Here is a 68,623-nt window from a genome sequence, read left to right as displayed (position 1 = left end):
CCAGACTCAGAGTTCCAAAACAGTTTCTTAAGACAGCTCCTGCTAGTTGAAGTGTTTCAGTGTAGATATGAATTCCTGAGGTTTCCTACATTGCCATCTTTCCTATGTCATTCTGGAAGAGGGCCTTCTAATATTCAAATATTTGCCTGCTTTTCCTTTCCAAAGCAAAGCATGGAACTTTCAAGTTTGTCTTCAACTGAGAATGTTATCACCAGTTTCTGCCAGGAATGAGAGTCAGAGGCAAATTCTGAGATAGTGAGATTTTCTTTCCTCATTACCTAATATAGTGCTGGCACATAGTAGAGCAGGAAATTTTAAAAAATCTACTCCTCTTTTACCTAGTCCTTAAGCTTTCTGAAGGCATAGTTGCGTCTACTCCTCAATTTATCAGGTATTATTAACCTGATTTTACAGATAAGAAAACTCAAGCCCAGAGATATCAATTGACTTTCTCAAGGTTGCAAAGCAAGTTTGTGTAGGAGTCAGGACCCACATTTGAGAAGACCCTGCGAGAGAGTGGAGAACAGAGGAGCCTTGCAGGCTGCAGGGCATAGGGTTGACACCCTAAGAGTTGGACACGACTTAGCGACTAAACAACAACAGGACCCATACCTCAGATTTCTAACTCCAGTTTTGCTACTACCTGCCTATCATTTATTTGGCACAATACTATATTCTCAGCATTGTACTGAACTAGGTTCCTTAATACTTATATTATCCTGTAAGGTGGTTTTGGGGAAGTTCTCCATGGAACAACACCTATGAGGAAGCAAGGGCAGCAGGGATTGTCAGGGAGAGACTATGAACTGTGATGTGCTTGAAATAGTTGTCTCAGGCAATCTCATGGTAAGCACTGAGTCTAGGGTGTCCTTTAGAATTGTTCTGAAAGGAGGTGAGGGGAATAACCATTGTACCTTCATACCATCCAGTCATTGGTTGCAGACTACCCCAAAGGAGGAAGCTTGCCTTGAGCAAGCAGAATCATGTGGCCCAGGAAGTGCCCAGAGAGGAACACAGGTGTGAGCCATCAGTAGCTAATACTTCTAGCAGCTGGGGTAATATGTACCTCATTCCTAAAAGTGGAACTCTATGGAGTGCCATAATCTGCTTTATAATCTACACTGTTCACTTCCTGGATCCACTTGCTTCATGTAGTGACTTCCTCGGGAAACTTAGAAGGCTAAGTTTCCCTCAAAGTCACAAATGATATTCACCATCTTCCTCCTCTACTCCTAAATTTTCCTCTCTTCAGCTGGTATCTCTCCTGGTCTAGACGTGGTGATCCAGCTCCTTATCCCTGAGGGACTGAGCCCTTGATCACCATGATCATCTCAGGATGTATTGTCTATCTGTGGTCATAATTGTGTAGGGGAATGCCCAGGTACCAAAGTAATTACCCTGCTTCCATTGGGAATAGAAGCTATACTTCCTGCTAATGATCAGGGTCAATTACCCTTTACAGAGATGGGATTCTTTTTCTTGCCTGCTTGTCTGTTGGTAAAAAGGAACGTGAAGTAACTGGGTGGAAGCCATAGCTTAGTGTTTAATGGGACTTTTGTTGTGCCTCTGGTAGAAATATCTCCCCCTTGGAAAACAAGTCTTTAGCTTCACAGAGCCTATTGTTGTGCATAAGGAGAGCACTAATTCCCCAAACTGAACCACTGAGAGTGATAACGAGCAGAGTCAATTTTTCTTCCACCCTTTGGTTTCTAGATTCAAGTAGATTCATGAAAATACAGAACCATTAGGACTTAGCACACACAACACACAGGTCTGTATTAGGTCTGAGTAGATTGTGTATAACATCCATGGGGACCCATCTTCCCAAGATATTGTCTCCAAGTTGGAGACTTAGCTCTGCTTTCAAAAGGCCATTTCATCACCTGTTCAGGACAAGCTTTTTGACTGGCAGTTTATGGTGGATCCTGTGTTTCTATGAACACTACCATACTTCCTTTCCTGTAAAGGGGGGTGGGGGAGCATCTCAGAGTTCAAGGTGATGTTGTGTGAGATCTTGTATTAGTGGGTAAAACCCTGTGTAAGCCTTTGGACAGCGGTATTGTTATTCAATCATTCAGTCATGTCCGACTCTTTGCTACCCTATGGACTGCAGCATGCCAGGCTTCCCTGTCCTTCACCATCTCCTGGAGTTTGCTCAAACTCAATTCCTTTGAGTCGATGCCATCCAACCATTTCATCCTCTGTTGTCCCCTTCTCTCCCTGCCTTTAATCTTTCCCAGCAGGCAAGAATGGTAAACCAATACGTGGAACTTGGCCAAATCCTGTTAAGTTCAATTGTGTCTCTTTCAGGATGCAAGACATCCAATGCATTTGTCTTCTCAGAGGATGACCTGAGGGGCTTAGCATTGATCTCTTTTGTTGTCAGGTTGAATGTTTCACCTGCCAGCTATAATGCTATAAATGTTTCACCTGCTCAGCCATAAAGAAAAATGAGTGCCAAAGAATTGATGCTTTTGAACTATGTTGTTGGAGAAGACTCTTGAGAGTCCCTTGGACTGCAAGGAGATCCAACCAGTCCATCCTAAAGGAAATCAGTCCTGACTATTCATTGGAATGGCTGATGCTGAAGCTGAAACTCCAATACTTTGGCCACCTGATGCGAAGAGCTGTCTCATTTGAAAAGACCCTGATGCTGGGAAAGGTTGAAGGTGGGAGGAGAAGGGGATGACAGAGGATGAGATGGTTGGATGGCAACACTGACTCAATGGACATGAGTTTGAGTAAACTCCGGGAGTGGGTGATGGACAGAGAAGCCTGGTATGCTGCAGTCCATGGGGTTGCAAAGAGTCAGACATGACTGAGTGACTGAACTGAACTGAATGTTTCACAGTGGCAGTAGCTAGGTCAAACTTCATGAGTAGGAGGGAGTCCATGTTATTGGGCCCATTCATAGCTTCCTTCCCTGTTACTATGGCTACCCTGCTCATGTACCCTTTGTGCCAGTACTAGAACACATGATGCAGGAGGCTGGCTGATGTCAACTGATTAAGTCACTTTGTCTACCAGTTTCCCCATGCCTCATTTGTGATAGAAACTCTTGGGCAGATATTAGGGTGCAATACAAAGGTCTTCACACTTCATGCCCACTGCCACTTTTCCATCCACATGTCTGTTTCCCAGACCTTCTTGTCTCCTATTTTCTAATCTTTCTCCCTCTAGGTCCCAGTCAAACCACCAAGACATTCGCCACTGTTCATGACTCTATAAATTTTTATCCTATTTCTCATCAAAAGGATGATCCTTCCTAAATCTCTGTCCATTGGAAAGATTTCTTCTCACTACTGCACTTCAGAACTGCCCCTGGGAATGGCATTGAAATATGTATAATATTATATATGAAATGAGTCACCAGTCCAGGTTCGATGCACGATACTGGATGCTTGGGGCTGGTGCACTGGAACGACCCAGAGGGATGGTATGGGGAGGGGGGAGGGAGGAGGGTTCAGGATGGGGAACACGTGTATGCCTGTGGCGGATTCATTTCGATATATGGCAGAACCAATACAATATTGTAAAGTTTAAAAATAAAATAAAATGTAAAAAAATAAATAAAATAAAATTAAAAGAAAGAACTGCTCCTGAAAGGGGCTGGAGAGCAGCAGCAGTCCTTTATCAATTAACACTCACAGATTGAACCAATCCATATGTGCTCCACACTCAGCCTTTTTTCTCTTCCTTCAGTGAGTCATAAAGGACCGGACCTACAGCCATGGTTATGAACTGATGGAATGTTTCCTAGGTGACAGTGGTGGACAACATGAAGGTCTTTTTCTTTAATTTCTTATTTACTCATTTGACCTTGCTGGGTCTTCATTGCACACAGACTTTCTCTAGTTGTGGTGAGCAGGGGTTACTCTCTACCTGCGGGGCTCAGGCTTCAAATTGTGGTGGCTTCTCTTGTTGTGGAGCACATGCTGTAGAGTGTGGGCTCAGCAGTTGTGACAGATGGGATTAATTTGTCCCATGGCATGTGGAATCTTCCTGCACCAGGGATCAAACCCATGTCCCTTGCATTGGCCTTACCACCAGAACACCAGGGAAGTCTGACAACATGAAGGTTTGAGCCACTTGATGATGATATTCAGTCACTCATTTGTGTCCAACTTTTTGCAACCCCATGGACTGCAGCATACCAGGCTTCCCTGTCCTTTACCATCTCCTGGAGTTTGCCCAAACTCATGTCCATTGACTTAGCACATACATAAAATAAAGCTCATATAACTTATTTGTTTTCTCTGGTCCTAGTTGCACCTGATTCTGGGTGTACCACTTCCATCTTGTGATCTATTGCTGCTGGGCCTGTCCAAACTTATGACTTAATAGGTCTGACAAAACCGACTCAAACAAATGTTTGTGACTACAAGGTCACTCATGCTCCATGATTAGGTACCCTATCTCCACTTGGGCACAGTAGTATGACAAGAATTGATTTTCAAATGGCTGGAATCATTCAAGGGAGGTTGGGGACTCAGATTGTTAAGTGTATTGACTCAGATGTTCTATCTCATGTATTAGGGTCCCATTCTTCCCAATTGCTACCCTGACTTTGTTGTGGCAATCCTGTTGAAGTTGAAAGTTTAATCTCCTCTGAAGTTTGCTCTTCTTAGAATTAAGTCGTAGAGCTGATCCGCAGTCCTTTCTGTTCTTTGGCTGCCGCAGGGCAATCACTAGAAAATGATGCATCTTTTCTAAAATTTATTTTTAATTGAAATAATTGCTTTACAATGTTGTGTTGGTTTCTTATGTATAACAACATAATTCAGCCATAAGTATACATGTATCCCCTCCCTCTTGAATCTCCCTCCCACCTACCCCTAGTCCCACCCCTCTAAGTCATCACAGAGTTCCAGGCTGGGCTCCCTGAGTTATACAGAAACTTCCCACTGGCTATTATTTTACACATGGTAATGTATATGTTTCAATGCTACTCTCTCAATTCATTTCAGGCTCTTTTTCCCTCGCTGTGTCCAGGAGTCCATTCTGTTACATCCATGTCTCTATTCTGCCCTGCAGATAGATTCATTAGTATCTTTTTTCTAGATTCCATATATCTGTGTTAATATATTTGTTTTTTTCTCCTTTTGACTTACTTCATTCTGTTTAACAGGCTCTAGGTTCACTCACCTCAGTTCAACTGACAGTATGAAGATTCCTTTAAAAACTAGGACTAAAATTACCACATGAACCAGCAATCCTGCTATTGGGTGTATACCCTGAGAAAACATAATTCAAACAAACACAAGTACCTCAATGTTCATTGCCACACTACTTACAATAATAGCCAGGACATGGAAACAACCTAGGTGTCCATCGACAGATAAATGGACAAAGAAGTTGTGATACGTATACACAATGAAATATTACTCAGCCATAAAAAGGATGCATCTTTGATCCCTTAGCAGCCAACACACCAAGGAGCTAGAGGAATGAGTGCCTTGATTCTGCAGGGGGATCTTCAAGGTGAACCAGGGCTTTTGCAGCAAGCCCTATAAATAAGTACTGGAAAAATGCCCATTTTATGATAGTCTCCAAAGCAGTAAAATAACTTGCTCAAGGCAACAGAGATAGCAAATAGTGACCCAATATTCAAAACTGGTTTATTCTGAATATTGTGCCAGAAGTCTTAAGCAACATGTTGTATTATATTTCATGAGTGTGTTTGCCAAATATCTTAGTTTCAAAAACCTGCTTAGTCCCTTGGACAAAGCCCTTAGTTAACTTTTGGATTATTTTCTGTGATAGGCAGAATAACTGCCCCTCCAAGTATTCCCATGTTCTTATCCTCAGAACCAGTACATAAAACTACAAAGTGCCATTTTTAGTGAGAATCTGATACATTAATTGGGAGTTTTATTGTTGTTGTTTGTTTATGTTTTAGTGAAAAGTAGTAGAAACCTAACTTGAGACTTTACTGATTAATATAACCAAGACATGAGATGCCATAGGCCTGGAGTTAGAGATTCCAAGTAGGCCACTTTCTCTCCACCTCTCATCTTGGCTTTTCTTTTATTTAATTAATTAATTTTTATTGAGGTACAGTTGATCCACAATATTACATGTTTCAGATGTACAACATAGTAATTGACAATATGCAGAGGACATCATGAGAAATGCTGGGCTAGAAGAAGCACAAGCTGGTATCAAGATTGCCGGGAGAAATATCAATAACCTCCGATATGCAGATGACACCACCCTTATGGCAGAAAGTGAAGAGGAACTAAAAAGCCTCTTGATGAAAGTGAAAGAGGAGAGTGAAAAAGTTAGCTTAAAGCTCAACATTCAGAAAACTAAGATTATGGCATCTGGTCCCATCCCTTCATGGGAAATAGATGGGGAAACAGTGGAAACAGTGTCAGACTTTATTCTTTGGGGCTCCAAAATCACTGCAGATGGTGAGTGCAGCCATGAAATTAAAAGACGCTTACTCCTTGGAAGGAAAGGTATGACCAACCTAGATAGCATATTGAAAAGCAGAGACATTACTTTGCCAACAAAGGTCCGTCTAGTCAAGGCTATGGTTTTTCCAGTGGTCATGTATGGATGTGAGAGTTGGACTGTGAAGAAAGCTGAGCGCCAAAGAACTGATGCTTCTGAACTGTGGTGTTGGAGAAGACTCTTGAGAGTCCTTTGGACTGCAAGAGATCCAACCAGTCCATTCTAAAGAAGATCAGTCCTGTGTGTTCATTGGAAGAACTGATTCTAAAGCTGAAACTCCAGTACTTTGGCCACCTCATGCGAAGAGTTGACTCATTGGAAAAGACTCTGATGCTGGGAGGGATTGGGGGCAGGAGGAGTAGGGGACGACAGAGGATGAGATGGCTGGATGGCATCACTGACTCGATGGACATGAGTTTGAGTGAACTCCGGGAGTTGGTGACAGACAGGGAGGCCTGGCATTCTGTGATTCATGGGGTCACAAAGAGTCGGACATGACTGAGCGACTGAACTGAACTGAACTGAAAGACTATACTCCATTTATATTTGTTATAAAATATTGGCTACATTCCTTGTAGTTTATTTTATTCATAGCAGTTTGTACCTCTTAAACTTCTACCCCAATCTTGTCCTCCCCCACTCCACTCTCCCCACTGCTAACAGCTAGTTTCTTCTCTATATCTGTGAGGTAGGTGTTTGTGGGTCCTTCCTTTTATGGGATTTGACAAGAACTGTGTCTCTGAGTCAAAGTTGTTTACACAGACAGGTACAGAAGGGACAAACACTCCTTCCTTGGCTACATGTTTGCAAGCGAGGGAGATTTGGGAGGATCAACAACATGATCCTGACAATCTCAGTGGCAGTGGATGACAGTGATTCCATTAAAATTAAATTACCTTATGCAAAGGGACGTTCTAGACTAGGCACTACATTCAACATGAGGCCCTAGGATTTTTTTAAGGGAAGGAATGATTTTTGTCTTGATTTGTGGCTGGTTCTAATAGCTTTCCCTGGTGCAGTGCTTTGAGGCACAGTGGTTGAAATGTGAGGCAGTGTCAACTAAAAGGGCTTCCCAGGTGGCTTAGTGGTAAAAAATCTGCCTGCATATTTATTTATTGATGGGATATGTTTGTTTAGTATACATATTATTTGTTTAACATATGTGTGTTTAATGGCTGAATGACATACTCCTTCCTTCACTTCCTTAGGTCTCCCTGGCTAGAGCCCTGGTTTCTCTGATAGTCACAGTATTTAAAAACACATGTGTAACCCACTGCTCCAGTGCAGTGCTCCGTGCTGTGCATTTAATTCTTACAGTAACTGACAGTGGAGGTGCTATCGTCACTGCCATGTTTTACAGTTGGGGAAACTGAGGCTTAGAGAAGTTGCCACTGGTTTAAGTACCATGTGAGTCCAGGAGTTATGTTTCATCCACAGAACAGTGCTTTGCAGGAAGTGGGTCAGAATTTGATTTGTAAATAGACCGACACAAAGCAGGATAATTTTTGGAGATGTGAATCCTCCTATCCCTTTTTCCTGCTCCCATTTACTGGCTCGGTTATTTCTTGTCCTGGGGAAGGTTTAATGCAAGGCAGGCAGGCTGATTTCTTCTCTTGCTTTGTTTTCCACTGTGTGAGAGCCAGATGCCATGTTTCTAACTCTGAGCAGAGTTTTAGGCAACAGGATTATAAAGCATCATTTTTGTTACACAATTGATGCAATGATTGCTCAGCAATTTTAATATTTCAAGAACTAACCTACTGATGCTGACATTCTTGCATTTCTTCCACCAAATCAATTATTTCAAGTGGAGGAAAATCTATTGTAAAAAATATAAAGATTGCAAAAAAAAAGAAAAATCAAGTGACCCATCACAAGTATTGCCAATATAATGAAGGCTTTGAATAAAATCATTAAAAATGAAATTGGAAAAAAAATATTTCTGCAGATCTGCTGAGATCATTATCATAAAACAATACATGTGCAAGTTTTACAGAATAGGTTTTTAATTAATTTTATTTTGACAATTTCTATCTTTGTCTCTACAGTAGAATGTCTTTCTCCATCTTAAAAATTAAAAGCCATTTAAGCAACACAATGGGATAGCCATGATTAATAGAGCTACTGCTATTAACCATGGAAACTAAAGCAATTGAAAAATGGAAGCAGTAACATGTTTATAATTTTGCTAATGTTAGATTACAAGGTAAAATATTTTAGGCTTATTAAAAATTTTATATTTGACTTGTAAAGGCAAAATCGTCAGTCTTCAAGTTTTTCCTTAAAGTCTGAAGATTCCATATTTGCTTATATAGTGGTTTGGTTTATCAAAATGGATACCATTTTATGAATAATAAGCTCTCTTTATTGACTATGCCAAAGCTTTTGACTGTGTGGGTCACAATAAACTGTGGAAAATTCTAAAAGAGATGGGAATACCAGACCACCTGACCTGCCTCTTGAGAAATCTGTATGCAGGTCAGGAAGCAACAGTTAGAACTGGACATGGAACAACAGACTGATTCCAAATAGGAAAAGGAGTACATCAAGGCTGTATATTGTCACCCTGCTTATTTAACTTCTATGCAGAGTACATCATGAGAAACACTGGGCTGGAAGAAGCACAAGCTAGAATCAAGATTGCCGGGAGAAATATCAAGAACCTCAGATAAACAGATGACACCACCCCTATGGCAGAAAGTGAAGAGGAAGTAAAAAGCCTTTTGAGGAAAGTGAAAGAGGAGAGTGAAAAAGTGGCTTAAAGCTCAACATTCAGAAAACGAAGATCATGGCATCTGGTCCCATCACTTCATAGGAAATAGATGGGGAAACAGTGGAAACAGTGGCTGACTTTATTTTGGGGGGCTCCAAAATCACTGCAGATGGTGATTGCAGCCATAAAATTAAAAGACGCTTACTCCTTGGAAGGAAAGTTATGACCAACCTAGACAGCATATTAAAAAGCAGAGATATTACTTTGCCAACAAAGGTCCATCTAGTCAAGGCTATGGTTTTTCCAGTGGTCATGTATGGATGTGAGAGTTGGACTATGAAGAAAGCTGAGCGCTGAAGAATTGATGCTTTTGAACTGTGGTGTTGGAGAAGACTCTTGAGAGTCCCTTGGACTGCAAGGAGATCCAACCAGTCCATTCTGAAGGAGATCAGCCCTGGCTGTTCTTTGGAAGGAATGATGCTGAAGCTGAAACTCCAGTACTTTGGCCACCTCATGCGAAGAGCTGACTCATTGGAAAAGACTCTGATGCTGGGAAAGATGGGGGGCAGGAGGAGAAGGGGATGACAGAGGATGAGATGGCTAGATGGCATCACCGACTCGATGGACATGAGTTTGAGTGAACTCCAGGAGTTGGTGATGGACAGGGAGGCCTGGCGTGCTGCGATTCATGGGGTCGCAAAGAGCTGGACATGACTGAGCAACTGAACTGAACTGAATTGAACTGAAACTAGGGATGGTAAGTCAGACCTGCTTAGGAGAATGGAGAACGCATATAAAGTATCTGGCAAGTAGTATAGTTCAATATTATTTTATATTATTATTATTCCGGGTGAGAGTCTATCCTGGCATAGGCTGTTATGCCCTATAGTTATGTTACTCATGTAATTGCACAAATAAAATTAATATTTTTTGAATTGTACCCAGTTTAAACAAATATGAAGGATTGCTGAAGGCATTTGTTTAACCAGGGTAGTGGGGAGACCTTAATTTCCTGTCTCAAATCCCCATGTGGCTGAGTGTGTGCTCAGTCATGTCTTACTCTTTGTCACACTATGGACTGCAACCCGCCAGACTCCTCTTCCCATGGGATTCTCTGTCCGCCCCCCACCTCCAGATTGTGAGCTCTGCCAGGGCAAGGCCTCGCCTTGATCCATCTTTGTATCCTGGCATCGCTCAGCACTGGCTGGTATACAGGAGTGGGTTGCCATTTCCTCCTCCAGGGGATCTTCCCAAAACAGGGATAGAACCCATGTCTCTGGTGTCTCCTGCACTGCAGGCAGATTCTTTACCACTGAATCACCTGGGAAGCCCCCCACCCCTACTCATGGGTAACATCTTAATTTTTTCCCTCTCAGAGCCAGACTTTTCAGGGTGGTTAATGATTTCTCCACTGTCTCAATGAATTGCCATCATATTCACTTCTCAACCCACATTATTTTGGCTTCTATGATTTCAATATCTCTTCTTACAGTTAATACTGACTTCCATTATGCTAATCCCAAGACCCACATTTTATGTTTGGTCCTCATTGTCTCATGTGCCCAACATCCATCTTTCATTTCTTGTGTTGTGAAACTCTCTCCTTGTGGAGAGTGCTCCTAGTTTCCCTATTACTTCTCTGTGGCTCCTTTTCCTCCTCTGGAGCCTCACACTTCTTACCCAGTTTTTGAAATATTGGTATTAGTCACAGTAACAGAGTAACATGATTAGACATATTCAAAGGTCTCCCCTTATGGCAGAAAGTGAAGAAGAACTAGAAAGCCTCTTGATGAAAGTGAAAGAGGAGAGTGAAAAAGTTGGCTTAAAGCTCAACATTCAGAAAACTAAGATCATGGCATCCGGTCCCATCACTTCATGGCAAATAGATGGGAAAACAGTGGAAACAGTGGCTGACTTTATTTTTCTGGGCTTCAAAATCACTGCAGATGGTGATTGCAGCCATGAAATTAAAAGACACTTACTCCTTGGAAGGAAAGTTATGATCAACCTAGACAGCATATTAAAAAGCAGAGACATTACTTTGTCAACAAAGGTCTGTCTAGTCAAGGCTATGGTTTTTCCAGTGGTCATGTATGGATATGAGAACTGGACTGTGAAGAAAGCTGAGCGCCGAAGAATTGATGCTTTTGAACTGTTGTTGGAGAAGACTCTTGAGAGTCCCTTGGACTGCAAGGAGATCCAATCAGGATCAGTCCTGGTTGTTCATTGGAAGGACTGATGTTGAAGTTGAAACTCCAATACTTTGGCCACCTAATGCGAAGAGCTGACTCATTTGAAAAGACCCTGCTGCTGGGAAAGATTGAGGGCAGGAGGAGAAGGGGACGACGGAGGATGAGATGGTTGGATGGCATCACCGACACAATGGACATGGGTTTGGGTGGACTCCAGGAGTTGGTGATGGACAAGGAGGCCTGGCATGCTGTGGTTCATGGGGTTGCAGAGTTGGACACGACTGAGCAACTGAACTGAACTGAACTGCAAGGTCTCCCCAATTCACTGGTTGTATCATTCAAAGGGACTGGGGAGACCAGTGCAACTGCTGTGTCACACAGGAGACAAAAAGAAAAGGAGAAAGGACCTTAAAATTCTCAGTCTGGTGATAAGGGGCTTAGGGCAAGCCCCTTCCCCTTTTTTGGATTAATTTCCTTATTCCAAAGACAGGACAAGGTGTAGATAATCCATATGGATCCTTCCAATTGTGGCATTTACCCACTGTACTATATCTCTTTGCTTATCAATCTGTCCCCCCCACCACCAGACTGTGAAATCTGTCTGCCAGGGCAAGGCCTCCCCTTGATCCATCTTTGTATCCTGGCGTCGCTCAGCACTGGCTGGTATACAGGAGGCAATGCCTGTGGGGAATGGGTCTATGTTTCCGACCTGAACATTTCCATTCTCTTACCTCCAGGCTCTTGTGGAAGGAAGTAATGGAACTCTGTGTCCTTGGCCCTCTACATGGAACTTGCTATGTAAATTCCACTGGTTCCTGTCTTTTCACATCTTATGGGACTATGTCCTCACATTAACCATGGTGGCTGTTCCAAATCACCACTCTGCTCAGGCACTCAATCCTCCCTGTCCTTGCCAGGGCAAACAATGCCTCAGACTCCTTTAAGAAAATTGAGGTTATTTGGCATCAGAAATCTAATCTAGCCACTCCCTCCCTGTTTCTCACCTCTCACACGTCTCACATTTCTTCCCAGTAGCACCCCTTCAAAAACTATAACTTCTGTGTTAAATTAAGAGCAGAACGCAGTGATTTCTACCCAGCCTCAATATTTTCATGAAAATATCCATCTACGAAGTTTCTGAGCCACATCCGACCAGCTCATTCATTCTATCAATGCCCCATTCATCCCCTGGCCCTATTTTTTCTCTTATTGCCCCTCTCTTAGCACTTTGCAAGGAGAAGGCAATGGCACCCTACTCCAGTACTCTTGCCTGGAAAATCCCATGGACGGAGGAGCCTGGTAGGCTGCACTCCATGGGGTCTCGAAGAGTCGGACATGACTGAGCGACTTCACTTTCAGTTTTCACTTTCATGCATTGGAGAAGGAAATGGCAACCCACTCCAGTGTTCTTGCCTAGAAAATCCCGGAGACGGGGGAACCTGGTGGGCTGCCGTCTATGGGGTCGCACAGAGTCGGACACGACTGAAGCGACTTAGCAGCAGCAGTAGCACTTTGCAACACCATGTCCGTTATGAACAAGCACCAGGCTCCCTGTCATGAAAATAACTGTCATTTTAATTTATTCTTCATTTTCTCAACTCCCTTCCCTACTCCCTATGTTATGCTTATTCTCTTAGTATACAAACTATTTGAACTGGGAAGTCTCCAGTTCTTTGTCTTCCATTTGTTTTGGAGATCATTATTCTATATTCCTCATTCTGCTCTTTCCTAAATCTCCCCCTCCCCCCACATGTCTTCTTAGTTCAAGTGAATTAAAGAACTATTTTGAAAACATCTACTGTGTGTCTAGCCCAAAGTCGGGCTCTAAGAGAATCCAAGAGATGAAAAAAACAATATTTGAACCACTATAGAGTTTCAAAACCTAATTAGGAAAGCAAGTTGCAGATATAAAGAGGTACATAATGAGGCATACATAATAAGGCTGCATAAGATTGGTGATTGTGATATGAATAATAAATGAAAGCATGAGCAAAGTGTCACATGAGAGCTATAAAAATGTGTTGGGACGTCCCTGGTGGTACAGTGGATGGGAATCCACTTGCCAATGAAGGGGACATGGGTTCAATCCCTGGGCCAGGAAGATTCCACATGGTGTGGAGCTGCTGGGGTTGTGCACCACAACTACTGAGCCCACACTCTAGAGCCTGAGAGACACAACTACTGAGCCCGTGTGCTACAACTACTGAAGCCCATGTACCTAGAGCCTGTCCTCCACAACAGGAGAAGCCACCGCAATGAAAAGCCTATGAAAAGCCTGGAGAGTAGACCTTGCTCACTGCAACTAGAGAAGGTCTGCATGCAGCAATGAAGACAAAAAAAATAAATAAAAATAAAATTGAATGTGTTGATTGTTCACAGGATAGATTCCCATGGGCTGGGGCTGGTTAGAGAAGCATTTATAGAGGCAGTGAATCTTGAAGATGAGTTTGAGACGAGCACAAGACACACGGGACAAGGATTGGGGGTGTCCGGGAAGAGGGATGTTACAGAATATTAATTCTTCTTGCTTTGTCTATCTCAAGAACAGAAACATAAGGATCATCCTAGATTTCTTCCCTACTGTGCCCACATCCAGTCAGTTACCAATTCCCATAAAAAACACACCAGTATTTCTCCTACTCATTCTGCCTCTCTGTCCCATGATACTGGCAGTCCAGGCCATTTTCACATCTTACCTGAACACAACAATAGCATTTGAACTGTTCTCCTAGTTCTGGTCCTATATCCCTCTATTTTTGTGGTTTAGCCCCTAAGTTGTGTCCAACTCTCACAGCCTCATGGACTAGAGCCCACCAGGCTCCTGTCCATGGGACTTACCAGGCAAGGGCATTGGAGCAGGTTGCCATTTCCTTCTCCAGGGCATCTTCTTGACCCAGGGATTGAACCTGCATCTCTTGTGTCTCTTGCATTGGCGGGAGGATTCTTTACCACTGAGCCACCTGGGAAACCCATATCCTTCTGCTAAGCCACTTCAGTCGTGTCCGACTCTGTGCAACCCCATAGACAGCAGCCCACCAGGCTCCGCCGACCCTGGGATTCTCCAGGCAAGAATAGTGGAGTGGGTTGCCATTTCCTTCTCCAATGCAGGAAAGTGAAAAGTAAAAGTGAAGTCGCTCAGTCGTGTCCGACTCTTAGCGATCCCATGGACTGCAGCCCACCAGGCTCCTCCATCCATGGAATTTTCCAGGCAAGAGTACTGGAGTGGGGTGCCATTGCCTTCTCCACATATCCTTCTATATACACATATAATTTGCCCCCATAAATGTTAAGATCCTGAGACCTGAATTCTTGAGATTGCCTCCTTACCCTCTAGTGTCCTTGGGCAAATTGCATAATCTCTCTGTGTCCCAGTTTCTATATACATAAAATGAGGATATGTAAAATGCTAATACCAATCTCAAATTTTTAATTTGATAATTAAACAAGCTACTACTTCTAAAACACTTTAAAATAGTACCTGGCACTTAGTAAGCACACAATAAATATTTACCTATTATCATCCAAATAGTCATCAGAGTGCTCTACTATCTAACCCATGTAACTTTCTATCTTAAATCCCTTCAGTGGATTCTTATGTCCCAGGTAAAGCCTGACGTCCTTACTTACTTGGACCTGCCAAACATCATTATCTGTGTTGCTGGGGGCTTTTTCAATGACCTCTGTCCCATGTAGTGCAGCTGAGGAAATTTAATTCAGTGGCTATTTGCATAAGAATGCCAAGAGAAGGAAGGGACTGCTCCCCCCAAATGGTATTTTTGAGTGGCAGTAAGTATGGAAAGCCAGTCTTTAGCCAGAATAAATTTCTAAATTTCTCTATTTCCCCACTGTTGGAGTGAATGTTAGATCTTCACTCTCAATTGGAGGTAGACAGAACACAGGCAATATCATAAGGAAAGTTGTTCCTACATGAAATGGAGGTTGTGGAAAAGCCACCTCTTCCAACCTACTAGGCTGGGGAAAGAATGAGCAGAGGTCAGGAAGCCAGTGGTCAGGAGAGTAACTGATTTCTCCCATCTAGGCTAAAATCGAGGGAAGGTGAGTTTTGGATAGATGATAGAAAAGTTGATAGCACAAGAGTTCCTTTTTGGGAGGAAGCAGAATGAAAATGGCAGTGAAGGAGAAAGAAGGCCTGAAATAGCACCCTCATGCCTCTTAGGGTATATTGGTAAAAAGCCCAAAGTTCCTTTGTTCTGCAAAGAAGGACATGGAATGCAGAAAATAGGCTGGCCAGGTTTCAGAGAGCTAACACTTTCAGCAAGAGCCTGGGTGGGACTGGGTCAGCTAAGGTGTCCTCAGGTGCTGACCCTGCTGAGAGAACTAACTAGAAGTTCACCAACCCAAGGACCAGACTAGATCTCACAAAGCTGAGACTACCCAGGACCTAGGTGTGAATCTGAGGTCTTCAGCCAGACCACTATGATGCAGTCTTATGAAGGCCACCATACACTTACCATGATCTAGGAAAAGAGCAGGACACAGAGAAAGAATCGGAAAAATAAAAATTTCATGAATCTCCCAGGAGAGACTGTAAACCAGAAGATTCTGATACACTGTTAAATAGCAGTCTCTAGTTGAGAGACGGAGATAGGCGGGAGGTGGTAAGGTCTGAGAAGAGGCAACTGAAACACTTCATGTGTGGTGCACAATGGATCTGAGGGGCCGGCACTTGGTCCAGGTGAAATTGCCTTCACTGGAGTCTGTCCCAACCCTTACCTTGCCAAGTAAAACCTGGCTCCAGAGACTGGGGTGGGAGCCTGAGGAGTGGGCGGTACTGAGGAGAGGGGAGTAGGGAGTTGCAGCAGAGACTGGGTTTATTATTCTGGGCTGTGAATCCAACACCTTACATTTGCCTGTTTTAGCATAAATAAATGAATGTACAAAAGAAGGCTAGATGTGAGGAACAGCAGCTTGAGAAATTAGGCCTCTTGAATCTGAGGTCACCACCTGATGGTTTTGCTGTTGTCATTGTGTTAGTCGCCCAGTTGTGTCTGACTCTTTGCGACCCCATGGATTGTAGCCCACCAGGCACTTCTATCCATGGCATTTCCCAAGCAAGAATACTGGAGAGGATTGCCATTTCCTTCTCCAGGGCATCTTCCCAACCCAGGGATTGAACCTGCCTCTCCTACATTGGCAGGTGGATTTTGAACCACCAATGAAGCCCATATCTGATGATTAATATGTATTAAAAATGCATACTTTTTAAATTTCACTATACTATTATCTATGCTCTTGAGATTATTAATAATTATGTCTCTTAAAAGTGAAAAAAGAGAGTCAAAAAGTTGGCTTAAAGCTCAACATTCAGAAAACTAAGATCATGGCATCTGGTACTATCACTTCATGGCAAATAGATGGGGAAACAATGGAAACAGTGACAGACTATTTTGGGGGGCTCCAAAATCACTGCAGCCATGAAATTAAAAGATGCTTGTTCCTTGGAAGAAAAGTTATGAACAACCTAGACAGCATATTATAAAGCAAAGACATTACTTTGCCAACAAAGGTCTGTCTAGTCAAAGCTTTGGTTTTTCCAGTAGTTGTGTATGGATGTGAGAGTTGGACTAAAAAGAAAGCTGAGCACCGAAGAATTGATGCTTTTGAACTCTGGTGTTGGAGAAGACTCCTGAGAGTCCCTTGGACTGCAAGGAGATCCAACCAGTCCATCCTAAAGGAGATCAGTCCTGGGTGTTCATTGGAAGGACTGATGTTGAAGCTGAAACTCCAATCCTTTGGCCACCTCATGCGAAGAGTTGACTCATTTGAAAAGACCCTGAGGCTGGGAATGATTGAAGGCAGGAGGAGAAGGGGACGACAGAGGATGACATGGTTGGATGGCATCACTGACTCAATGGACATGAGTTTGAGTAAACTCTGGGAATTGGTGATGGACAGGGAAGCCTGGCGTCCTGCAGTCCATGGGGTCGCAAAGAGTCCGATGCGACTGAACTGAACTGATGTCTCTTGTATCCAGGGCTGGCTTCATGGGCCTGAGATCTAAGCCCTGCACTCAAAAGGGTGTGTGCTTGGCTTAATGCTCTGCTGTCATCATCTTGAAATTTTAAATAAAGTTTTAACAAGAAACCCCACATTTTCATCTTACACCTGGATCCACAAATCCTGTAACTGGCCCCATCTGAATCTGTGTGGTGGAAATGCTATATGGTGGTAGCAACTTTGCATCTCTTCCCAACTCAGTGTTCAGGGTCCTCTGCTGGCAGACTTGAAATAGGACTTGCTGGACACTGGCAAGCACCAGTAATCAGAGTGAGAACCAGCTGTAAGACATTACTAGCACACCACTGGACAGGGTAGCTATATAAGGTTAATAATCCTACTCACGCATTACCAGCCCCCAGACTCTTGAGGGTTTGATAGCATTTCAGTGGGGAACAAGTTCTCTTTTTCAGCGCAGTTTATAAATGCTTTGCGGCAAAGAGGAAAACCAACGATGTTAGCTTTGGCATTATTTCAAAACCTAAAATTCAGATCTTCTGTGACTGAAAGCTGTCACACATGAACTATGACACTCCATGAGAAGTCGTCCTGAATGCAGGTTTGCATCCATTAGTAAAGGGCAAGAAATCCGGGAACTCGTGCCTGCTTCCTCCCCCTAAGCGGGAACTGCCCCTCCCACGGCTCTTCCTTAGCACCCTTGGCGATGAGAGGGGGAAGCGGGGTGAGGGAGCGGGGATCTTGCGGGAGGGCACAGAGAAACAGTGGGCGGGCTTTGCCCTGGAGTGAGTGGGTGGATCCTCCCTCAAGAGCGGCTACACAAAGCTCCCCGCCTCTAAGTCAATCCTCGTAGCGCAAAGCGATGGAGTCCTCCTGGAAGGAGTCCTCCTGGATGGAGTCCTCCTGGCTTGAGACGCACTGGGCAAGGCCCTTTCACCTGACGCTGGTGTTCTGCTTGACCCTAGGGCTGCTGCAGGCCATCAAGCTCTACCTGCAGAGGCAGAGGCTGCTCCGAGACCTGCGCCCCTTCCCCTCGCCCCCTACTCACTGGCTCTACGGGCATAACAAGGTAGACACATCGGAGGGAGGGGTGAAGGAGGATGCTGGAAATCCGATCGCGCAGAGAAGCGGCTGCTTCCTTCTTTCCCTCCCATCCCTCAGTCCTGCACCGACCTCTCCTGCCCAGCCTGTGGCTCCCGCACTTATATTACTCCATGAAACACCCTAGAGCCGCTGCTGCTGCTGCTGCTGCTGCTAAGTCGCTTCAGTCGTGTCGGACTCGGTGCGACCCCATAGACGGCAGCCCATCAGGCTCCCCCGTCCCTGGGATTCTCCAGGCAAGAACACTGGAGCGGGTTGCCATTTCCTTCTCCAATGCATGCCACTAGAAGGAATATTTAGGGGGGTGGGAGTGGGAGGGGGGATATTTAAAGAGACAATATGGAAAAAGAAAGCTGTGGTGTAATTCGGGTCTGTCTAAATTGCTTCGCTCATCTCGCATTTATGTACGCGTTTTTAAAAGCCTTCCACATACATTGCTAAAAGTAGTCTAAATAACATGTTTTTTTATTTAAAATTTTTTTATTTATTATTTCTTTATTTTTGGCTGTGCTGGGTCTTCACTGATGTGCTAGGCTTTTTCTATTTGCAGTGAGCAGGGGCTACTCTCTAGTTGTACCCTGCACAGACTTCTGATTGCGGTGGCTTTTCTTGTCACAAACCAAGAGCTCTAGGGCCTGGGGGCTTCTGTAGTTGCTGCGCATGGGCTCAGTAGTTGTGGCACGGGGTCTTAGTTGCCCCGCAACAAGTGAAATCTTCCCAGACCAGGGATCAAACCCTTGTCCCCTGCTGACACACAAATTCCCAATCATATCACATCATCCATATTATAGCATATGTCAGAATTTCCTTCCTTTTTAAGGCTGAATAATATCCTATTGTATGTATATACCACTTTTTCTTTATCCATTCTTTCGTTGGTGGATGCTTGGGTTGTTTCCACATTTTAGCAGTTGTGAACATGAGTGTACAAATATCTGTTTGAGACCTTGCTTTCAATTCTTTTGGGTAAATGTGCAGAAATGGAATTGCTGGATCATATGGTAATTCTATTTTTAGTTTTTTGAGGAACCACTGTACTGTTTTCCACAGTGGCAATACCATTTTACATTTTCACCAGAAGTGCACAGGAGTTCCAGTTTCTCAACATTCTTGCCAAAACTTGTTATTTTCTGTTCTTTTTTTGAATGGCAGCCATCCTAGTGGATGTGAGGTAGTATCTCATAATTTTGATTTGCATTTCCCTAATGATCCCTAATGCATTGCTGAACATCTTTTCATGTGCTTATTTCCATTTGTATATCTTACTTGGAGAAATGTCTATTTAAGTCTTTTGTTCTTTTTTTTAACTTAAAAAGTTTTACTGAAAGAAAGATTCTTTAAATTCTATAGTGCTTTACAATTTTCAGAAGTTACATACATATGATTTCATATAATCCATTGTTGTTGTTCAGTTACCCAGTCGTGTCTGACTCTTTGCAATCCCATGGACTGCAACGCACCAGGCCTCTCTGTCTGTCACTAATCTCCAAAGTTTGCCCAAGTTCATGTCCATTGCATTGGTGATGCCATCCAGCCATCTCACCCTCTGATGCCATCTTCTTCTGCCCTCAATCTTTCACAACATCAGGGACTTTTCCAATGAGTCAGCTGTTCACATTAAATGAGCAAAATACTAGAGTTTCAGCTTCAGCATCCTTCCAATGAGTATTCAGGGTTGATTTCCCGTAAGATTGACTGGTTTGATCTCCTTGCTGTCCAAGTGACTCTTAGGAGTCTTCTCCAGCACCATAGTTCAAAGGCTTCAATTCTTTGGCGCTCCATCTTCTTTACAGTCCAGCTCTCACAACTGTATATGACCACTGGGAAGACCATAGCCTTGACTAAAAGGACCTTTCTCAGCACAGTAATGTCTCTGCTTTTCAACACACCGTCTAGGTTTGTCACAGCTTTCTTGCCAAGATGCAAACATCTTCTGATTTCATGGCTGCAGTCTACTATCCTCAGTGATTTTAGAGCCCAAGAAGAGGAAATCTGTCACTACTTCCACCTTTTCCCCTTCTATTTGCCATGAGTTAAAGGGGCCAGATGTCATGATCTTAGGTGTTTTTTTTAACATTTAGTTTTAAGCTGGCTCTTTTTCACTCTCATCCTTCACTCTCATCAAGAGGTTCTTTAGTTCCTCTTCGCTTTCTGCCATTAGAGTGGTACCATCCACATATCTGAAGTTGTTGATATTTCTCCTGCCTATCTTAATTCCAGCTCGTAACTCATCCAGCCTGACATTTCTCATGATGTGCTCAGCATGTAGATTAAACCAACAGGTGACAGCAGACAGCCCTGCTGTATTCCTTTCTCAATCCTGAACCAATCAGTTGTTTCATACAGGGTTTGCTTTTGTATACAGGTTGCTTCTTGACCCGCATATAGGTTTCTCAGGAAACAGGTAAGATGGTCTGGTATTCCCATTTCTTTAAGAGCTTTCCACAGTTTATTATGATCCACACAGTCAAAGGTTTTGGCATAGTCAATGACACAGAGGTAGATCTTTTTTTTTTTTTTTTTTTGGACTTCCCTAGCATTCTCTATGATCCAGCAAATGCTGGCAATTTGATCTCTGGTTCCTCTTCCTTTTCTAAATCCACCTCAGACATCTGGAAGTTCTTGGTTTGCATAATGCTGAAGCCTAGCATACAAGATTTTAAGCATGACTTTACTAGCATGGGAGTGAGTGTAATTGTCTGATGGTTAGCACATTCTTTAGTACTACCCTTCTTGGGAATTGGAATGAGGATTGACCTTTTCCAGTCCTGTGGCCACTGCTGGGTCTTTCAGATTTGCTGACATATTGAATGAAACACCTTAATGGCATCATCCTTTAGGATTTTGAATAGTTCTGCTGGAATTCCATCACATCTACTAGCTTTATTGACAGCAGAGCTTCCTAAGGCCCACTTGACTTTTACTCTCCAGAATGTCTGGCTCTGGGTGGCTGACTATACCATCATAGTCACCCAGTCCATCTGTATCTTTTTTATACAGCTCTTCTGTGTATTCTTTCCACTTCTTCTCGATCTCTTCAGTGTCTATAAGGTCTCTACCATCTCTGTCCTTTATTGTGCCCATCTTTGGGCAAAATGTCCCCTTGATATCTCCAATTTTCCTGAATAGATGTCTAGTCTTCCCCTTCTGTTGTTTTTTTCTAGTTTTATACACTGTTCACTGAAGAAGGCCTTCTTGTCCCTCCATGTTGTTCTTTGGAAATCTGCATTTAATTGGGTATACTTTTCCCTTTCTCCCTCGCTTTCCACGTCTTTTCTTTTTTTAGCTATTTGTAAGGCCTCCTAAGATAACCACTTTGCCTTCTTGCTTTTCTTTATCTTTGAGATGGTTTTGTTCACTGCTTCCTGTACAATATTATGGACCTTCATCCATAACTCTTCAAGCACACTGTTTACAAGTTCTAATCCCTTGAATCTATTCATTACCTCCACTGCATGTTCATAGGGGATTTGATTTAAACCATACCTGGCTGTCCTAGTGGTTTTCCCCACGTTTTTTAGTTTAAGCCTGAATTTTGCTATGAGAAGCTGATGATCTGAGCCACAGTCAGCTCCAAGTCTTGTTTTTGCTGACTGTATACAGCTTCTCCATCTTCAGCTACAAAGAGTGTAATCAATTTTATTTTCATATTAGCCATTTGGTGATGTTCATGTATAAAGTTGTCTCTTGTGTCATTGAAAAAGGACATTTGCTATGATCAATGCATTCTCTTGACAGAATTCAGTTACCCTTTGCCTTGCTTCATTTTGTTCTCCAAGGCCAAACTTGCCTGTTATTCCAGGTATCTCTTGACTTCCTACTTTTGCATTCCAATCGCCAATGATGAATAGAACATCTTATTTTGGTGTTAGTTCTAGGAGGTCTTCTAGGTCATCATAGAACTGATCATCTTCAGCTTCTTCAGCATCGTTGGTAGGGGCATAGACTTGGGTTACTGTGATGTTGATTGGTTTGCCTTGGAAATGAACCCAGATCATTCTGTCATTTTTGAAGTTGCACCCAACTACTGCATTGGACTCTTGTTGATTTGAGAGCTATTCCATTTCTTCTATGGGATTCCTGCGTGCAGTAATAGATATAATGGTCTGAATTAAATTCACCCATTCCCATCCATTTTAGTTCACTGATTCCTAAGATGTCCATGTTTATTCTTACCATCTCCTGCTTGACCATGTCCAATTTACCTTGATCCATGGTAATTTACCTAACATTCCAGGTTCCTATGCAATACTTTCATCACCAGACAAATCCACAACTGAGTGTTGTTTCCACTTTGGCCCAGCCACTTCATTCTTTTTGACGCTATTAGTAGTTCTCCACTCTTCCCCAGTAGCATATTGGACACCTTCAGACCTGGGAACACTCATCTTTTGGGGTTATATCTTTTTGTCCTTTATATACAATTTATGAAGTTCTCAACGGCAAGTGAACTGAGGTGGCTTGTCATTTCCACCTCCAGTGAATCATGTTTTGTTAGAACCTTCTGCTATGACCCTTCCACCTTGGGTGGCCCTACATGGCATGGCTCATAGCTTCATCGAGTTACATGAGCCCCTTCGCCACAACAAGGCAATGATCCATGAAGGGGTGCTTTACAATTTTAAAATTCTGTAGTGTATTACAATTTTCAAAAGTTTCATACATATAATTTCATATAATCCATAATAACCCTTTTTTCCTCCTACCCCTATATTTCCCATCCCCCTCTTTTTTCTCCCCTCTGGTAAACACTAGTTTCTTCTCTGTATCTGTGAATCTGCTGCTTTTTTGTTTTATTCACTAGTTTGTTGTATTCTTTAGAGTCCACATTTAAATGGTATCGTACAATAGTTGTCTTTCTCTGACCGGCTTATTTCACTTTGCTTAATGCCCTCCAAGTCCATTTGTGCTGTTGCAAATGGCAAAAGTTCATCTTTTTTATGGCTGAGTAGTATTTCATTATATATATGTACACCACATCTTTATCCATTCTTCTGTTGATGGACACAAGTTGCTTCCATACCCTGCTGCTGGTGCTGCTGTTAAGTCACTTCAGTCGTGTCCGACTCTGTGGGACCCCATGGATGGCAGCCCACCAGGCCCCGCTGTCCCTGGGATTCTCCAGGCAAGAACACTGGAGTGGGTGGCCATTTCCTCCTCCAATACATGAAAGTGAAAAGTGAAAGTGAAGGCGCTCAGTCATGTCCAACTCTTAGCGACCCCACGGACTGCAGCCTACCAGGCTCCTCCGTCCATGGGATTTTCCAGGCAAGAGTATTGGAGTGGGGTGCCATTGCTTCTCCATACCCTAGCTATTGTAAATAATGTTACTATGAACATCAGAGTGCACATATCTTTTTGAATTAGTGTTTTTGGGGTTTTTTTTGGCTATATACCCAGGAGTGGACAAGTCATAGAGTAGTTGTATTTTTAGTTTTTTGAGAAGCTTCCATACTGTTTTTCACAATTGCTACACTAATTTACAGTTCCCACCAACAGTATGTGAGGGTACACTGTTTGCTGTGCTGTGCTGTTCTTAGTTGCTCAGTCATGACAGACGCTTTGTGACCCCATGGACTGTAGCCCACCAGACTCCTCTTGCCATGGGGACTCTCTGGGTTTCTCCATATCCTTGCCAACATTTGTTAGTTGTTCTTTTTGATGATAGATATTCTGGTAGGCATGTGGTGCTTGATCTCTCATTGTGGTTTTGATTTGCATTTCTCTGATAATTAGTCATGTTGAGCATCCATGTACCTGTTGGCCATCTTCATTTCCTCTTTGGAAAAATGTCTATTTAGTCCTTTGTTGATTTTGAATCTGGTTGTTTTTTTATTGTTGAGTTTTAGGGGTTCTCTATATATTCTAACTATTAATCCCAGATGTATGATTTGCTAATATTGACTCTCAATCTTTGGGTTGCCTTTTTACTCTGTTGATACTGTCTCTTCATGTACAAAAATTTTTTAATTTCATTAAGTTCCATTTGTTTATTTTTTCTTTTGTTGCTTATGCCTTTGATGTAATATCCAAGATTATTATTGCCAGATCCAAAGTTGTGAAACTTTAGTCCTATGTTTCCTTTTAAGAATTTTATAGTTTTAAGTCTTCTCTCAAGAGAAGACTCTTGAGAATCTCTTGGACAGCAAGGAGATCCAACCAGTCCTTAATATTCATTGGAAGGACTGATGTTGAAGCTGAAACTCCAATCCTTTGGCCACCTGATGTGAAGAGCTGACTCGTTTGAAAAAACCCTGATGCTGGGAAAGATTGAGGGCAGGAGGAGAAGGGGATGACAGAGGATGCAATGGTTGGATGGCATCACCGACTCAATGGACATGAGTTTGGGTAAACTCCAGGAGTTGGTGATGGACAGGGAGGCCTGGCGTGCTACGGTTCATGGGGTTGCAAAGAGTAGGACATGACTGAGTGACTGAACTGAACTAAACTGAAATCTTTGATCTATTTTGGGTTATCTTTTGTATTTTAGGTAAGGGTACAACTTCATTCTGTTGCATGTGAATATCTAATTTTTCCAGCACGTTTTCCCATGTAATGGTCCTGGCACCTTTGTCATAAATCATTTAACCATATTTTGAAGGGTTTATTTCTGGTTTTTCTATCCTTTTCTGTTTGTCTATATGTCTGTTTTTAAACCAGAACCATACTATTTTGATTAGTATACTTTTGTAGTGAATTTTGAAATAAAAAAACATTGAGTCATCCAGCTTTGTTCTTATTGAAGACTGTTTGGGCTATTCACAATCCTTTGTTATCCCACATGAGTTTTAGAATGAATTTTCTAGAATTTTTCTATTTCTGCAAAAACATCATAGGGATTTTGATAGGGATTGCATTGAATCTGTAGATTGCTTTGGGTAGTATTCACATCTTAAATCTTCCAATCCATGAACATGGGATATGTTTCCACCTCAGTAAATTCAGTTGCTCATTAGTGTCCTACTCTTTGCGACCCCATGGACTGCAGCACGCCAGGCTTTCCTGTCCATCACCAACTCCCAGAGCTTGCTCAAGTTCATGTCCATCAACTCAGTGATGCCATCAAACTATCTCATCCTCTGTCATCCCCTTCTCCTCCCGCCTTCATTCTTTCCCAACATCAGGGTCTTTTCAAATGAGTCATTTCTTTGCATCAGGTGGCCAAAGTATTGGAGTTTCAGCTTCAGCATCAGTCCTTCCAATGAATATTCAGGTCTGACTGACTGATTGACTGGTTGGATCTCCTTGCAGTCCAAAGGACTCTCAAGAGTCTTCTCCAACACCACAGTTAAAAAGCATCAATTCTTCAGCACTCAGCTTTCTTTATAGTCCAACTCTCATATCCGTACATGACTACTGGAAAAACCATAGCCTTGACTAGATGGACCTTTGTTGGCAAAGTAATGTCTCTGCTTTTTAATATGCTGTCTAGGTTGGTCATAACTTTTCTTCCAAGGAGCAAGCATCTTTTAATTTCATAGCTGCAGTCACCATCTGCAGTGATTTTGGAGCCCAAGAAAATTGGGTTTCTCACTGTTTCCATTGTTTCCCCATCTATTTCCCATGAAGTGATGGGACCGAATACCATGATCTCAGTTTTCTGAATGTTGAGTTTTAAGCCAACTTTTTCACTCTCCTCTTTCACTTTCATCAGGAGGCTTTTTATGCCTTTTTAAATTTCTTTCAACATGATTTATAATTTTCACTGAATAAGCCTTCCACTTTTGTTTGGAAATACATAGTTCCAATACTTGGAAAGGAGGAGGTTTCACTTCCTAAGTTATTAATTTTTCTTTGATAGTCAAGCATCAAAGCAGGCTCAAATGCCCAGGGGAAAACCCTTAGGTTAATAAATGCAGGTGCTAAATACGGTATATATTAAGGTGGTAAGAATGAGGAATTAGGGACAGGACATTTACACTGAATACTACAATTTCTTCAACACATCCCCCACCTCTCTCAATTTCTCTTTTCTCTCTTTCTGGAACTCCTATTGGTTGGATATAAACCTTCTAGATCTATTTTTTTTTAATCTTTTCTTCTTGATTTTACCTTCCTAGAATTTCTACTAAAATGTTGAAAATTTTTGACTGTCATAATTTTTATTTCCAAGAGCTCTGTCTTATTCTTCATCTATTATTGCATCGATTACCTTATGATGCATTAAAAAAAAAAAAAAAGTCCCTAAGGGGAGTCCCTGGGTGGCCCAGAGGTTGGGAATCTGCCTGCCAATGCAGGGGACATGGGTTCTATCCCTGGTCCAGGAAGAATATTCATGCTGTGGGGCAAGTAACCATGTGTGCCACAACTACTGAGCGTGCACGCTAGAGCCCACAAGCCACAACTACTGAAGCCTGTGTGTCCTAGAGCCTGTGCTCTGCAACACAGAAGCCACAGTAATGAGAAGCCTGTGACCTGCAACAGAGTAGCCCGTGCTTGCTGCAACTAGAGAAAAGCCACACACAGTGATGAAGACCCATCGCAGCCAAAAATAAATTAACTTAAAAACACTCTAAAGCTGAAGCTTAGTGGCTTAAGATGACAGCCAGCTATTTAGTTCATGATTCTGTGGGTCAGCAATTTGAGCTAGACTAGGCTATGAGGTTCTGCTCTTATAGCCAGTCTGAAATGACTTCAGTTTGGCTCACTGATGCAACTACAGTCAGCTACTGGGGCAGATAAAGGCTGACTGTCCTCTTGGGTGCCTTCATTCTCTTTCATCTGGTTTATTATCCTTCAGCTGGTTAGGCTAGCTTTGCCCACGTGGTATCAGGGTCTCAAGAATAGCAAGAGAGCAAGTCTAAATGTGCAGGTGCTTTTTAAGTCTCTGAGTCATGCTTGCTACTCTCCCAAAGCAAGATACGTAGCCAAATCAGTGTGAGAGAACTGACAAAGTGTTGAGTGCAGGGAGGCTTTAACAAATTGAGGCCATTCCTATAATCAATTTAACACACTCTGCTTTGTTACAGAATCCTGGTCTTGAAATACTATACATATCTTTTTTGGAAGTACTAACTTTTTCAGGGTTTTTTTTTTCTGTTGTGTATTAGTTATGTATTAAAGCCTAGCAAATTACCTTCAAGCTTAGCAACTTAAAACAACATATGGTTTTATCTTACACAATCTGTGAAGTTTTTGAGAATCTCTCTGTGAGAGACTCAGGATCTCCTCCAAGGTTGCATGGGATTGGCTGGGGCTATAGTCATCTCAAGGCTCCACTGGGGCTAGGGAATCCACTCTTAAGCTCACTTACACAGTTGTTTACAGGCCACAGTTTCTCATTGGCTATTAGCCAGAGGCATCAGTTCTTTCCCCCATGGACATTTCCATAAGGTTGCTCACAAGTAGGGTGACCAACTCATTCCAGGTTTCCTGGTTGACCCCTGATTTTAGTTCTAAAGGTTTTGCATCTGGCAACCCATTCAGTCAGGCAAGCTGGAAAGATTAGTCACCCTGCTCTCAACATGGCCGCTTGTTTCCCTCAGGGTAAGATATGAGAGAGCAAGAGTGAGAATTAGAGAATCTAAGATGGAAACTGCAGTCTTTCATAACCTAATCTTGAAACTTTTATTCCATCATTTCTACTGTAAGCAATCAGTCACATTGACAAATGTGTGTACAATGTAGGAAGGGGCAATATAAAAAGGTGGGGGATGATTGGAGGCCATTTTGGAGGCTGGCTACCACAGTTTGTTAGTTTTGCTTTATGCCTTTCTTGGAGGCTGTCTCCAAAAATGAGAGATGGTCTTTGGCTGTCATTTCATTTTCTAGAGTGAGGCTCTAAAGATGTTTGAAGTCTTGTGTACATGGCAAGAACTTTCCATGAGAGCAAACCTGTTGGAGGACTCAACCTGTCAGTATCTATTTGTTCATTTTTCGGTTTCTTGGAGATGAACCTACCTTTCTGTTACTTAGATTGCCAGGTGACTCCTGGCATTCTGGGAGCAGAAAAAGGAAGGGAGCTGGGGATCTAATCATTTGTTATGCAGTCTTTCACTGAATCCCTCTATTTTTAGTCCACTGATTCATCTCTGCCCTCCACAGTGTCTGGTTTCTTCAAGTCTTGGAGTCTTGCTGGTTTAGTTTTTCTAGAAAATAAAAGCTCTGATATGTTGTGGGACCTAAGGGGGTGTTGCATGGAGAGAGAGTAGAGATTTAGGGTTGAACCAGCCTTTAAGTTATTGCTCTATGTCTAGATTTTTTTTTTCATTTAACCTGATTAACTTTTTCTAAACTGTTCATCCTCGACTTCCATTTCCTTTGTTTCTTGTTAGAGTTTAATTTTCATCTCTACACCTTCCACAAACCAAAATTGAGGAGGCACTGTCAATCAGAAATTGGGAATCCTAAAAATGGCCCAAGAGATCTGTTCTACCAGCTATTAAGAATGGTATATTAACATAGTGCTTCTTAAAGCATTTGTGGTGAAGAGCCATTTTTTTTTTCTGATCTGTTGTAGACAATTGCCTTCATTTTTTTAAAAAAGTAAGAAATTTCAGCAATGTTAAATTATTATAAAAATCTGAAGGGCTGTGCTCAGTTTCTATAAGTATCTCATCATGGACTGGTTTATGGATCATACTTCGAGTAGCATTGTGGTAAAGTCTTCCAGTCTTATGGTGAACTTCTTTATTTCTCATTTTAGTTCTAATGCCTTTTCTGTTTTATCAATTTTCAAGCTTTTGAGATTTTGAATTATTATATCTTCTGGTAGACTAATCCTTTTTATATAAGAATTGTCCTTTTTTATATCTAGTAAGACTTCTTATCTTAAATTTTACTGTATCTGATACTAGTGTAACTATGCAAACTTTTTTGCTAGTATTGAAATGGTACTTTTTTAATCCTTTGTTTTTAACTTTTTGAACTTTTTATCTCATGTCTTTTGTCAGTAGTATACTTAAGCTTTTAAAAAATATAATCTTATACCTTTTGTCTTTTACTTGAAATAATTAGGTTATTTACATGTAATATAATTACTGATATTTTTATTGACTTTTTCAGAAGATAAACTTATTAGATATTTGAAAAGAACTGAGACCATGTCTGGCACTTTGTAAGTGCTATGTAAGTGTTAAATGAAATATAAGTTACATGTGTTTAATTTGGTGGACTTTCTGAGGACTTCAAGCCACATAGCTCTGAGCTGCTGCTGCTAAGTTGCTTCAGTGGTGTCCAACTCTGTGCAACCCCATGGACGGCAGCCCACCAGGCTCCCCCATGCCTGGGATTCTCCAGGCAAGAACGCTGGAGTGGGTTGCCATTTCCTTCTCCAATGCGTGAAAGTGAAAAGCGAAAGTGAAGGCGCTCAGTCGTATCCGACTCTTAGGGACCCCATGGACTGCAGCCCACCAGGCTCCTCCGCCCATGGGATTTTCCAGGCAAGAGTACTGGAGTGGGGTGCCATTGCCTTGAGACTGCTCCAAAAAGGTAAGCAAGGAGCCAGGGTATGAAGGGGTTCTTCAATAAAAATCACATAGTTGGAACATCAAAAGATTACTATTAATTAAAGAAAACCAGGGGAATTCCCTGGCAATCCAGTGATTGCTGCTGCTACTGCTGCTAAGTCGCTTCAGTTGTGTCCGACTCTGTTCGACCCCATAGACGGCAGCCCACCAGGCTCTGCCATCCCTGGGATTCTCCAGGCAAGAACACTGGAGTGGGTTGCCATTTCCTTCTCCAATGCATGAATGTGAAAGAGAGGGAGAGGGTGGGAAGATTTGGGAGAATGGCATTGAAACATGTAAAATATCATGTATGAAACGAGTTGCCAGTCCAGGTTCGATGCACGATACTGGATGCTTGGGGCTGGTGCACTGGGACGATCCAGAGGGATGGAATGGGGAGGGAGGAAGGAGGAGAGTTCAGGATGGGGAACACATGTATACCTGTGGCGGATTCATTTTGATATTTGGCAAAACTAATACAATTATGTAAAGTTTAAAAATAAAATAAAATTTAAAAAAATAAAAAAAAAAAAGAAAAGTGAAAGTGAAGGCGCTCAGTCGTGCCTGACTCTTAGCGACCCCACGGACTGCAGCCTACCAGGCTCCCCCATCCATGGGATTTTCCAGGCAAGAGTACTGGAGTGGGGTGCCAGTGATTAGAACTTTGCATTTCCACTGCAAGGGGCATGGGTTCCATCCCTGGTTAGAGAACTAAGATCTTACAAGCTGTGTGGTGTGGCCAAAATATAATAATAATAAAATGAAGAAAACTAATTTTCTCAACATAAGGAGTTTAGTGCTTTTCTGTGTATGGGAAAATGCAAGAGTTTGGATTCATTGAAATTATTCCTTTGATGTGCACCTTAGCTATCTACAGCTGGTATCATGTTCTTCCCCATCTTGAGTTCCCAATAGTCAGGCTCAGGGTTTGGGGGAGGGAGGGCAGCAGTAGTGACTGATGGCTTGATGGCTGCAACATTCTTTGTTTGCTGATATGGCAGGCAACATTTTTCATCCATACTCCCCTTCTCCCCACTAGAATATAGGATCTGTGAGAGGAGAGTCTTTGCTCACCACTATAAACCCAGTTCTTGACTCATAGTAGGTGTTCAATAGCTACTTTTTTGCTGAAGAGGGTATAGAGAAAAGGGAACCCACCTATACTGTTGGTGAGAACATGAGTTGCTGCAGCCACTGTGGAAAACAGTATTGGGGTGTGGGGGTGGGGGTGGGCAGGGGAAGATTCCACATGCCCCAGAGCAACTGAGCCTGTGTTCTAGAGCCCAGGAACTGCAACTGCCGAGCCCCTGTGCCACAACCACTGAAGCCCACATGCCTAGAACCCATGCTCCACAGCAAGGGAAGCCAGGATAATGAGAAGCCCACACAGCAACAAAGACCCAACACTGCCAAAATTAAATAAATAAATAATTTTTAAAAAGCAGTATGGGGGTTCTCCAAAAACTAAAAATAGAATTACTATAGGATTGAGCAATCCCACTCCTGGGTGTATATCCGAGCAAAAATATAATCCCAAATGATAAAGCACGCCTGTGTTCATAGCTGCAGTATTCACAACAGCCAAGACATGGAAACAATCTAATTGTTCATCAACAGATGAATGGATAAAGAATGTGTGGTATATTATATAATAGGATGTTCAGTTCAGTTCAGTCATTCAGTCATGTCCTACTCTTTGCGACCCCATGAATTGCAGCACCCCAGGCCCCCCTGTCCATCACCAACTCCCAGAGTTCACCCAAACTCATGTCCATCGAGTCGGTGATGCCATCCAGCCATCTCATCCTCTGTCGTCCCCCTTCTCCTCCTGCCCCCAGTCCCTCCCAGCATCAGAGTCTTTTCCAATGACTCCACTCTTTGCATGAGGTGACCAAAGTATTGGAGTTTCAGCTTTAACATCAGTCCTTCCAAAGAACACCCAAGACTGAGCTCCTTTAGAATGGACTGGTTGAATCTCCTTGCAGTCCAAGGGACTCTCAAGAGTCTTCTCCAACACCACAGTTCAAAAGCATCAATTCTTCGGTGCTCAGCTTTCTTCACAGTCCAACTCTCACATCCATACATGACCACTGGAAAAACCATAGCCTTGACTAGACGGACCTTTGTTGGCAAAGCAATGTCTCTGTTTTTGAATATACTATCTAGGTTGGTCATAACTTTTCTTCCAAGGAGTAAAGCCACAAAAAAAGAATGAAATAAAGCCATTTGCAGCAACATGGATGGAACGAGATATTATCATACTGTTACTGAGTCCTAGCTCAGTCTGCTCGCCACACACAGGCCAATAAATCAGGAGGCAAGGCGCCGAGGCAAGAAATAGTAGAAAAACTGTGTGTCCAAGAAGGTGGCAGACTAGAGTTCTAGAGTCCCATCTTATAGAGGTCTGGATACTTATCTCTTTTATAGAACAGAGATGGGGAGGAGGTGAAGAAGTAAAGTAAAATGGCCACAAGTCTTGCAAAATATCTCCTAGTTTGGCCAGCTTCAGGAGGGGATATGTAAATTTCTTCTTTCCTGCAGCTGTTCACAGGTGTGCGGGGTCAGGTTGTTTCCCTGTGAGCTCAACAAAGGCACTTTAGTTTAGCATTCAGGCAGAAGGGCAGGGTTCCTGAGACAGGTGTTATGTATGCTCATAGCTATGGATATCATCCTTTTAGTGATTATAGTAACAAAAGCAATGGAAAGCAAAGGTTAAAGTAAAAGAAACAGATTCAATATGGAGCCAGATTTTGTTCTTCCTTGTTACAATACTAAGTGAAGTAAGTCAGAAAGAGAAAGACAATAAAATATGAAATCACTTGTATGTAGAAGCTAAAATATGACACAAATGAACCTATCTATGGAACAGAAACAGACTCAGACATAGAGAATACACTTGTGTTTGCTGTGGGGGAGGGACGGACTGGGAGTTTGGGTTTAGTGCATGCAAACTATTACATACAGAATGGATAAGCAACAGGGTAGTACTGTATAGCACAAGGAACTATATTCAGTATCCTAAGGTAAACTATAATGGAAAAGAACAGAAAAAAGAAAGTATATATATATATATATATATAACTGAGTCACTTGGCTAAAGAGCAGAAATTAACACACCATTGTAAATCAACTATACTTAAATTTTTAAAAACTACTTTGTTGAATGCACACATATATTAGATGCTAAATAAACTGATTCATTCAAAGATCTGTTGACTATAAAAAACCGACTAGGTAGACTGACATTTATTCAGTAGACCAGTGTATCCCAGTCAGTGTGGAGGACCTAGTGTTTATGCGGTAAACACCCCTAGTTTATGTGGGGGTGTGTGTGTGTATCCTTATACATAATTCAGGGAAAGTCTGTGTAACTAAGTAGTTCTTGGGCTCCATAGTTCAATGCAAGTTTGAATCCTTACTGCTAGTGGCTGGCTATACAATCTGTGAGAAACACACTCAACCAGCCCAAAACCAAGGGATGAACTCAGAGACACGAAGCACAGTGAAAGCGAGACTTATAATGAGAGTCTTGCAAGATCGGGTGTCTGGTGGGTAGGCACACCCAGGACAGTTACAGGAAACACTTATTCCCTGGCTCGAAGATCCCTCCCTGGTTCCTCATTAGGTGAGACTGTGCAACTGAACTGAACTGAACTGAACTGAACTGATGCGGTTACAGTCTTCCTGGAATTGCCCAAGTCTCATAGGGTATTCTTTCTTCTCCCTTCCTATCCTAAGTCCACAGTTCTCAACAAAGATTTTTGTTTATCCCTTCCCAGACATCCTGTTAGCTTAGGGACTCTTCAGGTGTAAGCTGTTAGACAAGCCTGCTGCTGCTGCTGCTAAGTTGCTTCAGTTGTATCCAACTCTGTGCAACCCGTAGACGGAAGCCCACCAAGCTTCCCCGTCCCTGGGATTCTCCAGGCAGGAACACCGGAGTGGGCTGCCATTTCCTTCTCCAATGTGTGAAAGTAAAAAGTGAAAGGGAAGTCACTCAGTCGTGTCCGACTCTTAGCGACCCCATGGACTGCAGCCCACCAGGCTCCTCCCATGGGATTTTCCAGGCAAGAGTACTGGAGTGGGGTGCCATTGCCTTCTCCGGTTAGGCAAGACTAGCTTGCCAGTAATTTTCAAGACAAAACTAGCTAGCTCTGAGTGGAAAACCGTTTGCTAATAATTTTCCACCCAAGGCCAGCTACTTGGTTCTGAAAATGGACCACTTCAAGTTCTATTTCTTACACAATCTGGAAGAGATTACTTAACTTCTCTAAGGCTCAATTTCCTCATCTGTAAAATGGGATTGCAATTGTATCTGCTTTATAGGGTTTGTGATGTAAAGAGTAAGGAATATAAAGCATAGAAAAGCACTAAATTCCTTCTGGTTTTATTTAATTAACAGTAATCTTTTGAAGTTTTGACTATCTGGTCTTTGTTGCAAAAACTCCTATATATCCTGACTTCTCCTTCACCTCTTCACAGCAGTCTCTCAGAGCTATCTGAGAGGCTGCATCCTGGGCTTAAGTCCTCAGTCTTGTCCACCATATAAAACATAATTCTCAACTTTCAGGCTGTGCTTTTTTTTTTTTTTTTTTCTGTCGACAGCAGCACCTAGCTCATAACAGTGCTTGGTAAATGTTAGCTATTACTATATCTCAGGGGACTAAGCTCTTTTTTTTAATATATCTGAGCATCTTTCCTAAATACATATGATACATAAATTCAAATGTGTTTAGATTTGTGGATGAAAAAATATAAATTCATATATTACAGAATTCACAATAGCTTTCTTTCCTTTTTTTCCAGACTAGAGTTACTAAAAGTACAACCAGAAAGCTTATGGCTGAGGATGTCCATGACAATTTCAAATATAAAAAAATAATCCTCATGTTAAGTTGCAATTTCCACCAGGGCAAAGAACTTGCCTGTTTTATATTTCTCTGCATCTCTATGACCTGGCACATATAATAGGCACTTAATAAATACTTACCTGTTTATTGTTTGCAAATGAATAAATATTTACATTGTTAGGAAACACCATTTGCACTGTCAGTGGGCTCTTATCACTGGCTTGATTGTGGGAATGTTAGCAAAATAGAGTCTGCAATATTTCAGGAACTAGATTTCAGGAGTCTCAAATGTTTTCGGGGCCCTAGAGTATCCAGGGAACATTTCATGGGTTACAGCTACTAGCTGGTAACAGGAAATTGGGAGCTGAAGTTTTCCACCTTTTCACAATCACACAGCAAATTCTGATTGGTCACACAAGAAAGAACTTGCCAGCTTTAAGATATCTTTACAGGACTTCCCTGGTGGTGGGATGGTTAAGAGTCTACCTGTCAATGCAGGGGACACAATGCAGAGGAAGGACTCAGTCCCTAGTCCCTCCTCTAGGATGATTCCACATACTGAGGGCTAACTAAGCCCGTGTACCACAACTCCTGAAGCCCGCACACCCTAGAGCCCATGCTCTGCAACAAGAGAAGCAAGCGCACCCTAATGAGAAGCCTACACACTGCAACGAAGAGTAGCCCCTGTTCTCTGCAACTAGAGAAATCTTGGACATAGCCATGAAGACCCAGCACAGCCAAAAACTTAGATAAATAAATAAAAATTTTTAAAAAATTTTAAAGATTTCTTTGCAAGTCAGGCCCCTCACAATTGTGCTCAAATGCATAGCTAGGCGCATCCAGACACACACAGAGGTGCCTCTCTACCCTCACACTTTATACAACAAGCAGATGCAAATGGATCTTATTGTCAGTGATTTAGAAGTGATCTGGGGGGCTCCGGGGTGCAGTAGCTTGAAGCAGGATCCTAGATCCTTGGCCAGGAATCGAATCTGGGTCATGGTGGTTAGAGTGTTGAATCCTTAACCACTAGACCCTGAGGGCCAGTGGGCTTAAAAGGGGACCTCAGTCCTTGTCTTCTTTGAAGAAAGAATTCATCAAAGAGCAAAAGATAGTAAGGTGGGTAAAGCGTTTATTAGAAGCAGAGTACATGTGAAAAGAATACATGGATGAGCTCAGAGAGTCGTGCTTTTGAGGTGACTTAAATTGCTTATGTGAGGGCATGGATTTTCCAGGTTTCCTCTGGCCAATCATCTTGCTTATTGCTCATATCTTGTCTGATTCAGGGTCCTTCAGATGTGCATGCATATCTTTTAGCCAAGATGGATTTACGCAAAAGTCTCTTCGAGGTTGGCAGGAGGTGCCTCCTCCCTTCCCTGATACCCTGAGGATCTTTTCTGCACATGTGTGGTCTAGAAGATCTTCTTGATTCCAAAAATATGTTGTCATCTTATCTTTTTGTTCTAGCAGAGCTCAGCTTCTCTCTGCTCCTGTCTTTTCTCTGAAATGTCAGCAAGAGACAAGCTCCAGTGGCTCAGCCCGAGGCCCACCTACCTTCCTACCTCAGAAGTGAAGTGAAGTGGCTCCGTCGTGCCTGACTCTTTGCGACCCCATGGACAGTAGCCTGCACCAAGCTCCTCCTTCCATGGGATTTTCTAGGCAAGAGTACTGGAGTGGGTTGCCGTTTCCTTCTCCAGGGAATCTTCCCGACGGAGAGATCGAACCCAGGTCTCCCACACTGTAGACAGACGCTTTACCGTCTGAGCCACCAGGAAAGTAACTATTTAAACGAGCCATAGTAATCTGCTTATCAAGGCAAAAAATCCATCTCTGATGGCACTCATGTACACTAATGTATAAATGTTGGAAGCTGAGAGTTTTGTTAATGAGCTTGCTTCAAGACTTAGGCTGGCCGGGACTCTAATTGCGAGCGCGGGACACTGCTGGCTGCGGGTGGCAGGCGCCTTCCCCAGCTCCGCACCACCTCAGGCCGGGCCAGCTAGCGCCTTCTCCCGCCCCATGGCGTCCAAGCAGGAGCCGCAGCCGCCGTGCCGCCGCTCAGCGCCGGCGCCGAGATCTCGGACGACTAGATCTGGCGGCGGCTCAGGCGGGCTGGCCAACGCACGCCGGGCGGCGGAGCTGGGCGCCCGGGCGGCGGTGGTGGAGAGACACAAGCTGGGCGGCACATGCGTGAATGTCGGATGTGTATCCAAAAAGGTAATGTGGAACACTGCTGTCCACCCTGAATTCATGCATGACCACGTTGGTTATGCCTTTCAAAGTTGTGAAAGTAAATTCAATTGGCGGATTATAAAGGAAAAGCGGGATGCCTATGTGAGCCGCCTGAACACCATCTATCAAAATAATCTAACCAAGTCCCACATAGACATCATCCATGGCCATGCAGCATTCACGTGCGATCCCCAGCCCACAGTGGAGGTCAACGCTGCTCACATCCTGATCGCCATGGGCGGCGTGCCCTCGGTTCCTCAGGAGAGCCAGATCCCCAGTGCCAGCCTAGGAATAACCAGAGATGGGTGTTTTCAGCTGGAAGAGTTGCCTCGCTGCCGTGTCATTGTTGGTGCTGGTTACATCGCTGTGGAAATAGCTGGCATCCTGTCTGCCCTGGGTTCTAAGACATCAATAATGATACGGCATGATAAGGTGCTTAGAACTTTTGATTCAATAATCAGTTCCAACTGTACCGAAGAGCTGGAGAACGCTGGCATTGAGGTGCTGAAGTACTCCCAGGTCAGGGAAGTTAAAAAAACTTCTTCGGGCCTGGAACTCCGCATGGTTACTTCGATTCCTGGTAGGGAACCCACCTTCACCACTATTGCGGATGTTGACTGCCTGCTCTGGGCCATTGGGTGGGACCCAAACTCCTGGGGCCTGAATTTAAACAAACTGGGGGTTCAAACTGATGACAAAGGTCACATCATAGTAGATGAATTCCAGAATACTAACGTAAAAGGTGTCTATGCAGTTGCGGATGTGTGTGGACATGCTCTTCTTACTCCAGTTGCGATTGCTGCTGGCCGAAAACTTGCCCATAGACTTTTTGAGTGCAAAGAAGATTCCAAATTAGACTATGACAACATCCCCACAGTGGTCTTCAGCCATCCACCCTATTGGGAGAGTGGGACTCACAGAAGATGAAGCCATTTATAACTATGGAAAAAAAAATCTGAAGACTTATTCTACCACCTTTACCCCAATGTATCATGCAGTTACCAAAAGGAAAACAAAATGTGTGATGAAAATGGTTTGTGCCAACAAAGAGGAAAAGGTGGTTGGAATTCATATGCAGGGAATTGGATGTGATGAAATGCTGCAAGGCTTTGCAGTTGCAGTGAAAATGGGAACAACAAAATCTGACTTTGACAACACGGTTGCTATTCATCCTACCTCTTCAGAAGAACTGGTCACACTTCGTTGAGAACCCAGAGATTTGTATGGCTGGCAGCTGGACCAGTAGACCTTCAGGAAGGAACCAGATCATCACGTTTACTTACTGTTGCCACTTTACGTATTTCTTTATCATAATCAGAATCTTCCAAGTGTGAAAATTTTCAGTCAGCTTATTTCTGTAATTAGACACTTGTTTTGTTATTCAGGATTGATTTTTCACTTGGTCACATCTCTCAGTAATTACTATTTGTTTTATTAGAGCTCTAGGCTGGCTCGGAGAAGGCAATGGCACCCCACTCCAGTACTCTTGCCTGGAAAATCGCATGGGCGGAGGAGCCTGGTGGGCTGCAGTCCATGGGGTCACTAAGAGTCGGACATGACTGAGTGACTTCACTTTCACTCTTCACTTTCATGCATTGGAGAAGGAGATGGCAACCCACTCCAGTGTTCTTGGCTGGAGAATCCCAGGGATGGGGGAGCCTGGTGGGCTGCCGTCTATGGGGTCACACAGAGTCGGACACGACTGAAGCGACTTAGCAGCAGCAGCAGCAGGCTGGCTGGTTTTTGTGTTTTTGTTTTAGCCTCATCCCAAGTATAATACTATATGAAGTACAGTTAAATGAATGTTCCTGAATGAATATTGCTTGCTAATTTTTTAGAGGAAGATGACAGCTGCTTTTCACATTTAAAGAATGCAAGTACAGAGTCATTTTGTTTTTATGAAGCCAGTACTGTGCTCTGCATATTGCAAAGCTATTTCAAGGATGTGAGTTTTCCTTAAAAACATATAACTTAAGAGGCATACCTCCTGTATTTTATTCTTTCTTTTGTTCTAAATGATTTTAAATGATTCCTGTTAACTTTTAAGAGATGAAGTTCATCAAATTTGGGAAAGATTTGAGGAGGCTGGTTGCATGAGGGACATTTGAGAAGTGATCCTGGCTTTCAGAAGGAGAGGAACTCAAATACTTCAAAAGTCCTTTCCTCTGCTAAGAGCTCATAGTTCAGTGAATGGTTGCAATTTTTGTATGTGTTCTTGTCATTTTATTTTTTTGAAAACTATTTGCAAAAATCTGAAAATAAAATCACAATCTTTTCCTCTTTAAAAAAAAGAAAGATTTATACCAGAGAAAGCAATGGCACCCCACTCCAGTACTCTTGCCTGGCAAATCCCATGGATGGAGGAGCCTGGTAGGCTGCAGTCCATGGGGTCGCTAGGAGTCGGACACGACTGAGCACCTTCACTTTGACTTTTCACTTTCATGCATTGGAGAAAGAAATGGCAACCCACTCCAGTGTTCTTGCCTGGAGAATCCCAGGGATGGGGGAGCCTGGTGGGCTGCCATCTGTGGGGTCGCACAGAGCTGCACACGACTGAAGCGACTTAGCAGCAGCAGCAGCAGCAAGATTTACACACCTATATATATGCGCCTTCTACTATTACAAGGGATTGACAGATTTTTAGAGAGCATTTACTATTAAGTCATGAGAAAAAATCAGTCATCAGTATTTATAGAAACAGAATGGTGAGCTGGATGGTGGATCATGTTCAATCTACTAATGTTTTTTCCTTCCCACCTAAAAACATTTTTTTCAGCTTCCGGACTCCACTCCTAATCTAAGTGTGTGACACTGGCAGGTGAGGCAGAGTGCATGACTCTATTCACTGCACCTTCTCACTTGGGGAAACAGTTCACAATATATATCATTCAACAGGAACATTGTCTGGTGATACAACATATTATATTGAAAAGATGAATATACTGTTTGGTTAGAAAATTATACTCTAGGCTTAGAAATCCCAAGAAAAGTGTGTTCACTCACTTCCAGAAAAAGGGTCAAGCCCCTCTACCTGTGGGACCTCATCCAGGACCTGAGCTCAACTTGTGTCTATAGAGGGGGATGAATCCAGACTGGCTGACTTCTCTCATTTCTTTCACTTATTCATTGCAGTTATTTGAAGATGGTAAAATTGAGATCCTTGAGAAGACTGTAGAAAAATACCCTTGTGCCTTTCCTCGCTGGATTGGGCCCTTTCAGGCATTTCTCTATATCTATGATCCAGACTATGTAAAGACATTTCTGAGCAGAACAGGTAAGAAAAGAGATGACTCTCAGGGTCCTAATCCTCCTAGGAGTGATATGACACAACCCACAGGCAGGATTCTAAAGGAATTCTGAAGCAAAGATTGGTACTGGGCCTTTAAGAGACACTGGCAGAAGTGTGGAGAGGTTTCCCACCAATCCTGAAGGGGATTCCCACGTCCCCCTAGTCCCTTGTCTTGTTCAGACTTCCTGGACCATTTTAGGGCAGTGTATCTTAAAGCCTAGAAGGTACCATTGGATCTCCAGGGCCTTCCTTTCGTCTCTTGGTTTTGTGACTTCAGCATCAGTAATACTCCCCACCTCAGCCTGTTTCTTGAGTATAAAGTCTTCAGGAGAAATGTTCCCAGGGTAGATTATCTCATACCACAAAATTCAAATGTCCAGTTTTTGCTCTCCCAACTTTGTAAAGCTAATGATAGGCTCAACTTCTTTGTGCTATTACCTCCCTTGCGTGCATGCATGTGCTAAGTCGCTTCAGTCGTGTCCGACTCTTTGTGACCCCATGGATTGTAGCCTGCCAGGCTCCTCTGTCCACGGGATTCTCCAGGAAAGAATACTAGAGTGGGTTGCCATGTTCTTCTCCAGGGGATCTTCCCGACCCAGGGATTGAATCCACGTCTCTTAAGTCTCCTGTGTTGCCAAGTGTGTTCTTTACCACTAGCACCACCCAGGAAGCCCCATTACCTCCCTTACTCTTAGTAAAACCTTATAAAAGCAGCCTTTCCCTGAAAGCCTCTGTGTCTCCCAGTCCCAGAGCTCTGATTTGTCTCATATTCATCTTGTAAAGGACAAGAGCTGTAAAACACCCTCATGCTAGAGTTCAGGAGAACCCTTTCAGGGTTCTCCTTCTCCAGGTTCTGCAGGTCCCGGCTCTAGTAGTTAATTTGCTTTCCAAAAAAGATGTGATATTTTGTCCCAACTCCTGTGCTGGACACTTTGCAACCTTTGGGCAATCTGTTTCTGCTGGAGGAAGTGGAGACAAGGAAAGAATCTGGATTTGTGTACCGTCTGCCTCCTGGAGCTGCTGTTGTCAGCTTCCTAAGCCAAGACAGCCAAGGGCTGCAGGGAGTGAGCCCCGGGCTCCCTTTTGCTCACTGTTTGTGGTTAGTTTCGCAAATGAAGAGAACCTTCCCCAGCTTTGGTGATTTTCCTCTAATGTTGTCTTTTGTTTCCTCTGCTTGACTCTACAGATCCCAAGTCCAACTTCATGTATAGGTTCATGACTTCAAGCATTGGTATGTATGTGCAAATGAAGGAGGTGACCCACTCTTTCTTGAAGCCCCATCTGTATAGTAGAGCTTGCCAAGAAAACTCAAATTAGACTTCAAAAGCATTGAGAATATGGTAGATCTATACTAGGAGTTTTCTAGGGGGAAGGTCAAGAGGAAGTCCTAACGTCAGCACAGTGCAACTTCCTAGGAACCCTCCTTGTCAATTTCTCTGCCAAAGTCTCATTTGCAAGACAGCCTGTCTGTAAATCTGTCCCATCTCTTGTCTTTAAAACTGCAGCCTTACCATCCACATTATTTATTTTATTCTTTCTTCTCTCTTGTTTTCTCGGATCTTTCCTTTTCTTTTTGGAGGTTCTGTATTTCCATATGCAAATCAGTAAAGTTTTGCTTCAAACTGCAGTTTGAAAATATTCCATGCTTAATTACAAATTCCAAGCTTAATTACAAATTAAGCTTTTTAGTTATATAATTGGCATTTATGTTAGACAAGGAAGTAATTAAATGAAAGAATATAGGTTTTGGATTCAGAGCTACTTGAATTTGAATCCTGCCCTTCCCCTATCCCCACTAACTAGTTGAGTGATCTTGGAGAAGTCATCTAATTTCTCTAAGCCTCTGTTTCCTCATCTTTGAAAATAAAGATGAGAATAACATCTCTGGGCTATTGTGAGGATTGAATGAAACACATATTTTCATTTTAGCCACTTTAATGTAATGGCTGGCATTGTATCAGTGTTGGAGCATGCATCTATCGCAAGCCTGGCATGTTATAAGCACTCAATGAATGATGGCAATTATATATTAATAAACTTTAAGGTTCTTTTAAAGCCAAATCTTTACCTCTCTGGTAACAGAAGATTATGGGCCTCAGGTTTGACGAGTCTTTTCACTTTGTATCACTTACAGGTGTGAAGCACAGACTAACACTGAAGGAGAGGGTAGCCGAAGACAGACTTAAACCTCTTATCTAGTTGCTTGTGAATTTTGTGTCAGCGAAATTTCAGACAGCAGTTTATGGATTGGTTTTGAATAGATAGGAGATAAATATTTGTTGTGCCTTTACTGGGACCAAGCTAGGCGCCTTATGTATATGCCTTCATTTAATCTGCACAGGGACCCAGTAAAGTAGGTATTTATTATCACAATTTCGCATTGAGAAAACCAAACTCCAGGGAGGTTACATAACTTAATTACTACCAGGTAGTAACTGGTGATTTCAGGATTAGCATGCTTATCCAGCTTCAAAACTCAGGATCTTTCTTACAGTGCTAAATACATCCATCCCAGGTGTAAGCATCAAAACTCACTCCATCCTTAATGTACGAGCACTACTTTGACATTCCACTATGTCACCAGTGTGCACCAACAGTCGCTCCATGATGTCTATGTTCCTCAGCTGTCCTTCCCCATCTCACCTAATAAAATGGCATGTGGTTTTGTGCCTTTAATTTCTCAAGGAAAAGGACTAGTGAATTTGGATGGACCCAAATGGTCTCAGCACCGTCGTCTACTAACTCCTGGATTCCATTTTAATACCTTGAAATCGTTTGTCAAGGTGATGGCTCAATCTGTGAACATCATGCTGGTAAGTGAAGGGATGAAAGTGCTCTGGCGTGTTGCAAAACGCTACAGCGAATGTATCAGATATCTGTTTAGTGGGTAGTGAAAGTCAAATGAGGATGATTTCTAGAAATTACCCAATGTACAAGTACCCACCAAGCAATGAGAGTCCATGTAAGCCTTTGCTATCGTTCTTTGGATGATAAAAGAAGATGAAGGTCTGGTCATCCATCTTAGGTATATTTTGAGATCTTATGGCAATAAACCAAGTACCAAGTGGTAAGACTCAGATAATAAGTGCTGTGGTGACAAGTAAGGAAACTAGAAGCAGCTATAATAGCTCTGGGGGACTCAAATTTACTATGAAATATGAGCTGGACTTGAATATATGGATAATATGGATCAGGGCATTTTAGGCACAATGAGTTAGCAGGAGTAAAAGTTTGAAGGTTGGAATAGACTTGCCTGAAGGCCATAAAGGACCTAGAAAGAATCCTCTTGCAGGTAGTGGAGTATCATTAGGAGCTGACCTGTGCTTGGCCAAAGGGGCAGAAGGATGTTGCAGAATATTCCTGTGGGTGGTCCCTGATTTATAAATGAGTTCTAGTCCAAAATTCCACTTGTACATGGCATATTTTTGATTTTTAAATTGTACACACTTGAAAATAAGACAAGTAATTCATTAATACAGTTTCATTATAATGCTTCAAACACCACAAACAGAGCCAAAGTTGCCCTCCACCTACATCTGCAAACCCATCCCTTTCCCAAGAGAGAACCACTGTTACTACCTGGTTGGCTGGGTCCTCAGCCAAGCTCACAAAAGCGGATTTAACCTGAAATTGACTGGGATTGTGACTAAAATGTTCGTTGTGCTTTCTCAAGGCAGAAACCTAGAAGTACAGGCTAGAGAGGGCATGCTTTCCAAGTCTGGTGCTGTGCAGTTTTATGCACAGTTGCAAATCAGCCTGTGGTGATATTTGAGTTTATCAACAGTTTGATGAACCATTTCTATCTTTCTTGCTTCTCAGTTGCATATTTTCCCAAGACTCCTCTTACAGCTCCTCCCCTGCTTTGTTGCAAAGTGTCTCTGGAGAGCCTCTTTTGATCTCATTTCTTCTAGATCCCCCTTTTTTTGGTATTCCTGTAGGTTTCATTTTATTTTATTTATTTTTATAGAATTCTCATTGAAATATAATTGATTAACAATATTGTATTAGCAAACTCACTTTTTGTACTCAGTAAACCTTACATAATCCTCAGCCATGTCCGACTCTTTGCAGCCGCCTGGACTGTAGCCCACCAGGCTTCTCTGTCCATGGACTTTTCCAGGTAAGAATCCTGGAAAGGGTTGCCATTTCCTACTCCAGTGAATCTTCCCACCCCAGGGATCAAACCTGTGTCTCTTGCATCTCCTGCATTGGCAGGTGGATTCTTTACCACTAGTGCCACCTGGGAAGCCCTCAGGATGAAAGCAACTGACTAAACAATTCACACTTGGGTAAAAGATTTTTTTCAATTTCTTTGCCTTTTTTTCTGTGGCCTCCAAATCCTTAGCACCCAGCTGTAGGCATGGGTGCTCAACAAATATAGCTTGATCTAAACTTAGAACATGTAGATTTATTTGTATTTTTTACACAAAGAATGCTTATTATGATGAATGCATTTTCAGCAGGGAACTTTGTGACAGTTTAAGGCACAAAACGTCTTGGGAGTGGAAGTGGGTCATTTGGGGGCGGAAGTAGAGTGGACACAGGCAGTGCTTGGCTGAGAGCCACCTCCCAGCAGCCGCTCCTATTCACTGCTTATCTCTGTTCCCCACTTCTACATCAAAAAAAAGTTATTTTTAATTCCAAGTTTATTTTTAAGGGTAGCTATAGTGGTTGAGAGTAGTGATAGGTGGGGTATCTAGCAATCTGGGGACTGAAGAAGGAGGAAGCCCTGGGGAGAACCCTTGTAATTATGGGTTTGTGTGAGATTATCTGTTTTACTGGAACCCTGATCTGTTCTAAAACAAGAGTTGTGATAATAATTGGAAGGCCAAAAATACTTACCTCAGCCATTTACCAGATACCTGGATTGTTCCATGCTTTTTCTCATTTAGTTGGGTGCGTTTTTCCCTTCCTCATGCCAAGTAAGCACTTGGCTTATTTATGTGAAAATTAGTAAACAGAAATCTCATTTAAAATGGAGTCAGGAAGCCAGAAGGGGAGCTCTCACGTCCTACCACTAAAGGTCAACTGCAGATCCAATCGGAAGAAACCTACCTTTGCATGTCCAACAGGAAGAAGGTTACTACTTTACTATCCAGCAAAAGAAAAGAAGAATTTCTCCTTACCCATAACAGCCCGGTTAATGAGACTAATACAACTTGGACAATGAAAAACCACTGCACTCTAATCTCCCAGTTTCCTTCAACCGACTCTTTGTTTATAACAGCTCCCCCAAGTCCTCCTTCTCCTCTATAACTGTTCCTGTCCTTTTTTCTCCTGACTTGCCCAGGTGACTCACTGGTAAAGAATCCACCTACAATGCAAGAGATGCAGGAGACTCGGGTTTGATCCCTGAAGTCAGGAAGATCCCCTGGAGGAGGAAATGGCAACCCACTCCAGTATTCTTGCCTGGGAAATCTCATGGACAGAGGAGCCTGGTGGGCTCCAGTCCATGGGGTCACAAAGAGTTGGACACAACTGAGCACGCATGCACCGTGATTGCATGTCCTGAACTTCAATTCTTTGCTGTGCCTAAATAAACCCATTTTACTGGTGAAATAAGGGGCAGCTATTTCAGGTTAACATTTACTTATATGACCTTTGACCCCTGCTAAGTCAGAATTGTCTCTGTCACATGGTAAGAGAAGTGTCAGGGAGGAACTTTCAGATAAAAGCATTTTGATGATGATGATGATGTTGATCTTGACCTCCTGTGCCAGGATAAGTGGGAGAAGATTTGTGGCTCTCAGAATACACTTCTGGAAATCTATGAGCACATCAACTTGATGACCCTGGACGTACTCATGAAATGTATTTTCAGCTGGGAAACCAACTGCCAAACAGACAGGTCAGTTACAGGAGGGGAAAACAAAAAACCTCATTTGCATTATCTGAGCCATTTATTGACATATTATCTCCACTCCCTCTTCTAGCTCCCATGATTATTATGTAAAAGCAACACGTGATGGCAGCAATATCCTTATGCAACGCATGTTCAATTACTTTTATCACTATGACCTAATTTTCAAATTAAGTCCTATGGGCCACCGATTGCGGAAGGTAAACAAGATATTGCATCAGCATACAGGTATTTCTTGAGTTTGGATTGTCCAAGTCTATACACTGTCTCAGTTGTATTCTGTCTCTCTAGAGGAACAGGTCTCAGTGTGAAAAGGGAAAGAATTCTTGTTCTTAATGGAGCTTTTATAGGAACATGGCTCAAATGAAACAATTTCTATAGAAGAGTTTGCTGTATCCACAGTAATAGTCTTATCTGAATTTTTCTATATAGGTGAAAGTGAAAGTCACTCAGTTGTGTCCAACTCTTTGTGACCTCATGGACTATACAGTCCATGGAATTCTCCAGGCCAGAATACTGGAGTGGGTAGCCTTTCCCTTCTCCAGGGGATCTTCCCAACTCAGGGATTGTACCCAGGTCTCCCACATTGCAGGCGGATTCTTTACCAGCTGAGCCACAAGAGAAGCCCTTTCTATATATTACACCATTTTTATTATATTATATGCAGTTTTTATTAATACAAATATAACATAGCAAGTGGGCACTTAACATTTTATAGCGTACCTGGCATGGCTTTTTGCATAGTGATTGTCATAGTAATGACAAGCTAAAAATATTCAGGCAACATAGGAATAAATGGAGGAACAGAGTAAACATGGACATACATTAAAAATAAAAGGACCCCCTGGGGGACTGTTCAATGGGTATAAAGTAGTTAGGCAAGATGAATAAGTTCTAAAGATCTGCTGTACAACATAGTACCTATAGTGAACAACATTGTGCTTTAGGTAGATCTTGTTAAGTATTCTTACCCCAATAAAAAAATAAAATAAAAGAAGCTTCATTCGAAAATAAATAGTTTTAGCAAAACATAAACAAAAGTTGAAATCGATTAAGTTTTTAAGCAATTCAACACTACTTTTCATGAACACCAAAACAGAGAATATTTATCAGGCCATTCATTAATCCTTCCTCAGCTCCACCACTGAGTAGCAGTATGACTTTGGGCAAGTTACTGTTCTGTCTCAGGGTTATCTGTAAAATGAAGATAAAAAAAACCTATCTCATTGTTTTGTGATGATGATTAAATATGTTAATATATGTAAAGCACTTAAGACAGGCCCTGGAACTGAATAAATGTTAAATATAAAATACATTTGTTCCAAGAAACTTGCAAGACACACCTACACATGCATACATATGGAGACACATATATATAGATATTGTAAGGACATACAGATAAGCAGATTAGAAATCATCTAAGACACAAATGAGCTTTCGGTATAACAGTAGTTATCAAACCTGTTTGTATCATGGCCCACACCAAAAATATTAATATTTAAATATTAGAGGAAACAGGAGTGGATTTGTAGGCATCTACACAGAACTTAGTGAAAACAATTATTCACATTCTCTTGCTATTGCCTATTTATGATGAAAAAACAAAATGCAGAACATTAGGGGGAAATTAAATGTTAAATTTCTTATCTGTCCTTGCTATTCTTTGGAACTCTGCATTCAGATGCTTATATCTTTCCTTTTCTCCTTTGCTTTTCACTTCTCTTCTTTTCACAGCTATTTGTAAGGCCTCCCCAGACAGCCATTTTGCTTTTTGCATTTCTTTTCCATGGGGATGGTCTTGATCCCTGTCTCCTGTACAATGTCACCAACCTCAGTCCATAGTTCATCAGGCACTCTGTCTATCAGATCTAGTCCCTTAAATCTATTTCTCACTTCCACTGTATAATCATAAGGGATTTTATTTAGGTCATACCTGAATGGTCTAGTGGTTTTCCCTACTTTCTTCAATTTAAGTCTGAATTTGGCAATAAGGAGCTCATGATCTGAGCCACAGTCAGCTCCTGGTCTTGTTTTTGCTGACTGTATAGAGCTTCTCCATCTTTGGCTGCAAAGAATATAATCAATCTGATTTCGGTGTTGACCATCTGGTGATGTCCATGTGTAGAGTCTTCTCTTGTGTTGTTGGAAGAGGGTGTTTGCTATGACCAGTGCATTCTCTTGGCAAAACTCTATTAGCCTTTGTCCTGCTTAATTCTGTATTCCAAGGCCAAATTTGCCTGTTACTCCAGGTGTTTCTTGACTTCCTACTTTTGCATTCCAGTCCCCTATAATGAAAAGGACATCTTTTTTGGGTGTTAGTTCTAAAAGTCTTGTAGGTCTTCATAGAACTGTTCAACTTCAGCTTCTTCAGCGTTACTGGTTGGGGCATAGACTTGGATTACTGTGATATTGAATGGTTTGCCTTGGAAACGAACAGAGATCATTCTGTCTTTTTTGAGATTGCATCCAAGTACTGCATTTTGGACTCTTTTGTTGAACATGATGGCTACTCCATTTCTTTTGAGGGATTCCTGCCCACAGTAGTAGATGTAATGGTCATCAGAGTTAAATTCACCCATTCCAGTCCATTTTAGTTCACTGATTCCTAGAATGTCAACGTTCACTCTTGCCATCTCCTGTTTGACCACTTCCAATTTGCCTTGATTCATGGACCTAACATTCCAGGTTCCTATGCAATATTGCTCTTTACAGCATTGGACCTTGCTTCTATCACCAGTCACATCCACAGCTGGGTATTCTTTTTGCTTTGGCTCCATCCCTTCATTCTTTCTGGAGTTATTTCTCCACTGATCTCCAGTAGCATATTGAGTACCTACCGACCTGGGGAGTTCCTCTTTCAGTGTCCTATCTTTTTGCCTTTTCATACTGTTCATGGGGTTCTCAAGGCAAGAATACTGAAGGGGTTTGCCATTCCCTTCTCCAGTGGACCACATTCTGTCAGACCTCTCCACCATGACCCGTCCATCTTGGGTGGCCCCACATGGCATGGCTTAGTTTCATTGAGTTAGACAAGGCTGTGGTCCATATGATCAGATTGACTAGTTTTCTGTGATTATAGTTTCAGTGTGTCTGCCCTCTGATGCCCTCTCGCAACACCTACCATCTTACTTGGGTTTCTCTTACCTTGGACGTGGGGTATCTCCTCACGGCTGCTCCAGCAAAGCGCAGCCTCTGCTCCTTACCTTTGACGAGCTCGCCCCTCCTGACCAAGAATGTGGAGTAGCCCCTCTCAGCCCCCCAGGGCCCATGCAGCCACTGCTCCTTGAATGAGGGGTTGCTCCTCTCAGCCGCAGCCTCTGACCTCGGACATGGGTAGCTCCTCTCAGCCGCTGCCCCTGACTTCGGACATGGGGTAGCTCCTCTTGGCTGCTCCTGCCCCGTCACAGCCTGGCGCTCTCGGTCGCCGCCCCTGACCTTGGGCTTGAGGTAGCTCCTCTCGGCATGCTTCTGCACGGTCCATCACAGCCACCGTACCCCATGGAAAAGAAATGCAAAAAAGCAAAATGGCTGTCTGGGGAGGCCTTACTAATAGCTGTGAAAAGAAGAGAAGCAGAAAGCAAAGGAGAAAAGGAAAGATATAAGCATCTGAATGCAGAGTTCCAAAGAATAGCAATGAGAGATCAGAAAGCCTTCCTCAGTGATCAATGCAAAGAAATACAGGAAAACAACAGAATGGGAAAGACTAGAGAGCTCTTCAAGAAAATTAGAGATACCAAGGGAACATTTCATGCAAAGATGGGCTCGATAAAGGACAGAAATGGTATGGGCCTAAAGAAGCAGAAGATATTAAGACGAGATGGCAAGAATATACAGAAGAACTGTACAAAAAAAAAAAATCTTCACAACCCAGATAATCATGATGGTGTGATCACTCACCTAGAGCCAGACATCCTGGAATGTGATGTCAAGTGGATCTTAGAAAGCATCACTACGAACAAAGCTAGTGGAGGTGATGGAATTCCAGTGGAGCTATTTCAAGTCCTGGAAGATTATGCTGTGAAAGTGCTGCACTCAATATGCCAGCAAATTTGGAAAACTCAACAGTGGCCACAGGACTGGAAAAGATCAGTTTTCATTCCAATCCCAAAGAAAGGCAATGCCAAAGAATGCTCAAACTACCACACACTTGCACTCATCTCACACGCTAGTAAAGTAATGCTTAAAATTCTCCAAGCCAGGCTTCAGCAATACATGAACCACGAACTTCCTGATGTTCAAGCTCGTTTTAGAAAAAGCAGAGGAACCAGAGATCAAATTGCCAACATCCGCTGGATCTGTGAAAAAGCAAGAGAGTTCCAGAAAAACATCTATTTCTGCTTTATTGACTATGCCAAAGCCTTTGACTGTGTGGATCACAATAAACTGTGGAAAATTCTGAAAGAGATAGGAATACCAGACCACCTGACCTGCCTCTTGAGAAACCTGTATGCAGGTCAGGAAGCAATAGTTAGAACTGGACATGGAACAACAGACTGGCTCCAAATAGGAAAAGGAGTACATCAAGGCTGTATATTGTCACCCTGCTTCTTTAACTTCTATGCAGAGTACATCACGAGAAACGCTGGGCTGGATGACACACAAGCTGGAATCAAGATTGCTGGGAGAAATATCAATAACCTCAGATATGCAGATGACACCACCCTTATGGCAGAAAGTGAAGAGGAACTAAAAAGCCTCTTGATAAAAGTGAAAGTGGAGAGTGAAAAAGTTGGCTTAAAGCTCAAAATTCAGAAAATGAAGATCATGGCATCTGGTCCCATCCCTTCATGGGAAATAGATGGGGAAACAGTGAAAACAGTGTCAGACTTTATTTTTTGGGCTCCAAAATCACTGCAGATGGTGCTTGCAGCCATGAAGTTAAAAGATGCTTACACCTTGGAAAGAAAGTTATGACCAACCTAGAAAGCATATTCAAAAACAGAGACATCACTGTGCCAACAAAGGTCTGTCTAGTCAAGGCTATAGTTTTTCCAGTGGTCATGTATGCATGTGAGAGTTGGACTGTGAAGAAAGCTGAGTGCCGAAGAATTGATGCTTTTGAACTGTGGTGTTGGAGAAGACTCTTGAGAGTCCCTTGGACTGCAAGGAGATCCAACCAGTCCATCCTAAAGGAGATCAGTCCTGGGTATTCATTGGAAGGACTGATGCTGAAGCTGAAACTCCAATACTTTGGCCACCTCATACGAAGAGTTGACTCATTGGAAAAGATCCTGATGCTGGGAGGGATTGGGAGCAGGAGGAGAAGGGGACAACAGAGGATGAGATGGCTGGATGGCATCACCGACTCGATGGACATGAGTTTGGGTAAACTCCAGGAGTTGGTGATGGACAGGGAGGCCTGGCGTGCTGCGATTCATGGGGTTGCAAAGAATTGGACATGACTGAGTGACTGAACTGAACTGAACTGAAATGTTAAATTGGTGAAAAATAAAAACTTTTCAAAATTTTCCATTAGTCAAATTTATTTATATTTTCTTTTACTGCATCTAGATTTTGAGCAATAGTCAAAAACCTTCCCCTATTCCAGAATACCTCAATTATGGCACTAATGACATTTGCTGTTGCTGCTAAGTCGCTTCAGTCGTGTCCGACTCTGCGTGACCCCATAGACGGCAGCCCACCAGGCTCCCCCGTCCTTGGGATTCTCCAGGCAAGAACACTGGAGTGGGTTGCCATTTCCTTCTCCAATGCATGAAAGCGAAAAAATAAAGTGAAGTCGCTCAGTCGTGTCTGACTCTTAGCGACCCCATGCACTGCAGCCCACCAGGCTCCTCCATCCATGGGATTTTCCAGGCAAGAGTACTGGAGTGGGGTGCCATTGCCTTCTCCATGGGGCTAGCTAAATCTTTGTTATCCAGACAGTGAGGAGCTGTCCAGTGCATTGTAGGATGTTTAGCTGTTTCCCTGATATAAACCCACTTGATGATAGTAAGACTCTTGACAGAGGTGCTTTAATATTTCCAAATGATTATCCAATTGTCCTATCACCATTTATTAAAAAGTTCCATCTTTTCCAGTCAGTTTGAGGTAACCACTTTTATCATATTCTAATGTACTTGGACCTATTTCTTCATATGTACTTGGATCTATTTCTTCACTTTCTTTTCTATCCATTGGTCTATCTATTTGTGTGGTAAATCACACTGAATCAATTAAAGAGACTTTGTAGTATTTTTTTAATTAATAAGGTATTTTTCAGGGGGTTTTAGGCTTATAGAAAAATTAAGCAGAAAGCACAGAGTTCCCATATATTGCTGCTTCTTCACCACCCCCTATATACATACTTTCCCTTATTAACATCTTGTATAAGTATGGTGTATTTCTTATAATGGGTGAGCCATTATTATTTTACATGCTGCTGCTGCTAAGTCACTTCAGTTGTGTCCGACTCTGTGCGACCCCATAGATGGTAGCCCACCAGGCTCCCCTGTCCCTGGGATTCTCCAGGCAAGAACACTGGAGTGCATTGCCATTTCCTTCTCCAATGCATGAAAGTGAAAAGTGAAAGTGAAGTCGCTCAGTCGTGTCCAACACTTAGCATGGACTGTAGCCTACCAGGCTCCTCCATCCATGGGATTTTCCAGGCAAGAGTACTGGAGTGGGGTGCCATTGCCCTCTCCAAATTATTTTACATACATATTTATTTATTTTATTTATTTATTTTTGGCTGCACTGAGTCTTCACTGCTGCACATGGGCTTTCTCTAGTTGTGGCCAGCAGGGGCTACTCTCTACTTGTGCTTCGTGGGCTTCTCATTGCAGTGGCTTCTCTTGTTGAGAAACACAAGATCTAAGCACATGGGCTTCAGTAGTTGTGGCTGGTGGTCTCCAGGGCACAGGGTCAGTGGTTGTGCTACATGGGCTTAGTTGGCCTCTGGCATGTGGGATTTTTCTGGACCAGTGGTGTCCCCTGTGTTGCAAGGCAGATTCTTAACCACTGGGCCACCAGGGAAGCCCTCTTGAGCCATTATTATTAACTAAAGTCCATAGTGTAGGGTTCACTCTTTATGTGTACACTCTCTGGATTTTGACAAATATGTAATGATATGTTTCCACCATTACAGTATCATACAGCATAGTTTCACTGCCCTTAAAACTCCCCTGTGCTCCACCTACTTAGCCCTCCTTCCTTTGTGCCACACCCCTGGCAACCACTAATTTTTTTACTGTCTCTATACTTTGGCCTCTTCCATGTCATTAACTGGAATCATACTATATGTAACCTTTTTAGATTGGTTTTTTTCACTTAGCAATATGCATCTAAAGTTCTTCCATGTATTTTCATGGCTTGATAGTGCATTTATTTTTATTGTTCAATTCTATTTTATTGTATAAGGGCTTCCCTTGTGGCTCAGCTGGTAAAGAATCCACCTCTAATGCAGGAGACCTGAGTTCGATCCCTGGGTTAGGAAGATCCCTGGAGCAGGGAAAGGCTACCCACTCCAGTATTCTGGCCTGGAGAATTCCATGGACTGTGAAGTCCATGGGGTGGCAAAGAGTCAGACACAACTGAGCGACTTTCACTTTCACTTGTGAGTGTATCACAGTTTGTTTACCAATTGAAGGCAAACAATAGTTTGCTTAGTTGCTTTCAAAAACCAAAGTTTCGACAATTTTGAATAAAGTCTCTATAAACATTTGTGCACAGGTTTTTGTATGAACTTAAGTTTTCAGCTCCTTTGGGTAAATACCGAGGAGGATGATTAGAGATGGCATGGTAAGGATAAGTTTAGTTTTGTAAGAATCCACCAAATTATCCTCCAAAATGTTCCCTTTATTGTAATGTCTTTATTTGGTTTTGATACCCACCGGGGTTCTTGGTCTTCCCCAGCCAATAGAAATTGACTGGAAGCCAGACAAGAAATTCAGTCAAGCCTTCATTGGGGCTCCAGGAGGATAACCGAAACAAGTAACAGGCTCCCTTGTTTGGTCCCCAAGGCGGGTGGCTGAGCTTGTTTCTTACGTGGGGTGACAATAGGAGCGTGTCCAGGGGTCTGGCTGGAAGGGTGGTTTAGGTGGTTTGCCCATCCTTTGTGTTGTTGAGTGCAGGGCACCCTGCGGAACACCCTGCTTTTGCTTCGACACCCAGTTTTTGCTCCAGGTCCTTCAGAAACAGCAGATGGGTTTTGGTTTTGGTTTGTCTATTTTATATCTTTTGGTCTAGAGTTTGCCCTAACTGTACATGCACACAATAATTTTTAGTCCCATATAGTTTCTTTGTATACTGTAGCTTGAGAAGAGATGTGTCCAGGTACAAGCTTTTCAGCACTGCAACAAAGGGTCCCAGATTCCAGGCCTGTCTCAGTTTAGGAGTGAAAATAATGGCTGGTCTCATAAAATTAGTCAGGAAGTACTCCCTCTGCTTCTATTTTTCTGGAAGAGATTGTAGAGAATTGGCAGGATTTCTTTCCTAAATGTTTGGTAGAAATCACCAAGGAAATCAACCAAGTCTGGTCCATTCTGGTTTGGAAGGTTGTTAATTATTGACTAAAACTGTTTTATAGATAGAGGTCTATTCAGATTAGCTATTTCTCTTTTGACTTTTGGTAGGTTGTGTCTTTCAGGAAATTGACCCATTTCAACTAGGTTATCAAATTGTAAGCATGGAGTTGTTCATAATATTTCCTTATTCTCTTTTTAATATCCATAGGCTCAGAAGTGATGGTTCCTCTTATACCTAATAATAGCAGTTTTGTCTTTTCTCTTTTTTCCTTAGTTAACCTGGCTAGAGATTTATCAACTTTATTGATCTTTTCTAAGAACCAACTTTTGGTTTCATTGATTTTGTCTCTTTATTTCTTATTTCAGTTTTATTGCTTTCTGCTCAGATTTTTATTATGTCTTTTCCTTTAGTTAGTTTGGACTTAATTTTTTTCTTCTTATCCTGTTTCCCAAAGGAGAAGCTTAGATTATTGATTTCAGTTCTTTCTTCTTTTCTGATAATTCTTTTAATGCTATAAATTTCCCTTTAAGCACTGCTTTCACTGTATCTCACAATTTTGATTAATTGTATTTGCATTTTCATTAATTCAAAATATTTTTTAAGTTGAGACTACGTCTATGACTCATGTGTTATTTAGAAGTGTGTAGTTTACTTGCCAAATAATTTGGAGTTTTCCAATTATCTTTCTATTACTGATTTCTGTTTCATTGTGGTTTGAAAGAATATGTCCTATAAGCTCTATTTTTAAAAGTCTAGATTATGGTTTATGGCCCTAAGTATGGTCTATGTTGGTCAGTGTTCTCATGTTGAATGAGATATTTTATAGTTGTCAAATAGATTCAGTTGATGGATGATACTGTTCAGTTCAACTATATCCTTGCTTGTTTTCTGCTTGCTGGATCTGTCCATTATGATAGAGGGATATTGAAGTCTCCAACTATGATAGTAGATTTATTTATTTCTTCTTGAGCCCCATTACTTTTTGGCTCATGCATTTTGAGACTCCTTTGTTAGGCACATGCACATTAAAGATCATTGTCTCCTTGGATAATTGACCCCTTTGTCATTATGTAATGCTCTTCTTTATCCCTAATATTTTCTTTTCTCTGAAATCTCTTCTGTTTGAAACTAATATTGCTTCTCCAGCTTTCTTTTGATTAGTTAGCATGGTATATCTTTCTCTGTCCCTTTACTTATAATCTATGTATATCTTTATATATTTAAGGTGGGCTTGTAGACAACATACAGTTGGATCTTGTTTTTTAGGTGCATTCTGACCTTCTTTGTCTTTTAATTGGTGTAGTAAACCATTGATGTTTAAAGTGATTGTTGATATTTGTTGTTCAGTCACTCAGTCGTGCCTGACTCTGCACATGGACTCCATGGACTCCAGCACACCAGGCTTCCCTGTCCTTCACCATCTCCCTGAGCTTGCTCAAATTCATGTGCATTGAGTCGGTGATGCCATCCAACTATCTTGTCCTCTGTCATCCCTTCTCCTCTTGCCTTCAGTCTTTCCCAGCATCAGGGTCTTTTCTAATGAGTCAGCTCTTCGCATCAGGTGGCCAAAGTATTGGAGCTTCAACTTCAGCATCAGTCCTTCCAGTGAATATTCAGTATTGATTTCATTTAGGATTGCCTAGTTTGATCTCCTTGCAGTCCAAGGGACTCTCAAGAGTCTTCTCCAACACCACAGTTCAAAAACACAAATTCTTTGGCACTCAACCTTCTTTATGGTCCAATTCTCACATCCATATATGACTACTGGAAAAAACATAGCTTTGACTATACGGGTCTTTGTTGGCAAAGTAATGTCTCTGCTTTTTAACATGCTATATAGGTTTGTCATAGCTTTTCTTCCAAGGAGCAAGTGTCTTTCAATTTCCTGGCTGCAGTCACCATCTGCATTGATTTTGGAGCTCAAGAAAATAAAGTCTGGCACTGTTTCCATTATTTCCCCATCTGTTTGCCATGAAGTGATGGGACTGGATGCCATGATCTTAGTTTTTTGAATGTTGAATTTTAAGCCAGCTTTTTCCCTCCCTACTCCTCCTATTTTTAGTAGCATTATTTTCACTTTTAATGCTTATGTGTTACTATTCTGTCCACATCTTATCCTTATTTTATTCTGTTATCTAGAATTAAATCTTTGAAAGGCCCACCTCAGTTATTTTAATAAAGTTTTTCCAATAATTTCTTGGTTGGATGAAACTCATCCACTATAGATTCCTCAGTATGGGCTTCATGAGCAAAGCATTTTCTGAGTTCATATAAGTTTATAACAGTTTTTTGGTAGACTTGATACATGAAGGATAGTTTTGCTGGATAAAAATTTTGCCTCACACTTTGTTTCCTTGAGTTTTTCTAAATACTCTAACCTTGCCTTGATTTTTTTTATTGTTCTCGAGAAGTATGATGCTAGCTTAATTCATCATCATTAAAAGTCATTTGATATTTTTGTCTACAATCTCTGAGAATTTCCTTTTCTCTGCCTTTAATGTCAAGTAGTTTTATTAGGAGATATATATATATATATATATATATAATATATATATAACAGAATTGGTTATTCTGTTCAGATTTTTCCAGACATAGTATGAGCCCTTTAATATGTAGATTTAATTTTTCTCTTATTTCCAGACAGTTTTCTTGGATTATAATTTTAAATATTCTATCCAGTACTTTTTTCCTTTCAGCCCCTTCAGTTATATATAGGTTGGCATTTCTTTGCTGGTCTTTTTCTTTTCATTCCATTTCATGTGATAATTTTTCCATGAAAATGAGAGATTAGACTGAGAAAGACAAGAATGATTGGTTACTTGCACCTACATTTTTAATTTTTTAATTATATTGCCTACTTAGTTATATAAAGTATATTTTCATCTGTTGTGTTTGCCTTTGGAACTTTGAACAAAAGTTGTCATTTGATGGGAAAATACACATCTGCATAAATTAAGTGTTAGTCATGTCCAACTCTTTGTGACCCCATGGACTGTAGCCCACCAGGCTCCTCTGTCTATGGGATTCACCAGGCAAGAATACTGGAGTGGGTAGCCGTTTCCTTCTCCGGGGGGGATATTCCTGACCCAGTGATTGAACCTGGGTTTCCTGCATTGCAGATGGATATTTTACCATCTGAGCCACCAGGGAAGCCCCCCCGCATAAGTTAAATCTATTTAAATGTAATGTACTCACTCTAACTTCAGGAAATTAGACAAGATTTGAAACTTTCCGGGGGGGTCATGGCTTTTTCTGTGATTTATTTTATTTTGATTGACTTTTCTGTCACTTTGTTAATGGGGAATATTTATTCTACCCTAGACAAGATAGTCAAGAATAGAAGGAATTCCCTCAAGGATGAGAATAAGCAGACTAACACTCAGAAGAGGAAGTACCAGGACTTCCTGGATATTGTCCTTTCTGCTCAGGTAAGCCTTTCAAATTCTGAGCCTACTCATATATCTAATTAATTGTGTGGGTAGTTAGAAGAGAGGGAGGAGGGAAGACAAAAAACAAAATCTTTCAAATTCTAAGCCTGCTTATGTATCTAGTTAATTGTGTGGGTAGTTAGATGAGTGGGAGGAGGGAAGACAAAAGCAAAATTGATCAACTAAATTTAACAGTACTTTTGAATTGATGGTTGGTGCTGCATAGTTTGAGATTAAAAACTGAATTCTACAATTCTGTCACTAGAGGGAGTCAGATAAGACTAAATTTTTTACAAATTCAGCAGGATTTGGTGATTATCATAAAGATACATGGTAGTTCAGGGAAACACAGGAAAGTGAATCAGATTGAGCTGATAAAACAATGAAGAAGAGATGCTGAAAAGTCTGGATAAATCTGACAAAATGATTGCAGGAACTTATTGCAGGGGCCTGCTTTTCTTATCTGTCTTTGGTTCTCCTTTATGCCCTGGGCAAAGCATGACTCAACTATATATTTGTTAAACTGCATAAAAATGAAAACTCTTATTTGATAGCTAGTTTTTCCCTCTAAAACCATTGTTTTGATTGGGGCTTCAAACATCTGTAAACTGACACTGCATAAAAGTATCTCTACTATTCTTTCTAGGCTGAAAATGATAGCTTCACAGATGCAGACCTATGGTCCGAGGTGAACACATTCATGTTGGCAGGGCATGACTCTGTATCAGCAGGCATTTCCTGGCTCCTCTACCACCTAGCTCTGTACCCTGAGCATCAGGAGAAATGCCGGGAGGAGATCAGAGCCATCCTGGGGGATGGGTCTTCCATTACCTGGTAAGATCTGCATCTATAAACATTTCCTCCTTGTTTTCCTCCTGGGATTTTGCTTTATTCTTTCCTCTTGGTGATCATAGTGTTTAATATGCATACACACACACACACACACACACACATATATATGAGTAGAAGAGGCAGGCTACTATTGTTCTCTTTTTCTAGAAGGCCCCAAATTATCCCTTTCTCTTTTACACTCATCCGTAATTTTCTATTTCATTGTTTTTTTAGTCAGTGTGTGTGTAAAAGGTCCTATTTCTTTCTTTCACTCAGGCCCTGGCGCTTTGGAAATGGGGATATGATCTCCCTAGATTTGCATCCACAGCTTGAATGGTAGGACTCCAGTGAGGCTGTGCTTCTGAAAGACCTGAGTGAATATCTGTGTTTCTAAGCCTCATGGAGACGTTCTTTCCCATCCCCTTGTTCACTTCTCAGGATGGACTTTGGACTTAGAACAAAATAATAAACATACTCAGTCCACATGTGTTAAACTCAAGTACAGTGTGTACCACTGAAGTGCTGAAAGTGAAACTGAAAGTCGCTCAGTCATGTCCTGCTCTTTGCGACCCCATGGACTATACAGTCTATAGAATTCTCCAGCCCAGAATACTGGAGTGGGTAGCTGTTCTCTTCTCCAGGGGTTCTTCCCAGCCTAGGGATTGAACTCAGGTCTCCCACATTGCAGGCAGATTCTTTACCAGCTGAGCTACTAGGGAAGCTTTAAGTACTGAGCCACTATAAAAAGGTGCCAGATTTGATGTGGGTTCTGCCCTCAATGAGTTCATACTCTAGTACAGAAGACTGGTCCCCATATATATATATTTTTTTTTAATTTTTAAAAATATTTATTTATTTATTTTTGGCTACGCTAGGTCTTCTTTGCTATTCATGGACTTTCTGTAGAAGCAGGCAGGGGCTACTCTTCATTGTGCTGTGCTGACTTCGGAAGTTGCTGCTCCCAGGCTCTAGAGTACTGGCTCAGTCGTTGTGATGCACATGGGCTTATGAAAACTTCCATATCCATGGCATATGGAATCTTCCTGAACCAGGGATCAAACCCGTGTCCCCTGCATTGGCAGGCAGATGCTCATCCACAGCACCGCCAGGGAGGTCTGATCCCCATATAGTTGATTGCAATATAACATAGTGAGGGTAAAGAGAGAGATACACATTAGTGGCCACAGAGATTTAGCATGGAAGGCCCAGGAAGACTTATTGGGAGATCTGACACTTAAGCTGCCTCTTACAGGATGGGTAGGAGTTAGTCAGGTGGAAAACTTCAACTCCATTTGGCTAGACTTTGAGCACATCTTTCTGTTAGTGAAGCCCAGGTTATAGATGTGCTCCTCAGATACATTGTTTGCAAGGAAAACGCAGCCATTGTATTTGTTTTGTTGGTCAAAGAAAGAGATGCTAACAACCCAGCCCAGTGACTAGAGGGAAAATACCATGTTTCAAATGTAAAAGTCAGCTCAATTAGAACATTTGTAAAGGAAAATATGAATTTATATAGGTATAACAGAGCCGAAGAATTGATGCTTTTGAACTGTGGTGTTGGAGAAGACTCTTGAGAGTCCCGTGGGCTGCAAGGAGATCCAACCAGTCCATCCTAAAGGAGATCAGTCCTGGGTGTTCATTGGAAGGACTGATGTTGAAGCTGAAACTCCAGTACTTTGGCCACCTGATGCGAAGAGCTGACTCATTTGAAAAGACGCTGATGCTGGAAAAGATTGAGGGCAGGAGGAGAAGGGGATGACAGAGGATGAGATGGTTGGATGGCATCACCGACTCGATGGACATGGGTTTGGGTGGACTCCGGGAGTTGGTGATGGACAGGAAGGCCTGGTGTTCTGCAGTTCATGGGGTCACAGAGTCAGACACGACTGAGCAACTGAACTGAACTGAAGCAGAGATCTTACTTTTTATAACAAAACACTAGTCATTTCCTACGATAAGTCAAAGGTCTAATCTATATAGCACTAGATGCAGTGTTGACTAGTAAGTTTTTATTCATTCACTGAATTTAGAGACAGTGTATATCACCTCCCACACCAATATTAATCAGATATTTTAACTTCAATTAGGGTACATGTATATACACAATTCAAATATTGACTTTTCTTATTCCTGTTTGGCCCATGTGAAATGTCAAAACTATAAGGAAATCTTTGCCAGGTGATAAAACACGCTCTAGAGGATCTCTTTGCTACTATTTATGTTAATGAGAGAAATGGCAATCATATTATAGAGAATAAAAAATGGCCTTTCATTACATTTAATGAAATTTGTACAGAACAGTCCCCAAATTTATAATTCTAATAAAACCACACCACAAAGAGCAAATTTCTGAAAAAGTTAGAAAGTTGTTCAACATCTCCATTTGCTTCCTTGTCAATCTATTTCTGCATTGGGTTAAAAGGCCTCTCATCTTTTTGCACCAGGGCTGAGATAGACAGCATTATTTTTCTTAAGTATGAAAAGTGCTAGGCTAAGCAGAATTCCTCTTCTTATAATGAGCTTGAGGAGGAAAGAGTTCAAAATTAAAATTTCACATTAACGAATGGCCAAAGCCTGCTAAATAATCAGAAAGACAAATAAAAATACCTGAAGCAAAAAGACCAAATGTATGCTGTCATTTTACTGAACCAACCTGACTATCTATGATCAAATAAAAACTTTACTCTTCTCCCGCTGATACTTCAAACTTGTGTGGGCAAGTACTTTTCATCACTGGGGTGAAACTCTGAGTGAATCTCATAGTGTTCCCATCCATTTAAATCACAAGAGCAGTCTCATTTCAATAATTAAGCTGTCTGGTCCAGTGTAATAATAAAAACTTCAAATTGTTATCCACTTGGAGCATCTCCATCTATTCCAATTCAGTACTTCTCTGGGTCTGGAAGCCAGAGGTGGGTGAAGCAGTTGTCAGTTCAGTTCAGTTCAGTTCAGTTACTCAGTCATGTCCGACTCTTTGTGACCCCATGGACTGCAGCACACCAGGCCTCCCTGTCCATCACCAGTTCCCAGAACTCGCTCAAACTCATGTCCACTGAGTCAATGATGCCATCCAACCATCTGTCGTCCACTTTTCCTCCTGCCTTCCATCTTTCCCAGCATCAGGGTCTTTTCCAATGAATCAGTTCTTCGCATCAGGTGGCCAGAATAATGGAGTTTCAGCTTCAGCATCAGTCCTTCCAATGAATATTCAGGACTGATTTTCTTTAGGATGGGCTGGTTGAATCTGCTTGCAGTCCAAGGGACTCTTAAGAGTCTTCTCCAATATCATAGTTCAAAAGCGTCAATTCTTCAGCACTCAGCTTTGTTTATAGTCCAACTCTCACATCCATACATGACTACTGGAAAAACCATAGCTTTGACTAGACGGACCTTTGTTGGCAAAGTAATGTCCCTGCTTTTTAATATGCTGTCTCGGTTGATCATAACTTTTCTTCCAAGAAGCAAGCATCTTTTAATTTCATGGCTGCAGTCACCCTCTACAGTGGGGGGGTTGTTGTTGGCTTCTGCTTACCAACCCTTCCAGAAATGGTCCCAGGAGGGAGAGAGGATGAGGAGAGAGGCAACTGGTACTGTTGCCATCTTGCCCTTTAAACTTGGTGCTTCCTTTTACTCTCAGTGAGGTTTTTGGAGATTCTCTCACTGGGACTTTATGATGATGATTCACGGGGCAATGAAATTCTTGTCCTTAGAGTGTCCTTCAAGCTGGTTCAGAAGCTGTCCTTCTTGCTGGTTCATGGGCCCATAGGACTCACTGTAGGCTTCTTGCTTTGTCCCTGCTCCTTTCCCTGCCTCTCTGTCTGTTGTGAGTCATGGTCTTTCCTACTAGTTCTGTTCTTCCCAGCCTCTAAGGAGCACATGTCAGAACATCTTCTTTAATCCCCTCTTTGCTAAACATGAAGGGAACCCCCTCTCCAGCATTCTCCACAGCACGCCAGCATTCCAGCAGTTCTTTGGAAGGATCTTTTTTCCCCTCTCAAAACTTGGAGGCCTCCTTTCTTCATTCCTTAGCCATTCCTTGATTTATATGATGAGCTAAATATTGCAAAACGTTTTCAGGAATCTTCTCAGCAAATCCTTTACCAGTAGTTTAGTGCTTCCCTTTATTATGAGGATATTTGGGATTTTTTCAAGTAGAGTTAATTTATAATGTTGTGTTAGTTTCTGGTGTACAACAAAGTGACTGCACTTTTTAATATTCTTCCCCTCACTTAACCCCTGTGGTAACCATAACTTTGTTTACTTTGATGGTGCTAGTGGTAAAGAACCCACCTGCCAGTGTAGGAGAGGTAAAGAGACGCAGGTTTGATCCCTGTGTCAGGAAGATGCCCTGGAGATGGGCACAGCAACCAACTCCAGTGTTCTTGCCTGGAGAATCCCTTGGACAGAGGAGCCTTTTGGGTCACAGTCCATAGGGTCGCAAAGAATGGGACACGACTGAAGCGACTTAGCATGCACAATCATAAATTTGTTTTCTTTGACTGTGAGTCTGTTTCTGCTTTGCAAATAAGTTCATTTATATCATATTTTAAATTTCACATGTAAGTGATATCATATAATATTTGTCTTTCTCTTTCTGACTTATTTCACTTAGCATGATGATCTCTAGATCCATCCATGTTGCTGCAAATGACATTATTTCATTCTTTTTATGACTGAGTAGTATTCCATTGTGTATATATAGCACATCTTCTTTATCCACTCATCTGTTGATGGATATTTAGGTTACTTGCATATCTTGGCCCTTGTAAATAATGCTTCTATGAACATTGGGGTGCACGTATCTTTTCAAATAAGAGTTCTCCAGATATATACCCAGGAGTGAGATTGCAAGAGCGTATGGTAGCTTTGTTTTCAGTTCTTTGAGGAACCTCCATACTGTTGCCACAGTGGCTACACCCGTTTGCATTCCCACCAAAGTGTAAGAGGTTCCCTCCCTTTTCTCCACATTCAAGGTGAGGATGTGTGGCTCCTGTATGGTCCCTTGTCCTCTGGGACCTCAGCTGATCCTGAGGCAGAAAGTATTCCTTTTTAACATTCTGTTACATAAACCAATGGGTAAAAGGACTTTGACCAGGAGCAAAGGTTGAATAGAAAAATATGTCAGTATCTACAAACTGAATATGGAGTCTGAGTTCCCTGTGCTCCCTCTCTTGTACTCACAGGGACCAACTGAGTGAGATGTCATACACCACAATGTGCATTAAGGAGTCACTCCGCTTGGCACCTCCAGCCATGTCCATTTCCAGACAACTCAGCAAGCCCATTACCTTTCCAGATGGACGCTCTTTGCCTGCAGGTCTTTGCATTCTTTTCCTAAGAAGTTTCTAAAGATCACTGAATCCTGGGGACCACAGTGAAAAAGACCAGAGGGATTCTCAACTCTTGGAAGAGTCAAAAGACAAACCTCAGGATAGCTGGCTTAGGGTTGGGCACCTGCTAAGTTCTCAGTGGGTAATACCTTGACCAGATGTGGGTTTCTGAGACTTTTCCAAAGGTATATAGTCATTTGAAGCAAAGCTATGAACAGAACCTATATCACCAGAATCCCAACTCAGGGTTTCTTCCATTATGGGATGTTGTTTCTAAGATAATCCTGGCTTGGCTGCATTTGACACCCAGCAAGACTTCATGGGAGATGAACACTTTTATCTTTATCTAGAAGACCCAAAGAGGGTCTTCGTCTTCATCATCATAGTAATATTACCCTAGTAAGTATGCAGCACTTAAAAGTTTACATAGAGCCTTCAAATAGATTATCTTATCTTTTTCACCTTGGAACACGCTCTTAGCAGATTGCTTATATGTGTTTTGCAGTTTACAGAGCATTTTCAGATACTTTTGGTGTAGCCAAAAACCCACTGGGGGATCCCAAAGTGCATTGAGCAGAGCTAGAACTTGCTCAGAGGTTCCACGTCTGGAGCCCAGTGCTTTTCAGAACAGCACAAGTATCTGAGCAGGGCAAGTGGGAGGCAGAAAGATCACATGAGATACCCTCCACTTAGTCTGCTTCAGTGTTCAATTAACTCTTGCCCTTAGGAACAAGCCAACAGGATTGCTTGTATCAGTACCAACAGCCTGTCACTGTCCCTTTGTTGACAGATCTAGAATTACTTTACCAAAATTATTTCTGATAACCCAATAATCCTCAAATTATCTCACCCCTGTCTTTTTTCCTTTTTTATTTTTTAAATTTTATATATTTTTCTTCTGTCTTTTTTAAAATCCTCATACTACATGAACATTTGCCAAAATTCCCTACTTCCATGTATGACCTGCACCAACAGAAACTTGTCATTGGATCTGCACAGTGGAAGTACAATTCTGTTCCTAACTGTACCTAATCTGTTGTGTCTGGATACTTTATAGTCCATGAATAGATGCACAAACAATTTCTAGGGATAGTGGAAAGCATAAACATAGGCTATCATTTTGACATGATACCAAGAGCGCCTTAAGATAGAATCAGGTATTAAATAGATCATTGATTTGAAAACTAAGGTGCCACCAAACCCCATCTTTTTATGGGTCCTTCACTGCTGGCATCAGCTACAGCCCACAGAACTCTGCCAGGAACTAAGTCTTTCCCTTCAAAAAGAAAAGTGTTACTGAAGAGCAGTACAAAAGGAGCTCACAATTTGCTCTTTTTTCTGCAATCTCTTTTATTTCCTTCCTTTCTCAGGAATGACCGTGGTTCTCAGTATCTGGGGTCTCCACCACAACCCTGACGTCTGGGAAAACCCACAGGTACGACTGTCCCACTCTCCAGATTTCCTTTCAATGCCTTTTATTGGTCAAACCCAACAGGAAACCCCGTGGGTCAGTTTGGAGCCCAGAGCAAGTTGGGAAAGGGAGGAGAAAGGATCTGAAGAGGCAAAAAGAAGGTTTGTAGCATACCTGAGTCTCTTGAAACTCTAAACACAACGTGTGCAGATACTTCCTTTTTTATATGCTGCTAGTTTCAAACCTGTTATGTGTAACGGGAAGTTGGACAACTGATCACGTAGGTCATCTTGGCTTGACTTCTAAGTAGATGCACTTGTACCTTCAAAGTTCAAATACTACTGCCGGCCATGGTATTTCTGCTTTCCTCTTTCATAGTCTGGGTAGCAGACTAATCACCTGGGAGACCAGACAAGGTCAGCAGGTCTAGAGTTGTGCTGTCCAGGGTGGTAGCCATTAACCACATGTGGTGTGGAGCACTTGAAATGTGGCTGGTTAGAACTGAGATGTGCTGGGAAAGTAAAATTTTGCAGCTGTAGTACAAAAAATAGGAAATATTTTCTTGAAGTAATTATGTATATGAATTCATGTTGGAATGATCATATTTTCTGTTAAATAAATTATATTAGAAAATTCATTACCCCTTGTAAAAATGTGGATATCAGAACATTTGAAATTACATATGTGGTGCATGGATATTTCTGTTGATTAGTGCTAAGCAGTAGCTTCAGAAATGTGTTAATGGTGTTTTGGGGATGGTCGTGGGGTTACCCTCTCATTTCAGGTCTTTGACCCCTTGAGGTTCTCCCAGGAAAATAATAAAAGACACTCCCATGCTTACTTACCCTTCTCATCTGGACCAAGGTGAGGACTATTTGAAGTTTTTAAAAACACATAAAAATGTTTACCTGGGAACAGCCTTCTCGCTTCAGCCCCCTAGCTCTATAAGTTCCTTTATGGAAACTTATCTTCTCACCTGACCATGAGATAGATCTTAGTGCCTGTTTGAACCACTGAAAGTGTCAATTAGTTTCATGAAGGACAACACCCTTTGCCATGGCATCCTATACATCCATGGCTCAGAAGGCTAAACAGCAAGGCAAGCTGTTGCTTATGGGTTCAATGCAGGTTCACTCCCAATAAAGATGAGATGATTCTTTTTCAGAAAAACAATTTATTTCATCTTTTATTTCATCTTTATATTAGAATCTTAAATTGTAAGACACGTGATATATGCATCATGATGATTCGATATACACTGTGAGAAGATTCCTTCCCATGTAGCTCATTAACATATTCTTCAGCTTACATACTTGTCCTTTTTTGTGTGTGAGAGGACATTTAAGTTCTTCTTTCTTAGTAAATTTCAGTTCTACAATGCAGTGTATTACCAACTATGGTCATCATGTTTTATTATACATTAGAACTTCATGGCGGTGGCGGGGGTGGGTGGAGGGAGGAACAATTCTGTGAGCAGCTCCAAGTGCCACTTTGTTTTGGAAGGACATCAATTTGAACCTTCCAGCTCACATTCTTACAGGGAACAAGGTAAGTCCAAAGTCCAAAAGTTGGTATGGAATTTCATGTGCAAATGTATTGTTAACACAGGCTTGTTTTTCTAGTATCTTATTAAAGCGTCAGAAGAAGTATCAGTTCTTCAGGTCTCTCTTTTTCTTGGTGTCTGCAGGAACTGCATCGGGCAGAATTTTGCCATAACTGAGATGAAGGTGATTGTTGCCTTGATTCTGCTCCGCTTCCAGATGAGAGTAGAGCCCACCAAGCCTATTGTCTTCATGCCCCATATTTTCATCAAACCCAAGAAGGGGATCTACTTGAACCTGAAGAAACTCCCCTAATGTTAGAGCCTAGGACATGATGATTATATACATTTTGTTTTAAAGTTAAATTTCAGCTCAAGGTCCAGGAAAATAGAGAGCAATCAAAGTATGGTGACCTAGGGTGTCACCTTGATCTGTTTCTGTATGATTCAGAGATTTTGTCATCTTTTCTGTTTGATTCTGGTTATTACTAATGCCAAATATCAAGAATTTTCTAAGTGGCTTCCATATATTTTCTGCTGTTTTAAAATCTCTTGCAGAATTGCACTCATAATAGATGAATGTATGCTCACGGTAAAAGATTTACAACACTAGAAAAGCTATGGAGTAAGAAGTAAAAATCCCATTTCACATAGCCACACCTCCCTGCCCGATCCTACTGCTTTTCCTAAAAACAGAATAGCTTGGGATGCATTCTTTCAGACTTTTTCCTGTACATTTCATATATGCATATGTATGTACGTATTCTTATCTATGGGATCATATCCATATTGTTCTTACTTTTTTCACTCAATAAAAATACATCTCATTTCTAATCATGACTTCATGAAATTCTGTAATGTGAATATACTATAATTTTTTTAGCTCTTTTCCTATTATTGGAGACATTACTTTTAGTTTTCAAAACATGCTTATTGGCCATTTATGTTTATCTGTGTTTTGTTCTCTGTAATGTATATGTCATCTATGTTTATTTTTCCATGAAGTTATCTTTTTCTTATTGATTCATGTAAGTTCTTTACATATTGTGGATAATAATCCTTGATTATAACTTTTATTTGTAATTTTCCCCCATTCTTTTCCTTTTTGAAAACTGTATTTATGGTGTCTTTTATCATATGGGACTTCTAAATTTTCACAAAGTAAGATAGGTAAACTTTTCTTTATGGTCTGTGGAATTTGAGTCTGGGATAAGAAGGTTTTTGTTTGGAATATTATCAAGATATTCTACATAGTTTCCTGATGCTAACAACTCTTGTGAAGCCTGAACAGGAATTTCTTAATGATTTTGAGATTCACCACTTATTTGATGTGTAAGTGCCAAATATTTGATACATATTAGATACTCAGTGGATTAATATACATGGTCCCTGCCTTCATGGAGCTTCTATTCTAAAGTGGAAAATGATACCAAATAGATAAATACAAATTGTATTAATACTGAATGCCATGAAAGAAATGAGTGGTTGAGCTAGACAGTAATCCAGT

At 41.8% G+C, this 68,623-nt stretch overlaps 1 protein-coding gene and 1 pseudogene across 1 annotated transcript; both read left to right on the top strand.

Annotated features, from left to right (window-relative positions):
- Window positions 1-18,229: 18,229 nt before the first annotated feature.
- LOC129655492 (cytochrome P450 4X1) lies at window positions 18,230-67,900 on the top strand. The gene is made up of 12 exons (XM_055585973.1): window positions 18,230-18,406; window positions 40,097-40,238; window positions 41,440-41,484; window positions 42,939-43,066; window positions 45,974-46,101; window positions 46,187-46,341; window positions 57,898-58,004; window positions 58,651-58,838; window positions 64,019-64,152; window positions 65,536-65,600; window positions 66,361-66,440; window positions 67,264-67,900. Exons 1-12 carry the CDS (start codon window positions 18,230-18,232, stop codon window positions 67,430-67,432), a joined length of 1,518 nt encoding a protein of 505 aa, XP_055441948.1. The 3' UTR covers window positions 67,433-67,900.
- On the top strand, window positions 36,593-38,263 carry LOC129655832 (glutathione reductase-like; annotated as a pseudogene).
- Window positions 67,901-68,623: the final 723 nt, after the last annotated feature.

The sequence above is a fragment of the Bubalus kerabau genome, chromosome 6 (genome assembly GCF_029407905.1).
Source record: "Bubalus kerabau isolate K-KA32 ecotype Philippines breed swamp buffalo chromosome 6, PCC_UOA_SB_1v2, whole genome shotgun sequence".
Taxonomy (NCBI): domain Eukaryota; kingdom Metazoa; phylum Chordata; class Mammalia; order Artiodactyla; family Bovidae; genus Bubalus; species Bubalus kerabau.
This window is presented reverse-complemented; position numbering and strand designations above follow the sequence as displayed.

Coding starts and splice junctions, on each gene's coding strand:
- LOC129655492 (XM_055585973.1), top strand. CDS start 18,230: ATGGAGTCCTCCTGGCTTGAGACGCACTGGGCAAGGCCCTTTCACCTG. Junction 58,839..64,018: donor GATGGGTCTTCCATTACCTG/GTAAGATCTGCA, acceptor TTGTACTCACAG/GGACCAACTGAGTGAGATGT. Junction 66,441..67,263: donor CCCTTCTCATCTGGACCAAG/GTGAGGACTATT, acceptor TGGTGTCTGCAG/GAACTGCATCGGGCAGAATT.